The sequence below is a fragment of the Lepus europaeus genome, chromosome 13, assembly GCF_033115175.1.
Source record: "Lepus europaeus isolate LE1 chromosome 13, mLepTim1.pri, whole genome shotgun sequence".
Taxonomy (NCBI): Eukaryota; Metazoa; Chordata; class Mammalia; order Lagomorpha; family Leporidae; genus Lepus; species Lepus europaeus.
The window spans coordinates 95932420-96004508 of NC_084839.1; positions in this window are offsets into that span (position 1 = coordinate 95932420).

The following is a 72089-nucleotide window of genomic DNA, read 5'->3' on the forward strand; positions in this document are numbered from 1 at the left end:
TTTCATTTAGGTATTCTTTTTTTTTTCCCATAATGTCTTTGCTTTCCATGCCTACAATACTCTCATAGGCTCTTCAGCCAGACCCGAATGCCTTAAGGGCTGATTCTGAGGCCAGAGTGCTATTTAGGACATCTGCCATTCTATGAGTCTGCTGTGTATCCTGCTTCCCATGTTGGATCCTTCTCTCCCTTTTTGATTCTATCAGTTAGTATTAGCAGACACCTAGTTCCCTAGTTAACTAATTTTTGTCTTTTCTAAGGTCATGACATAGTTCTATGGTTTCTTCTAGCAGCAGTATTTTTCCTTCATATTTGTCTCCACAAGCCAACTGAGAGTAGATTTCTGCATTTGGTATGCAGACACACTCTAGCTTATTAGATCTGCTTGGTATACAGACACATTAGAATTCTGTGTGATATCCCAGTAACCCATCATCTTTTAGAATGGGCCATCCATTTCCTATTCTACCATATGTTTCTTATCAATGATTTTTTAAAGAAAATGTATAACCAGAGTAACACAGCTACCTGCTCTTACAAATACAAATAACAGCATCATTCAATCCTTGCTTTATGTCTCAGGATCAATATTTACTATCAATGAAAGTTTACCACTCCTTGAGGAATACCTGTATTGAAGTACATAAGACAATTTGTAACTGCATTAGATGACCCCATATTGTTGCATGTTCATTTACTTTGTACATTCTTTCTTTTCATGGCTTTTACTAAAGATGGTCCCTACTGCTCAAAGCACCAACTTAGCCAGTCTTATGTGCTGCTCCTAACCACACAGACTGGATCAAATGTCAAAGGCTGGGTGCACAGGCTCTGAAATAGGGAATGTGTTGAGGAGTTTATGGAAAACTGATCACTGGATTCTCATGCTTGGCAGAGGGAAGGTAGCCAGTGGGCCAACCAAGAAGCAAGTAATGACAAGCAAGTCCTCTAGAAAGCACTCAAGTAGCATAGAATTCAGGGCCATCTCCGACTGGTTCAAGACCACATTTGGACTTTCACATGCTCTCTGATCATTGAAGAATGCAAGGTGGTGGCCTTGAGCAAGCTGCTTCCCCTGTGCCAAAGCACTAGCCAAGCTTGCTCTACCAACTGCACCTGTGCCCCTGGGGAGTGGGGGTGTCAGTTCCACCAGTTCCCCATAGTATCTCCTGACCAGAATTCTGAGTTTCTACCAGCGGTGTCCAACATAAGAATTCACAGTGAATTGCATAAATATCTATGCATAGCATTTGAGTTCTGTGCAAACATTTTGTCTTGCTCAAAGAGCTGTGTATTTTGATAATTAATGTCCTCAACATAGATCATAAACAGTCATGAAATATTACTCAGGTACCTATGTTTTAGATTAATGACATAATAGTTTTTCGCTGGGTTCCATGTCTAGTCTGTGTTTTAGCTTATGTGGTTAAAAAACAACTAGAGCACTTCATTTGTCCATTGAGAAATCTATTTAACTCCTGTAGGTCTGTACATTCTTGGTTTTTTTTTTTTTAGGTCTAACCTCTAAGCTCAGTTTTGCCTCATAGTGTGGTGGTCTTAGTGCTCCTTGACTCCTGTGACAATCTCAGATCCACGCAAGCTCCGTCGGGGGCCATTCCAACATTCTTCCACCAGTCTCTGTCCCCACAAACATCATTTTGTAGTTATTTCTTACTAATTGCCTGAGATCACAATTCACATTGTTTAACAATCTAGAACACTATCACTTGATTTTAAAAATATACAAAATGTGTGCTCTTATATAGTTCTGTACCTTACCCTTTCCTTTGCTGTGTTATTGTCATTTATATTTTTATGCATTTTTAGCCCATTAACATAGGCTTTAACCATTTCATTTAGCACAAGTCTACAACTGTGACTAGAATCAGAAAGCACATTTTCTTTTTTTATTGAAAACTTTTATTTAACACATATAAATTTAGAAAGTACAACTTTTGAATTATAGCTGTTCTTCCCCCAATACCCACCCTCCCACCCCAAACCATCTCATCTGCTACTCCCTCTTCCATCCAATTCTTCATTAAGATTCATTTTAATTATCTTTATATACAGAAGATCAATTTAGTATATATTAAGTAAAGATTTCAACAGTTTGCACCCACATAGACACGTAAAGTATAAAGTACTGTTTGAAGACTAGTTTTACTCTTAATTCTCAAAGTACAAGACATTAAGGACAGAGGTCCTACATGGGGAACAAGTGTGCAGTAACTCCCATTGTTGATTTAACAATCGACCCTCTTATTTATGACGTCAGTAATCACCTGAGGCTCTTGTCATGAGCTGCCAAGGGTATGGAAGCCTCTTGAGTTCACAAACCCTGATATTATTTAGACAAGGCCATAAGCAAAGTGGAAGTTCTCTCTTCCCTTCAGAGAAAGGTACCTCCTTCTTTGATGGTCCATTCTTTCCACCAGGATCTCACTTACAGAGATCTTTCATGTAGGTCATTTTTTGCCACAGTGTCTTGGCTTTCCATGCCTGAAATACTCCCATGGGCCATTCAACCGGACCAGAATGCCTTAAGGGCTGATGCTGAGGCAAGAGTGCTGTTTAGGGCATTTGTCATTCTATAAGTCTGCTATGTATCCTGCTTCCCATATTGTATCATTCTCTCCTTTTTAATTATATTAATTATTATTAGAAGACACTGGTCTTATTTATATGAACCCTTTGACACTTAATCCTATCTTTATGATCAGTTATGAACTTAAACTGATCACTTTAACTAGAAAGATGGTTTTGGTATCTGCCAACTTAATGGGATTTGGAGTCCCATGCCACCAATGTTATAAGAGGGGTTATAACCACCAGGTGCATGAGCAAATCCTTTCAGAATACTTAATGCTGGGGATGGCATTGTTGCACAGTGGGTAAAACCACCCCTATGACATAGGCATCCCATATGGGTGGCCATTTATGGCCCAGCAGCTCCATTTCCAATCCAAGTCCTTGCTGTTAATGGCCTTACAAATCAGTGGAAGATGGCCTAAGGGTTTGGGTCCCTCCCACCAATGTGAGAGATCCAGATGAAGCTCCTGGGTCCTGGTTTCTGCCTGGCCCAGCACTGGTCATTACTGACATCTGGGGAGTGAATCAGCAGACGGAAGACCTGTCTTTCTCTCTCTCCCTCTCCCTCTCTCTCTTTCTCCCTCTGACTCTGACTTTCAAAATGAATAAATACATCTTTAAAAAAAATGGTGTTTTATTTTCTACTCATCAAACAAAGCAATCATATATGAGATTTAAAAAAAAAGATTGTTTTTATATTTCTTAGAGAGAGAAAGAGAGAGAGAGAGACCTTTCAGCTGCCAGTTCATTCCCCAAATGGCCACAATGGCCAGGGCTAGGTCAGCCTGAAGCCAGGAGTCAAGTGCCCCATTCAGTTTTTCCATGTGACTGCAGGGCCCAAATACTTGGGCCATCTTCTGCTGTTTTCCCAGGTGCATTAGCAGGGAGCTGAATAGGAAATCAAGCAGCTGGAACATGAACTGGATCCCAGATGGGATGCCGGCACTGCAGGCAGCAACTTCACCAGCTATGCTGTAACGCTGAAACTGAGAGTTTTTATCTTGACCTAAAGCAAAGTGTAAGTGACCACTTTTGTGTGTGTGTGTGTGATTGACAGATACAATTGTATGTATTTGTGGCATGCTGTTCTGCAGCATAGATACAGTGTGGTATGCCAAGCATAGCAAATTAGAAAATACATTATACCACGGAGTTAAGGTTTTGTGGTGAGAACATTTAACAAGCCCTCTCTAGGCTTTTCAATACAATCTTTAGTTAGGGAGATGCTGGTTAAAGGATACCTACTTAGATGGGAAGAGCGACCATTCTGGAAGCTTCTTGGGCTCCTTTGGCTGCTTTCAATGGATAAGGAGAGGTGAAGTCGCCCCGTTGCATCTGGAAGCATCACCAAAACGAGATTCTGGCCATCTCACCTTATTTTGGGTGTCACCCTTTTTGTACCTCTGATGCTCAGAGCAGTTCCATCACCCTTGTCCTGTTAACCCTGCCTTTTGTGAGTGTGAGGCTTGGGCCAGCCCAGACACTGGTCCCCGCCTATGAATAGCGCTCTCTAATCCCCAGACTCCAAGTGCAGGTCCTCATTCTCAGCCTTGCTTTTCTGATTCTTCTTCAAAGACATAAATTTTAAATGGGCATTCCTTGTCTTTATGCCTTTGTCTCTTTTATAACATATGGGTCCTCTTTGGGATGTTTTTGAACTTCACATAAATAAACTCTGTCTTGTTTCGTCTGATATCAAGGGATGTCATTCTTTGTCATTCGTTATTCATCAGTTACAGGTGCTGTCCAAGTCGTTCTCGTTCTGTGGCTGTCTCTCTTCTCCTCTTCATGATGCAACTAACAGCCTCCTTAGAAGCTTGTTCAGACTCCATCTCCTCCATGACCTGTGTCTTCACTGTCCAGCGTTAGGTTCTCTTTGGCCATGAGGAACCTGGAAGCTAGATTCTATGGTCATAGCCTACAGAAGACATCTCCTGTTTATGCATAAAGGTGATTTTTAAAACTCAAGGAAAAATGGAATCAAAAGATTAGCTTATTTTGGTGCAAAACAATTTTGAAATTCATGCATTTAAGGGGATCTTCAAAAAGTTCATTAAAATTTGTAATGTGAAAAATTATGCATGGGTTTGAAGAATCTTTTACACCAAAATACACATCTTTTAGTTCCATTTTTTTCCAGAGATTTTTTGAAATGTTCTCACTTGTTTCAAAATGTTTGTGTTACAGGTATAAATGTACCTGAATGTATGTATATAAATACATATATCTGTAGGTATATGTATATATGTACATAATGTATATGCTACTATATGTTATAAAAGTGAGGTTTTTTTTAATTCTATATATCATATCAAGTGAGAGGAGGAGTGTTAAAGTTTGGTATATTTGGGGCCGGCCTTGTGGCATAGTGGGTGAGGCCACTGCCTGCAGCACTGGCATCCCATATGGGCACAGGTTCAAGTCCCAGCTGCTCCACTTCTGATCCAGCTGTCTGCTATGGCCTGAGAAAGCAGTGGAGGATGGGCCAAGCACTTGAGCCCCTACAGCCTCATGGGAGACCCAGAGGAAGCTCCTGGCTCCTGGCTTTGGATCTACGTAGTTCCAGCCATTGCATCCAACTGGGGAGTGAAAAAGCAGATGGAAGACCTCTCTATCTCTCTATCTCTTTATCTACCATTCTCTGTGTAACTCTGACTTTCAAAGTAAATAATTAAATCTTTAAAAAATAGTTTGGTATATTTGATCACTAGGGTTTTTGGGGAAACTGGAAGCCTGTTAAATTTTAAAGGAAAGACACAATTAATGATTCATCTTCAACTCTTTTTCTGGGGTTGGCATTTGGTACAGCAGTTAAGACACAGCTTGGGATGCCTGCCTCTACTATTGGATTGCCTGGGCTTGAGTCCTGGTTACACTTCCAGCTTCAGTTTCCCGCTAATGCACACCCTGGGAAGCAGCAGTGATGGCTCAAGTGGTTGCTCTGTGGGGATATGTTTCCTGGCTCGATCTATTCTAGGTTCTTACCCCCATGTAAGATGAGAATCCAAAACAGGGACATCAGTAAAGAGAAAAAATGAGAGCAGGATTTACCTACAGAAACAGAATGGATACACAATCAGATGTGAGTGCTAGAAACCACATGAGGAGAGACACTCACCTTGGAGGGTCTACTGCTTTAACAAGAGAGACAGAGAGAGAGAGAGAGAGAGTGAGTTAGGGTGAATTGTCCAGCTCTTTCATCCCCTGATTCCTTGCCTGTCCCTTATAAGTTGGGTCTCTAGGAGACCTGGAATGAGTTTCCAGCTCCTGACTTTGGCTTTGCCCAGTCCTGGATGTTGTGGGCACTTGGGGAGTGAACCATTGCATGAGAGATCTCTATCTGTCTCTCTGCCTTTAAAATAAATAAAAATAAAAATGTAAGAGAAGAGAAGCTCTTTCTGATGACACCTGCTGTCATTCCCTACGGTTGCTGATGAAACCTGCACTTGAACCCAGTTATGGGGCTGCTCATTCTTTGATTTTATCCCTAATTTCCCCCAGTATTCCAAGATCATATTAATAATAATATAAAAGAATGCCTTGCTTTGTTCCAGGACTGTTGGTCTGCTTGCTAAAGTAAGGAAACCCTCACTGGAGTGGGAGGTGTGGCTCATCCCAGAGCTCTGCTGAGCAACGCCCAAGTCCAGCTGTGTGACCTTTCATTACCTCTGCAGGTTTGAGTTTTAGAGATTTCAGAAAATTTATGGTCGAGATATATTAAGTGCCTTGTAGCAATGTAGTTTTTATAATTCTGGGAATGTGATATAAATACAAAGACTCATTTTTAGAATCCCATTTCATGAATGCAGACTTGGGTTGACCAATTCATTAAGCTCAGAACATACAAAGTCAATGTGTGTGAGAAAGAGCAATTTGAAAATTGCCTGATGTTTTATTCCACACTTGCCTGAGTCTCACAAATAATTTAAGAATTATAACATAGGCAGACGACTCCAAACTGCAAAATGCTACCCAAACACAAGCTTATGATAAAGGTCATTCTGAAAGATGAGGCGGAGAATTAAAATGTCCTTTATTCTTGCTATTGTGGGTGTGACATCATGATATAGGCACATTCCAAAGGGCTGAAAAATTAAAAATCCAATTAAGATACATTTTGTAGATTATTTTCTTGCTAAGGGATCTGAATTTTTGACAGGTAAGATGTTAGACAAGTTGTGCTGTGTCCTTCTCAAGGCCAAAAAAAAAAAGCCTAGGAACTTCTCCCTTTCAAATGGGCACTGAGTAGACTCTTAGAGGAGATCCTTTGCTGGCTACTGGGTTGTGTGCACATCTGAGGGTGTTTTGTCCTGGTAAGTGTGCTTGTCACTGGCCTGGCCAGCAAGGGCTGGAATCAGGATATTTACTTGATGTGATCCTGATCTGAGAGATTTACAGCTTCCAAACATTTTTTAAAGATTTATTTATTTATCTGAAAGGCAGAGTTACAGTGAGAGAGTGGGAGAGACAGAGAGAGAGAGAGATCTTTCACTTGTTGGTTCACTCTCAACATGGTTGCAATGGCCAGGGCTTGGCCAGACTGAAGTCAGGGCCCAAGAGCTTCCACTGGGTCTCTCACGTGGGTGATAGGGACCCAAGCACTTGGGCCACCCTCTGCCACTTTTCTCAGACCATGCACAGAGAGCTGGATCAGAAGTGGAGTAACCAGGAAACAAGCCAGAGCCCATCTGGGATGCTGGCATTGCAGGTTGTGGCTATGTCACAATGTCAGCCCCAGCTCCCAAATCTCAAGGCTCAATTCTGTTGGAGGTGACCATGGCGGTTCCAAGAATTACCTTGTGAGCTGTGTCTTCTGAGCAAACTCAGAAACCTGGTGGCCTCAGCTGCCTGCTTCTCCTGTTTCCTACTCTTTGGTTCCAAATTGCTCAACCAAAACACAGTATTGTACTTTCATGCTTGGCTCTCAGGGATTAGCAACTGAAAAGCCTGCATTTTTTTTTCTCCAGGGGTTTCCTAGTAACACCTGTGAATGAGGAAATATTCTGTGCTGGTGCTTTTCCTACTGCTGCTTTTATCTGTATTCTCAAATGTTCTTGGGATATTATGATTTGATATCTTTGTGTCACCCCACACCCTCCTCCCGCCATCCCCCCCCCCCGCCCCGCCATCTTTGGAGTTGATGAAACCATACCGTAATTTAGGAGCTTGCTGGATAAATAGAGGTTCTGTTTGACTACTTTGCCTTCCACCTGCAAATCTCAGAACTTTATAACTTAATAAAATATTAATAAAAAAACTCACAATTATGTTCGCATCAAGCTACACTAGGAAGCTCGCTATCAATACAGAAGAGATTGACACCAAACTAAAACCAAAATTGAATTTTCCAAACTGGTGGATGCCAATTCCAACTGAATTAAATTGATAGGCCACAGATCTGACTTGAACATTACCCACAAATCCATCTTTGTTGGGAAGATTATATGTGGCACAACAAACGTCGTAGCATCATCAGCATCCATTCTCTACGTATTGGGATCAGTCCCCAGGACAGGTGTCAATGTGGTGTCAGCCATGGGCTCTGACTCTACCATGCCTGAAGCTGCAAATGCTGACAGCATGCAATGAGCCAGCTCCCAGGACTCCTGGAGGCACAAGCCTCCTCCATTGTAGGGAGAGGCTGACAGCCTTGTGCTTATCCCCTGGCATTAGCACTGGGTAACCAGCTGATAAAGGGCTGGTTAAATAGCCACTCAGTGGACACACTATTTAACTCCATTCTGAAATAGAGCTCCTGGAAGTGACAACCTGACCTTGGCATGGAGAATTCTGACAGCGGCCCAGCCCACCCTGTTAGCCCAAGTTGGAGGTAGACCTGGTTGCACACACACACACACACATCCTGCTGCCCAGGCAGGAACTGCTCTCTTTGAAGGGGAGCATGCATATTAAAGTAGTATCTTCCAGCAGGCATGGCCATAACTCTTCCTGCCAAACCTGCTGTGATTTTTCCTTCCTTCACTTCGCATAAGGTCAAACAAGCATTTAAGAGCATGCACCTGGATATCGTCTCCAGCCTCCTATCCAGATTGATTTGGGGGACACAACATCTAGTTTTCCAAAGCTATCCAGTAAGGTGAGAATAGAGTCTCTGTGTTCTCAACCTGCTGGCACAGGCATTACCATCAGCAATGAGACTGACTGTAGGTGCGCAAGGTAAGAGGAAGCAAGCACGCCCATAGTCTTGGGAAGTCAGCATGTGGCCATCGGCTTAGGTAGATGGCATTTCAGACAGAAGTGTTTCTCTAGCTTTGTTCCAGAAAATGCAGAACACATGAAGTGGTCTTGTCATTGCAACCGATCAGAATGCAATTGGTTTGTCCAAGTTCACATTCAGTTGGCAAAAAGTAGCATCTCATTTCTTTCATCTCTGCCTGAGGCGTTAACCCACAGCAGGGAGATCAAAGGGACTTGGGCAGCTTGGCTCGGAGTGAGAGAGGACTGTTGGGTGCTGACAGGAACATGGGTCCTGCTGCGAGGAGGGGCTGAGAGCTCAGACTTTCCTTTCCCAACTCTACAGGTGGCTCGTTGACTTCTCCTGGGCCTCTGCCTGCCCAGCCTGTGTGCCCGGATGAAGACACCATGCCAGGGCCCTTCGCAGAGTTCATGGGACAATAGAATTCAAAGGTGAGTCTATTGGCTACAGGTTTTTTTTTTTTTTTTTGAAATTCATGCAAAAAAGGAGTCTTCAAAGGTTCACAGAAAATGGATTTCATAAAAAATTACGACAGGATTTAGAAATTTTGTGCCTAAGTAAATTTATCTTTGACTTGCATCTTCCACAACCTTTCTGAAATGCCCTCATACACACTTCCTGGACACACAGGTGTGACCACGGAAGATACCACCAGGTGATACACTTTTGAGAACAATTAAGACTGTTGCCTAGATGGATAATTTGTTGCAATTAACCAGAGCCATACCTGTACCTTTAGAAGGGATTCTGTGTGACAAAACAAACAAAGGTAACATTGTATCCTTCCCAATTGTGCACATTTTTTGTAAAAGAAGGGAACAAATAATATCATTCACCTTTGGGAATGAAGTCATGAAGTGCCGTGAGGGAACTCATTTCTGCTTCTACTGGGATTCTTATGAGCAGAGCTCTTCCTCTTAGGATTTTGGAGCAGATGTTCAAATTAGAATAATTTTCAGCAGAAATCATTTGGCTTGGAAGCCTAGGTCAGCAAACAATCTTAGACTTACACTAAAAATAAGTACATAGAAATACATTTACCAATTAAGGAAGTAGCAATTCAATTTTTTAAAGATTTACTTTATTTATTTGAAAGATAGAGTTACAGAGAGAAGTAGAGCTAGAGAAAGAGAGAAAAAGGTCTTCCATCTGCTGGTTCACTCCCCAAATGACCGCAATAGTCAGAGCTGCACTGATCTGAAGCCAGGAGCCAGGAGCTTCTTCTGCATCTCTCACATGGTGGCAGGGGTCCAATGACTTGGGCCATCGTCTACTGCTTTCCCAGGGCCTACCAGAGAGCTGGATCAGAAGTGGAGCAGCCAGGACATGAAGTGTTGCCTACATGGGATGCTAACACTGTAGGCCAGGGCTTTAATCTGCTGCTCCACAGTGTTGGTCCCAGAAGCAGCAATTTAATAAGCATGTAAGTCCTCCTTGAATATATAATTACGTGAAGTTAAGAGCTAGTGTAAATTTTTGTGAGAATGAGACTATAGGCATTTGACTAAAATATGGGAAAAATTAAAAGCACCTGTCTAGTTACAAAAGCAGCAGACTCAAGTCCCAGAGAAATCATCAGATCTGATATTTGTTTCAAATGAAATAAAAGAATGCTGGAAAATGACAAAAAACATATTTCACAGATATTAGGGAGTTTTAACCACATTAAATCAGTTGGAGATATCTTTTACTTATGAAAAAATTCTTTATCAACTGCCTTTAAAAATTCTAATAATAAATGTAATTTGAAGCATTTATTTTATACCTAAAATAAATGTGTGAATGTTTAAGGCCATATAACTTCAATATCTAGCTAAGAAGTGAGCTCTTTCTTTCTCTCTCTCTCTTTCCCTCCCTCCCTCCCTCTCTCTGTATCTGGGTAGACCACACACATACACCCCACAGCATGTGAACTCACAGGGATTGAATTATTTCAAATACCCTTGAGATGGCCATGCATGTGTTGAGGGTAGCCAGCTGCGAAGCTACCCCTTACAAAATGACTTGCAAATCTTTATGTGTAGAGTGTGTATTCTTCCGAGTTAAGAGTTTATGGCTTACATTGGCTTTCCAAAGGCTTCTCATCTTCCCTGAAGAGTAAGGCAAAGTGTAGTTTGAGTTTTGAAGAAGTGAGTCCATGGGGAACAGTTCTGTGTGTTACATTCATCACTGCACCTTTTGTACCTCCAAAAGGGCCTGGCAAGAATAAAGTCTGTGTTGCAGGATTTTATGTGTCACCTCAGCTTGCTGTGAAATCAGGATGCAGTCCAACAGGAGCCTGCCTAGCTCTGTGAGGGTGCTCTCTATGGATGGGACGAACATTTCAGTTGGTGGGCTTTGGGTAAACCAAAGGACCCTGCACTAAGGGGGGTGGGCCTTAGCCAGTTAGAATAGAGCAAAAGCATATTTCTCTAGAAAAAGAGGGAATCTTGCAGAAATTGAACTTTGGGTTTGAGCTGGGACATCTACTTTTCCCTGGTCTCCAGCCTGATGACTCCATGCAGACCTGGGCTTGCCAATTCCTTACAAATCAAACATTTAATCAATCCTCCCACCGAATCGCATCAAATCTTCATGTAGTATTGTTAGTATTAACAGTTGCCTGCCCAGTTTATACTCCTTCTGCAGGCTGCCTTTATTCAGTATGTAAGTGAGCAGTGCATGTTCTAGCTCGGTTTGGAAGAAACTGAGAGTAATTAAGGGGATTCATAAAAACAACCGACACTTGTCAAGTGCCAGAGATGCTTCCCATAGCTCTATACTCTTTAAAGGCTGCAGCTTAGGAGCTGCCGATGTTTTCTGCAAATCCCAAATAGTGAATATTTTTTACTTTGCAGCCCACACAAAGTCTCGCTGCTGCTGCTGCCACTTTCCTTCTCTCGCTTCTTATTTCTCATTCTTTGTCCTCATCACCTCGACTTCCCCACTCCGTCCTTCCCTTTCCCTCTCTTCTTTCTCCTTCTCCTCCTTCTTCTTATAAATAACCCATTGAACTGTACAAAGCATTTGTAGCTTGAATCGGGACAGAAACAGGCAATAGGCCATATGTGATGTGTGAGCTACAATGTATGGCCCCAATGTGAACTCACTTGTTCCTTATATCCAACAGATTAGACTCGGTCCTAATGTTTTCTCCAATTACAATTAAGAAATCCAAACATGGAGATGTTCTATAATTTACGTGGGTTTATACAAGTAACTAGTGACAAATTAGGAATTGAGAGCAGTAGTTCTTCTCAAAGTGCAGTTCTCAAGGCAAACTTTGAGGCTTCTTCTAGGTCAAAAATTAGGGGAATGAAGATGCCAGCATTGTGGCTCCCAAAGTTAAGCCATTTTTTTGTGATGTCTGCATTCCATGTCAGAGCATTGGATCTCACATTGGAGTGCCTGTCGAGTCCTGGCTGCTCTGCTTCTGATCCAGCTTCTTGCTAACAGATCTGGGAAAACAACAGATGATGACCCAAGTGTCACTCACGAGGGATACCGAGATGGAATTCCTGGCTCCTAACTTCAGTCTGGACCAGCCCCAGCCATTGCAGACACTGAGCAAATGAAGCATCTACTCCCTCTCCTGCCATTCTCTGCCTTTCAAATAAATAAGAAACTTAAAAAAAAACAAAACAAACAAAAAAAAAAACTTAGGGATGGGACAAGCAATGAAGTTTCAATAGCTCTGCCCAACTAATCAACTGCCAATACATGACCCAGGAAGGAATGTGTCAGATGGAACAGTTTTTTATTTGAGAAACAGAAAGATACAAATGCTTTCACACATGTGTGTTTATGCGCACACAGACAGACACACACGCACACACACACACACACGGATCAAAACACAGAGGAAGACAGAGTTTCTATTCACTGGTTTGCTCCCCAAATGCCCACATAGGCTGGGGTTGGGCTGGATTGGGGTGAGGCCAAGGCAGCCAAAAGCAATCCAAGTCTCCCACTAGATGGCAGCCTCAGTTACTTGAGCCATCACTACCACCTCCGAGGGTCTGCATTAGCAGGAAGTTGGAGACTGGAGCCAGAGCAGGGAATCAAACCCAGGTACCCTGATGTGGAATGTGTATGTCTTAACTAGCATGTGAATCCATTAGGCCAAATACTTGCCTTGTGAAATTTTTGGATCTTGGATCAAAGCAACGGAATCACTCTCTCCAGGGTGAGATGCAACCATTAGTGACTGAATAACTCCTCCAGGGGACTGAGACACCTACTCAGGTGTAACTCCCTGGTGTTTCAGAGGCTCAGCACTAAGCCACCATGACCACTGTGGCTCTGGGGAGAACTCTCCTCCATCCCAAGCTTCTGTTGCTTTCTGAAGGGCAACCATGTGCTGCTCCTCCACAAAACTCTATTTCCCACACTGTGTATTGGATTCAAATATTCTCAATGTGCACATCTATGGACTTCCAAAGAATTATATAATTTTATTTTTCCTTTTGAATTCAGGAAATGTTATGACTGGAAGTTGGATTGGGGTATTATAATTTCATATGAATGGACTCTTATGTTTCCTTCTTACCAAAATGGGCAATATTCACTTGACCTGTACCAACTCTCATCAGTTCATTGAAATTATTATATCACCTTATGATTACACACGGATAAATAGATAGATATCAATAGAGCTGTAGGTATAGATGTTCACATATATGTAATTTTCAGCTTAACTCTAATTCAGATTTCTTGCTTAAGTAATAATCTACCTGTTCCATAAGATGATACCACTGTTTAAGCACAAACACTGAATAGTCCATTTTTGCAATGTTGTCCTTACCTTGGCAAGGTCACAGATGATATCCTGAAATTGCTCAATCTGCCTCTCTCTAGATAGCCTGTCATGGCCTGGCAGTGGGAACTCTTTCAGTGAGTCCATGTTAGCATGGGTTTAGGGGAAAATACAAATAGGAGAAGAGGGGATGACGCATGGGAGAAAAACAGAGCAAAAACCACAAAAGATAACAAAATCCAGAGTAGCACATGGACAAGCTCCATCAGGAACTCTAGGAAAGTTTAGACCATTTTTTATGCCTTCATTTTTTTCTTTGACATGCTGAACACTCACTGCATCAGCTCATACTGCACTGCTATCTGGATGCCTGCATCACTTTCAAAGAAGACACACTTCTGAGTCATTGTCCTTTACAAGGATTCGGTAAAGCTTAGAACATGAGCCAGAGAGTGAAGTGATAATTTCTTACACATTTCAAAGTGTTTCTTTGAGAGGCTTCTAGGAAAAAAACCAGGATACACCAAATTGCTTCTCAGACTGTTTTCTCTAAACCACTGAGAATTTCCAGAGATTTGCCATGAAATGAAGCTCAACTCGTTACTCCACTCCAAGGAAAAATCTACACCATTTTTTTCTTATTTCTCACATAATCTGCTTCCCATAAGTTTGTCAATGCCTACACAAATTGGATAATGTCACGGACACTGTGCTAGTCACACAGACTTACCCTAGAAATGATAGTCACCACTGTTTGTCATTTGCTGTCTCTCATCCCGCTCTGTCATAATGTCTTCCATTGGGATTTTTTTCCAGCCCTCTATCAGATCTACATGATCTCAACCTGTGCATTCCTCCCATCCAGAGTCTCCACTTCCCACATCTTCACCTCCAACATAGCCACCTTCTGGGTTGCCTCCCCAAGCACAGTGACCCCTTACACTTCTCCTCCACTCATGACAAAGGATATTTCCTCTGCTGTTGATTTGCAACAAGTTCAACAAGTTTATGTGGCCCAGTCTTTCGAATTCTTTCACCTAGCATGAGTCTCAGGTTTTCCACCCTGCTTATTTTATTTTATTTATTTATCAGAGAGGGAGAGATGGAGGGTTTGGGGATAGAGAGCAAACACACTCCCTTCTCTTGGTTCACTCTCCCACCGGGACCAGGCCAGGCTGCAGACATGAACTGGGAACTCAATTCAGCTCTCTCACATGGGAGGCAAGAATCCAATTACTTGAGCCATTACCACTTTCTCACAGACATTTCCTACCATTTCATGCCCTCAAGTCAAAATCATGCTTGTTTTTTTACTTGCACTCAACTTTCTTCAACTTTCCAGGAGTTCTAATCTCTCGAGACCAACTTTAGATCTTATATCCTTGATAAATGTTCTTCTTCTCCTGAACATAGTGAACATTTCATGTCTGAAATATCATTTAGGAAATTGTTTATGCTCAATATAAAATCTTGCTACATAGTATGTGTGATTTTTATGTCACAAGCTCTTCCAGGCTTACCTGCTAATCCTTTTCTATCAACCCAAAATACCTGTGAGACAAGACCTCAGTACCACACACTTAAGAAATTTACTCATTCAACAAACATTTGTCCCCTACTGTATGCTAGTTTTATTTTGCTTGGATTCAGAGGATTCATTTCTGTAGTCACTAGTAATGATTACCTAAATTTATCTTATCACTTAGGGGACCGAAATATATTGGGGATGAGAAACTTATAAATAGAGTGACTTTCTTTCTTTCCTCATTTAAAAAATAGATTTATAATTTTAGACCAGTTCTAGATTTAGAGAAAAATTGTGACAATAATAGTTCAGAGATTTTCCTGTATTACACACTCATTTCCCTTATTAAACATCTTATCTTAGTGTGCTACAGTTGTTACAGTTACTGTATCAGTGTTCATACATTTTTGTGAATGAGAATACAAACTTTATACAGATTCCCTGAGTTTTTACCCAATACCTTTTCTTTGGTTACTGGATCCCAGATTATTTTCATTAATTTTTATTTACTTATTTGACTTGAGTTTTCAGGAGGTAGAGGCACAGTGAGGCAGGTAGACAGAGAGAAAGACAGAGAGCAGAGAGCACTGTCACTCATTGGTTCACTCTCAGTGCCCACAATTGCTAGGGTTGGGCCAGGCTGAAGAAGGAAGCCAGGAACTCAGTCTGGGAATCCCCCATGAATGGCAGGGACTGAATTACTTGAGACATGATTGCCGCCTCCCAGGGTGTATATTAACAGGATGCTGGAGACAGGAGCCTGACAGGTATCTAATCGAGGTACACCCATGCTGGACACACAGCCCCTCTTCACATCACACTTAGTTGCCATGTGTCACTGAAGCTAGAAGATGCTCCAGGCTCGTTTTGTATATTTTAAGCCAGGTTCCTTCTAGACCTTGATAGTTTCTCAGGCTTCCCTTGTTTTTGGTGACCTTGATTGACAGTTTTGAAGAGCACTGTCCAGGTATTGTATAGAATATCCCTCCATTGACATTTGTCCGTTGTTTTTCTTAGCATTACAGTGTGGTTGTCAATTTTTGTGGATAGGTCACAGAGGTCATGTGCTATTGTTGTCACCACATGTCAAAGGCGCATGCCTTTAGCATATCTCTCTACTGCTGCTGGGTACCATGATCACAAGACTGAGCCGGAGGGTGGTGTATGTTTCTCCCTTTCCCCAGCATACTCCTTTAAATGCTGTCACTAACACAGCCTACACTTAAGGGTAGGGGTTTGGCTTCAATTCCTGGATGGCAGGATATCTCCATAAATTATTTAGAATTCTTCTGCACAGAAGATCTGTTTTTTCTCATTTATTTATAGATTCAATTATTTATATCAGAGTGAGCTTATGCATATTTATATATATTTGGATTATAATTCAATACTACTTTATTTTATTATTCAAATTATTTCAGCTCTGTTCATTCAGAGGTCTTTACATTGACATTTGTGTCCCTTTGATATGCCCCATAACTTTTGCTCTCTCTCTGCCCCCCCGTGTGTGTGTGTGTGTGCGCGCACGCACTTGTGTGTGTAGCACTTCCTTACTTTCAAACACCAGAAGATACTGCAGACTCCTTTTGTATATTTTCTCCCAAGTCCCAGAATCAGTCAATTCTTTACAATGCCATGGTTCCTTTTATTAATTAATGGCATTAGAAACCAGGAACCGGGCTGAGGTATGATCTGTCTTTCCATTTTGCTCTTCTACTTGAGCAATGATCAGGGGTAGGGTGGAAGGCACGGCAATTGTAATCATCACACCAGGCACTTCCAGGGCGGAGGCACATGAAAACCTGTGTCCATACAAAGAACCTGCAGGCGAATGTCCCTAGCCATTTTATTCTTAGTCATTTAAAACACAGAAGCAGCCCGAATGCCCCTTACAAAGTGAATAAGCTGCAGTATCCATTTCCCTCGCCCCAACTAAACCACATGGATCTGAGTCTCAGGAGTATTTTGCTGAGTGAATTAACCCAGATACACAAGAGAATGAGTCCATCCATATGATCTTATGAAAAAGAGACAAAAAACAGATCAGTTGCAGGGGTTGGGAGCAGGAGGGAGAGATTGACTTCAATGGGAGCACAGGAAACTTTTAGTTTAATGAACATTTAAATATTAAATAGTGGTGGTTATAGGACTGGTTCCTCATTATTCAAATCCATTGAGCTGTGCTTAAAAAAGGTGATTTTTATTGTTGTTAATTGTACCTCAAGAAAATAAAGAAAAATAAACCATCCTTTTTTAAATCTGCTTTTAAAATAGATTTTACTCTGAAATATGTTGAATCCTCTGAGTGTCTACTTGTAATGAACTTACACATCATTTTAGGTCACATTTGTGCTTTGTGATTCATTAGCACAAGAAAGTTCAACTTTCACATCTCTATCTAATGAGACAACAACAGAGGAAGCTCAGTGGGAAAATGCTGATGTCATGCAAAGTGAGATAGAATGACCACACAAGTTAGCATGGTACTTGGCACAGGATAAGTACCCAAGAAAAAATAATTACTCTGCTAGTGTTGCTATTGTTATAATTAAGTATTAATCAATGAATTATACAAAAAAATGCTCATCCTTGGAATATGGCAAATACTCATACAAAACTAATATAGTTTTGAGCTTATTACTGTATTTATTAATGTTTAGAAAGAAATGTATGTACTAGAGGTAAACATAGAGGAAACACTGTAAGGCGTAGGCATAGGCAAAGAATTCTTGGATGAAACCCCAGAAACACAGGCAATAAAATAAAAAATAGACAAATGGGATTATATCAAGATAAGAAAACTTCTACACAACAAAGAAAATATTCAACAAAGTAAATAGGTAACCTACAGAATGAGAGACATTATTTGCAAATTATACATTTGATAAAGGATTAGTATCCAGAATATAAAAGGAGCTCAAAAATTCAACAACAAAATAAGCAACCAAGTTAAAAAATGGGCTAGGGTATAAACAGACATTTTTCAAAGAATGAAATACAAATACCAATAGACACTTGAATAAATGCCCAGGATCACTAGCCATCAGGGAAATGCAATTAAAAACCATTCTAACCCCAGTTAGAATGGCTATTATCCAGAAATCAAAAAACAATAAATGCTGGCAAAGCTGCGGGGCAAAAGTACCTAATACACTGGTGATAGGAATGTAAACCACTACAACCATTGTGGAAGACTGTATGGAGGTTCCTCAGAAATCATAGAATAGATCTACCATGTGACCCAGCCATTTCACTCCTAGGAATTTACCCAAAAGAAATGAAACCAGCATATGGAAGAGTTATCCATACCACCATGTTTATAGCAACTTAACTCACAATAACTAAGATATGAAATCAACTCAGATGTCTGTCAGCTGATGACTAGCTAAGAAATTGTGGTGTATGTACATGATGAAATATGACTCAGTCATCAAAAAGAAAGAATCCTGTCTTTCACAACAAGATGGATGCAACTGGAGGCCATTTTGCTGAGTGATATAAGCCAGTCCCCAGAAGACAAACATATGTTTTCCCTGATTGGTGGTAACTAATATACAGAGTATAAAAAAATCTTATGAATATGAACAAAATTGACATTTTGAAATTTGATTATTGCTTATAGCTCTTGTCTATACTCTTGAGGAACAGTGGTTTTTCTTCTTACTACTTGTTGAATTTTTACTTAGTTGAGGGTTAATCTTGTGACCTCAAAGTAAATTGAAAATATGTCATTGTAAAAATTGAAGGAAAAATAAGAAAAAAAAAGGAGAGTGGGCTTAAGTGGGAAGTATCATGTTCTTAAAACTGTATATACAAACTATATGAAACTTGTTCCATTTGTATAAATAAAAAGTAAAAAAAAAGAGAAAGACATGTACAAAGATTCAAGTTATTAAAAATATGCAATGGTTGAAACCAATTAAAATTGAAACATTTATTCTCTAAAGCCATGCCTATTTTTTCTGTCAGTGAATTCAACTATGAATACTAAAGCACCTTAAATGTGAAAAATCACTTTCAGAAAGCTTAAAAAGATAATACTTAAAGATATATTATGTTAATAAAAAATATGGAAGGGGCTGGCACTGTGCTATAGAGGATAAAGTCACCACCTGCAGTGCTGGCATCCCATAAATGGGCACCGGTTTGAGACCTAGCTTTTCCACTTCCAGTGTGGCTCTCTGCTATGGCCTGGGAAAGCAGGAGAAGATGGTCCAAGTCCTTGGGTCACTGCACCTGTGTGGGAGACCCGGAAGAAGCTCCTGGCTCCTGGCTTTGGATCAGCACAGCTCCAGCTGTTGTGGCCGTCTGGGGAGTGAACCAGTGGATACAAGACCTCTGTCTCTCTCTGCCTCTGCTTCTCTGTAACTGCCTTTCAAATGCATAAATAAATCTTTAAAAGAAAGAATATGGAAAAGAGGATAGTAAGGATTGCTGAGTTCTGAGTATTTATATTTTTAAAAATACAGATCCTTTATAGAGAATAATGGACAAAAACTCTAAACTTACAGCTTTTTGAGCTTACAACTTTCATGAAACACCCATGAAACTCTTGCCACATCAAGATGCAGACTATTTCCGCCCTCGTTGAGCTTTCTCTTGTGTCTTTTTCCTAGTGAATGCCCTCTTTTCCAACATAGCATGATATCCGTCCTGAAATCTATAGGCAGAGATTAGTGCTGTCTATTTTATAACTTGATATAAATGAGCTCACTCAATATAGAGTGTTGGCTTTCTGGCTCCTGCCTGGTTCAACAGTGATTGAGATACATCATTTCTGTTATGTGTATCCCTGGTTAGCTTCCCTTACTGTCCTGTATACACAGTGTGGATTCTCCTTCTGGTAGACCCCTGGATTGTTTCCAGTTTTCCATTATTTGAATGCCCCTGTGAGAAGTTTTCCTGTTCAAGGTTTTTGGAGGCTACATCCCCTCAGGTTCCTTGGGTAGCGAAAGAGGTGGATCACAGAAAAGTAGTTACTTAACTTCATGAGGCTGCCAAAACTTTCCAAAATGCTTTCTCCATTGCATTCAACTGCAGTGTAAGAGACTGCTAGTTTCGCTACCATCTTGTCAATATTTAATATTTTGGGGATTTTTTGATATGGCGATTCTAGCGGGTATGGAGCTGTAGTTTATGGTGGTTTTTCATTGATGTTTCCTGATGTCTGTTGATATTGGGCATCTTTTCTTGTACTTACTCATTCTTAAAATACCTTCCTTTTTACAGTGTGTTTTTGACTTTGTTACCTATCTTTTTAAATAGAATCATTTACCTTTCTTTTATTGACTTGTAGGTATACTTAAAACATTCTGAATGCAAGCTATTTGCTAGAAATGCATCTTACAAATATTTTTCCTTGTATAAGCTTATTTTTACATTTTCTTAGCAGCCACTCTTTTTTAAAAAAAAAATGTTTATTTTATTCGTTTGAAAGTCAGAGTGGGAGGGAAGGAGTGAGAGGAGGAGGGAGGGACAGAAACAGAGAATATAGAGAGAAATCCTTTATTTACCAGATCACTTTCCAGATGACTGAAACATCCAGGGACTGGTCCAGGCCAAAATCAGGACCCTGAAATGCCATTCAGGTTTTTCATATGGGTGGCAGGAGTCCCAATATTTGGGCCATCTTCTGCTGCCTTCCCAGGCATGGTAGCAAGAAGCAGGATTGGAAGACAAGCAGATGGGATTAAGCCAGTACTCCAGTTTGGCTGCAGTGGACCCAGCAGGCACTTCTGATAAGCAGAAATGTTTTATGTTGACAGTTCAATATTTCCTTTTTTTAATTGCCTTTTCCCCTAATCTAAGTAAAATGAACCTAATATAAGTTTGTAAAGCTGTTTGGCTCTTTATATTTAAACTATGATCTATCACAAAGTATTTTTTTAAAAAATATATGGAAAGAAGTAGTGGTCAATATTCAAATTTTTATATGGTTATCAGTGGCTTCAACACCATTTAGTGAGAACCTTCTTTTCACATTGAATCAACTACATTACTACCTTTGTAGAAAAGGAACAGAGTATATCATGTGTGAGTTTAATTCTGATTTATTATGCTTAATTGAACTGACTTGTCTATCCTCGCAGGAATACTTATAGATTTATCATTGATGTATTATAATAGCCATGAAAATCAGGCAATGTAAGTCCAGTGTATTTTTCAAAGGCTGTCGTTGCTATTCTTTGGCATTTCTGTATACATTTTACATGGGGTGTGTCAATTTCCACACAAATCTTCTGGGATTTTGGCCAAGATTGACATTTACATGTCAATTTTGGGGAGATAATTATCTCTATTCTATTGTTTCATCCATTTCACAAACCTGGTGTAAATTTTATTTTATGTATTAGCTTTCAGTGTAAAGGTCTTGTGTGTTTTTACTAAATTATCTATATATTTCATGCTTTTGATGCTACTGCAGTGAGTATTATTTTTATGTTTTATTTTCTAATTGCTGGCTGATTATTTAGAAATATAGCTTACTTTCATGAATACAAAGTATCTTGCAATCTTGCAAAACTAAGTCATGTTTTGTAAAATGGTTTTGTGGATTAATAAGCAGTGTTCTATGTATGCTGATACATCATATGTGAATGAAGACATTTTTGTTTATTTCTTTCCAAACACTGTGCAATTTGTTTATTTTAGTTATCTTACTACACTGGGTAGGACCCCGAAACAATGCTGAATATAACTTATGAAAGGACACATTGTTTCCTCATTGCCCAACTTGAAAACAGTCAACATATCACCAGAGGGAAAGGGATAAGCTCAAAGGAGTAAGATCAGAGATCTATTGTACAGCATGGTGATTGTAGTTAAGAACAATATATTACATCCTTGAAAATTGTTGACAGAATAGATTTTAAGGGCTCTTTTCAGTAAAAATACATAAGTATGTGAAATGATGCACCTGCTAATTTGTCTAATTTAGGCATTTCACATTGTATACCTGCATCAAAACATGTTATATCTGTAAGTATAAGCATTTTTTGAGTTAAAAAATAATAAATGCTTAAAAAGAATGGAAGACTTTATTGACTAGTAGAAAGATATATGTATGGACCCAGCAAAATGCATTTCAGCGATTTATGTGCTGTGATGGAAGAAGGGACTGAGTTCAGTGGAGCACAAAAGCGAAAATGTTGGATTCTGCAGAATGGGCCGAAATTTCATGAAGTGTTTCGTAGAAGGGGTAACACTTGAACTGAAAACACCATCCAAGAGAAAAGGGAGCAAGAATGTAGGTTGGTGAGGGGCAAAAGGCCCAGGCAGTGTAGCACATTCCCACTCACTTCAGCCTCTGTGTGATTGGCCTTGCAGCTTTGTTCTTTGAACCTGCTCTCCGCTACAGCAGAGCCCTGCTTTCCAGCCAAGTCTCGTGATGTAGAAGGGTTCTCTTGCCTCAGTATCCACACCAGCTCCTCACAGTGTTCCCCAGCCCTAGGAATTCCTGTGAAGTAGACAGTGGACGATATAACTGTTTCTGATTTTTTAGTTCTCTAAATTCTCTGAACTTGAGAATAAAGCTTGTAAAAACCACACCGCCTTTGTGTGGAGAAATGCTAACTCATGGAATACAGCTAAATGGCCATGCAGTTAAAAGCCCAAGTAGATTTCCCCCAGGAATACCGAAACACTGGGGTGGAAAGATTCTTATTTTTGACCTTTAATTCTCCAGATAATTACTCTAATTCTCCATTTTATTCTAGGGATTTTTACGCATAACATTGGTTTGTTTTTCACTGAAATTCAGTTATTACTTTTCCTTCATGGTTGATTTCTGGTCCCTAGGTTAGACTGACCACTACTTTAAAACAAAATGTTTTTAGTCACAGGTGTTATGAGCGTGACTTTTAATCTACTTGAAAAATTTCCCATTTCTACCTTTTTTCACTGACAGTTTCTCTCAATTAATAGATGTGGAAATTTTTTTTTAAACTTTTATTTAATGAATATAAATTTCCAGTGTACAGCTTATGGATTACAATGGCTTCCCCCTCCCATAACTTCCCTCCCACCCGATGTGGAAATTTTAAGATTTTTTTTTGCATTTATTGAGATGATCATAGAATTTTTTGTCTATTTTCTGTCAGTGTTATGAATTTCACTACTTGGTTTTGAAGTGATCAGTTGCATTTTCCAGGCTTTTAAGTCTTGATACAAATAAATACATATATACACAAATACATGCACCTGTGTATACATATGTTTTTTTTAATGATTTATTTATTTAAAAGGCAGAGCAAAAGAAAGATGGAGAAATAGGAAGAAAGAGATATTCTGTATTCTAGTTTATTCCCCAAATAGCCACAGTGGCTGGAGCTTGGTCAGGCCAAAGCCAGAAGCCAGGAACTCCATCCTCATGGGTGCTTTCCTAGGAGCAGGGAGCTGGATAGGATTTAAAGCATCTGGGACTCGAACCAGTGCTCTGATAAGGATGCCAAATCTCTGTTATAGCTTAATCTGCTGTGCCACACCACCATCCCCATGTATATGATTCTTGAGTAGAATTTGCTAATATTTATGGAGAAGTTTTTCCATTTTCTTGAAGGATCTTGATCCATAATTGTTATTCCTCATTGTGTCCTTTGGGTTTTTGCATCAGGGCTATCCTAACCACCTAAAAGAAGATAAGTGTTTTTATTCCTATATATTCTGCGAGAATCTGTGTAATGTTGGTGTCATTTTTCACTTAAGTGATTGTTAGAACTCACTAGTGTATATTCTGTATACTTACCTTTTTTGAGCCTTTAGTAAGGATCTTTTTTTAAAAGTTTATTTATTTATTTGAAAGAGTTAGAAAGAGAGAGAGAGAGAGAGAGAGAGAGAGAGAGAGAGAGAGAGAGACAGGATGAATCTTCCAGCTGCTGTTTCACTTCCTCAAGTGACCGCAATGGCCAGGATGGAACCAGGCCAGAGCCAGGAGCTTCATCTGTGTCACCCAAGCACTTGAGCCATCTTCCCCTGCTTTTCCCAAGCCCTTAGCAGGAAGCTGGATTGGAAGTGGAGCAGCCAGGACATGCACCGGTGCCCATGTGGGATGCCGGCACCACAGGGGACAGCTTTACCCACTTTGCCACAAAGGAGAACCTATTCATTAGGGAACTTTGTCTTTATTTTTGGAATTTATCAAATTCATTAGCCTTTTGATAATTTTTCTGAAAATACAATTTTTTTTAATATTTGCACATCTTAGTCTTTTTTTTTTAAAGTCCTTGGTTTCTGTTCTTACATTATTTTTTGTCATCTACTTTTTGGTTAATTTGTATTTTTCTGTCTAGCCTTTAAAAGCAGATTCTGAGATCTCTGAGTTTTGACATTCCATATGTTCACCTGTGGTTTTCTCCTTTGCTTTTGACCAGAGTTTCTAATTATCTGCAGTGGGATTAGTGCTGATTAGGGCTGCAGTGGGAGGTCTTGTTATTGCAGCAGGGATGAAAGGAACACAGAATATAGTGTTTATTTTGTTTTTCGAGCGCTAGGGATTTTTGGTAATAGTGTACAATTCGGAGAGCACATACAAACATCAGTCAAAGCTACTTCTCTGTTACCCTATTGCCCCACTCTGTGCTTTTTATCTTTGAAACAATCAGAATCTACTGTAAGTATACACTGAGATAGTGGATAAATGTAGTTTTAAAGAATGGTCATCAGTGTTTCAAGAGAGTCACTTAAAAACAGAATGTTTACTGGAGATAGTGTCATTGTACAATGGATTAAGCTGCAGCCTGCTACCCCTATATCCCATATAAGCACTGGTTTGAGTCCTGGCTGCTCCATTTCCATACCAGCTCCCTGATAATGTTCCTGGGAAAGCAATGGAGGATGGCCTGAATGCTTGGGCCCCTACCATCACGTGGGAAACCTGGACGGAGTTCCAGTCTCCTGGCTTAGGTCTGACCCAGCCTGACCATTGTGGCTATTTGGGGATTGAACCAGAGAGATGGAAGATCTCTGTCCCTGTTTGTCTCTCTCTTTGTCATTAAACAATCAGAACATCATCTTTAAATTTGTAATAAAATAATAGAAAGCAAAGAGGGCACAAGTCAGTCACCAAAGGTAAGCAGTGAACTTGGGCTCCTTTCCCCTGTGTGGTGAGTCAGACCAGGGTCTTTTTGCCCATTGCATATTTAATGAGACAGAAAACATGCTGAGGTCCCAATATTGCCAAAACCGTCTTAAAGTCTCTATCCAGATAGAAGTCCTTATTTCTCATCTACCATCTCTCAGCTGTGGTTGAGCACACCTCCGGACATCAGCTTCCTGTTACTGGTGGGTGGAGCAAAAAAGGGGATGGGATGTAGATGTGGGAGACTCTGTCCCCTGTCAGGCTATTCAGATCCCCTTTCTGGGCTGGAATGACTCATTCCTGCAGCTCTCTTTGTGTGTAAGAGGGGTCATCATAACTGACAGTTTGCTGGTGGCCCACTCCCACAGCCCCAGCCCCCAACTCCAGAGCTGCCTTGCCCAGGGTGGATTTAATTTTGAGGGGCAGCCTGAATTCAATGTTTTCCCAGTGTGGAAGTTAAAGCTGGAACCCCTGATCCCATGTAGGGTATCTCTGCAGGATCAATCTTACTCCAGAATCCTCCCACCACCCTGCCATAGGATTGGCCAAACCTCTGATGGGTTGGTAGCATGACGTCCACCTGCCTCTGAACTAACACTCTTCAGAGTGCATTGGCTTCTAGGAGACCCACACCAAAGCTTCCTAGGTACAAGCTTCGGGCTCTTGTTACTGAGCTGGGACCTCCTTCTGAGGAGAGATCAGCTCACACTGGTTTTTGCGTTCTGCTTATTTATTGAAGGAACCAATTCTGGATCACATTAAAAAGTAGCAAGAGAGAAATAGAACTTCTCAAAATTATTGCCGCATAACTTGGGAAGTGCTGATATAATCTCTAGGTGGTAAATCTCATTCATTGTGTGAAGACACCTTGTATGTACCTATTTGGCATGCCATGGTCCATACTACCTGGTTTCTTAATGCACCAAATGTCACAGGGTAAACTCACACATCAGAGCATAGCTATTAATAGGTGTCGCCTGTAAGATATGCCAGGATCTCTGAAGAAGTATTTTCTTTTTATAATGTTAAAAAAAGAAAGACATTTCAACAAGAGAAGCATTTTCAGTACCTGAGAGACCAATAGTAATAAATCATTCCATTTTATACTTCATTTCTTTCCACAGATATAGTTGGATATTAATTTTTAGTGTTTTCTAAGTTAATAAAAACACATTAGAACAATGCCTCCAAATGTCGATGTTGGAACCCAAGTGTTTGCAAACAGAAGTTATTCCATAAATGACTAGAAAATGAGTTCTGTGAAAGTATCGGAAAAAAAAAATGAGAAAGCAGTAGCTGTGATCCTGGGTTTGAAAAAGAAATGCCGGTGAATACTGCATCAGATTCTTGAATTAAAGGTCTTGTTTGATTTCTGATGAATCTCACATCTTACGTGCACTCCTCCATGTGTCTCGTCCACATGTAGAAATATTTACACTTACTGTTTCATGGCTTAAAAGTTTGAGACACTTCTGCTTTACTTGGGCCACTGAGAGATTCAAGACAATGGTGGACTTGGATGAGAAAACAGAATTGCATCTTTGTTTTCACTACTCCTGTGTGAAACATAGTGGGTACTACAACTCCAAATGTAGGCAGCAAGCCACTGTGGATGTAGGGAAACTCAGAGATAGTTTGACAGCACGTTGCAGTTTTACAGGTGTCTGGAAGAATTATTTACACTCATCACCACTTTAAAATTACAAAAGACACTTGCCCACTGCTACATCTTTAATGCACTAACAGTGAGGCACACCCTTAGGCCAGTGTTGTGGCAAGGGGTTAAGCAAACGCTTATGATGTCAGCATCCCCTATCAGAGTGCCAGTTTGAGTCCTTGCCTCTCTCTGATTCCAATCCAGCCTGCTAATGTGCCTGGGAAGGCGGTAGAGAATGACTCAAGGACTTGATCATCAGCTACCACATGGAAGAGCTGGATGGAGTTCCGGGCTCTACGAGCTCTGGCCGTTGCCATCGTTCGTGGAGCAAACCAGATGGAAGACTTACTCTTAGTCTCTCCCTGCCTCTGTTGCTCTCTGTTATTCTATCTGTCAAATAAATAAATATTTTTAAAAACCAATGAGGCACATCAGTGCCAATCTGTTTTGTAGATATTGTAATGCCATTATTTTGATGTGGTTTATTTTCATTTCCTTATCCTACATATTTTATTCATATATCTGCTTACACACATGTGTGTGCACAGTAAAGGAAGTCTTCATAGCAAAGGTCTGATTTTGGACCCATCGCCCATGAAATAGTTACACAGGGTCTCTCAGTCAGAGTCTTCATGCCAAGCTGCAAATCCATTGAATACCTTGAGTCAAATATCAGTTTGTTTCTGCCTGGAAGCAATTGTTTCAATTGTTGGAAAATCATTGACCATTGTTCCATGTGGATACAATAACTCATTGGCTAAAATTTTTGAAAAAATGATGAGAGAACACATGCACAAGAGCCCCTCGGGCAAGGCCTAGGCCAGGGGAGAGAGTATGAAGCCATTTTTAAATGGAGAGTTTTTCTCTCCTGCAGGCTGGTATGGATAGTGCCTTTGTCTGACAGTGGTTCCTCCACCACCAGGAGATAGCAAATGGCATAGACTCCTAGGGTTTTCTAGGAACAAAATCCCCCTAGCTGCATGGGTTAGAAGGGTGCCAAGGTAATTTGCATATGATTTTCATAAAATGTTCATAAAACTATATTGGCTAATTTCAGGTTCATTTTTTATTGCGGTTGCATCTTGATTTCCTCCTCTGTCTTCCTTTGCCTATTGTTAGAGTTAACAGAGGAACTAGACTGGGCAGTTGTGAGAGGGGAGGAAGTACAGGAGGATCAACTGGGGTTATGCAGCTTGCTCCCTTCTTTCTCCCATAACACCCTATGGGCCATCTATGGTGAACCACAGCCAAGATTCCAATCACGGCCTTTTGTGACAGTCCTTGATTGCACTAACTACGGCTCCCTCTCTCAAGTTTCTGTACTTGGACATTGTTCTATTTGGACTCTTTTCCATGTATGCATATGACTCATCCATCAAGTGAGACTGCAAATTAGAGTTCATAAAACTTGCAAATAATGACATCCAGTTAGATTTTAATTTATATATACTATAAATCTGAATATACACTCACACACAGACACCCACAGACACCCACTGTGTGTATGTCTCTAAGTATGTCTGTGCAATAATTGAGATATTCTTCTACTAAAAACGTTATTTGCTCTTCATTTCAAACCCAATTTTAACTGGGCTTCTTGCAACTGGGCCATCTAGCAACTCTGTTTCAAAGTCATTCATGTCTTTTTTCCAACACAAAACTTTGCTGATCACTCGGAATCTATGAAAGCCCTACCCAGTGCTGTGCCTACCCTATTCTGCTCCATTTTTGATTCATGGTATTTGCTGCTATCTGATGCAGTTTCTGGAGCAGTCCGGGTCTTAGCGGTGTGTGGATGGCACATTCAGTGTACTCACTGGTTTCATAGGTGACACCAGGCAGATCTCTGTGCCTGTGGATCCTGCATCTGCAGATTCAATTGGCCTCAGAAGTAAAGTAGTTGGAAAAAAAACTACATCTGCACTGAACATGCACAGACTTCCTTTCTCTTTAAACATTTTGTTGAAATGCAGTGTACATACCAAGAAATGCACATAATGTGCAGATAAATGGGCTTCTCTGATTCCCTCCATCACCTAACATTCTTCCCTAGGGCCTGAGTGAGGCTATGCTGCCAGGTAGGATGGCCAGCACCTTAGAAATGGAAGAGAAAGAAAGCAGGTAACCAGCATTTATTGAGTGCTGTCCTCATGGCAGATGCAACTCTGGACTCTTCATATCCTCATTCACTGAATCTTCATAATCATTCTGCAGTGTACATATGGTTAGTCCATAGTATAGATGAGAAAACTGAGACCCATGTTCAAAACCTTGTACATAATCCTCCGCCTTGCGGCGCCAGCACATCGGGTTCTAGTCCCGGTCGGGGCACCGATCCTGTCCCGGTTGCCCCTCTTCCAGGCCAGCTCTCTGCTGTGGCCAGGGAGTGCAGTGGAGGATGGCCCAGGTTCTTGGGCCCTGCACCCCATGGGAGACCAGGATAAGCACCTGGCTCCTGCCATCGGAACAGCGCGGTGCGCCGGCCGCAGCGCGCTACCGCGGCGGCCATTGGAGGGTGAACCAACGGCAAGGGAAGACCTTTCTCTCTGTCATTCTCTCTCTCACTGTCCACTCTGCCTGTCAAAAAAAAAAACACGCTTGTACAAAATCAATTGAATAGCTGCTTTTATATTTGCATTTCCTTCTGAAATTATATAAAGATAATTTTCTTATGCTACTTATTTCTGCTGAAATGTAGCTGAAGATTCTTCCCTCCTGGATATATCAAATTACAGCAGAGGACAAGTGCTTGTATTAGATAGATTTCCTGTCACTGATTACAGGTGATTTATGGAAAAGAATGCTTTAACTACATTGCATTAAGGAGATGATGAAACTCAAAAATAGCTCGGTCTGTTGTCAGGGATGATGGCTTTTGTGTTCAGATGGGTCAAGGGCTGTCCTGACACTTGGGTCCAGTGATCTATAATTATTGAATGAAATTTTTTTTAATAACAGAAAGCCTGCGAACCACAATGTATGTGGTTTTTTAAGTTTTACACAGAAAACAACCTTTCCAATCAATCTACATTGTTCTTGAAGTCTCCAAATTACATTTTAGAAAGTTTCCACTTTGCAACTGCCTCTACAAGATTGAATTTGTCCCCTCCACCCTCAAATCTGAATACTTTTCCATCTTTACCTCCTCCTTAAAAAGAAAAAAAAAATCAATTGAAACCGAGTTTTTAAAGTACAATATTGATTCCAGATACTGTTAGCTCAAAGTAGCCACCCTAGCTCTCCAATCATCCCATGATTTCTACAGCACTGGAACAATCTCAGTGCTCAGAGTTCAATGATGGAACCACAGATTATTTGGTTTTGTAGAAAACCATTCATCTAAACTCCTCTACACTAATCAAGACAGATAGCTTCCTTATAAAGATCTCTAATTACTTTCCTGTTAATTATTTATATTCACCATGTGTTTTGGAATTGTTTGTTAGTGAGGTATGTCAGGGTGTTATTGATTTGTAAATCCAGCAATTATAGATTGGATAGGGGCTTCCTACTCTCTTCCTTGCCTAGGAGATTCATTCATAACATAGATCTTCATCCACTTTGCCTTATTATTACCAAAAAATGCTAAAAATGGAACACTGACATGTTATGTTTTCATGGTGTCTTACACCTAAGAATCTTTGGTTCTAACAGATGCACAGAATTTATGTCTCCAAGAGGTCATTTGACATAATCATACCTCATGCCTCAGAAGTAATTTTTTATTATCACTGGCCAAGAGAAGTCAATTCCACGATACCTGTGCCCTAACCTCAGACATTGAAAGCAGATATCACTAATCCACAGATTCTCCAGCTGATCCCATATCCAATTATAATACTTCTTAAAGCAGTGCCCCAAGCAATTTCTTCCAATCGATTGGTTTTGTTTCTGGTACCCATTCATATTTATCATCCATTATACACACATGGAACACCTTTGTGAAGGTGAACTTGTTACCTCTTAAAACAGCTCATTCCATAACAAACTCTGGTAGTGAGAGCAGTTCTTCTTCAATGCTCTTCAACAATATAGCCTATTAAGTGAAAGCATGTCTGTCTCATATCCTTTTATGTTCCTTTTTTCTTATCTACTCTATTTGTTTTACTTTTTTTTTTAAATCTTTTAGCTTGATGGCATTGATTCCAATCTCGGTGGAAAGAAAATATAATCCCCTGCTTGATTTTTGTAGGTTCAGTTTTATTTCAAATCTACTCACATTTTAAAAATAAGCAACATCTATTGTAGGTTTTGGTAACGCTGTATCATCCAGGCAGGAAAATAGAGGCTCTCAAACATGCTTGAAACCATGAGAATATGCTAGCATCTATTGAGATGGCCACAAGGTTTGTATTCTTCATTCTGTTGATGTTATTGATGACTCTTCATGATAAAACCCTTGGAAAATTAGGTATAGAAGTAACATACGTCAAGATTATGAAGACTATATATGACAAACCAACATCCAGTATCATACTGAATTGGGAAAAGCTGAGAGCATGTCACCTCAGATCTGGAACAAGACAAGGATCACCACTCTTATGCAATATAATACTGGAAATATTAGCAAGAGAAATTAGGAAGGAAAAAGAAATAAAGGGCACCAAAATTGGAAGAGAGGAAATCAAAATATCCACATTCGCGATGATGTAATGTTGTACATGGAAAAGCCTAAACATTCCACCAAAAACCTTTACCAATTCAAGGTTGGTGTTGTGTCAGAGTAGGTAAAGCCACTATCTGTAAAGCCAGCATTCCATATGGGGACTGGTTCAGGTCCCAGCTGTTTCACTTCCATTCTAGCTCCATGCTAATGGCCTGAGAAAATCAATGGAAGATGAGCCAAATGTTTGAACCCCTACTACCCATGTGGGAGTCTTGGAAGAAGCCACTGGCTCCCGGCTCCTGGCTCCTGGACTCCACCTAGCCCAGCCATGGCTGCTGTGGCCATCTAGGAGTGAACCTCTGGATGCAAGAGATCTCTCTCTGTCTCTTTATCTGTTTATATCTGTAACTTTGACTTTCAAGTAAATAAATAAATCTTTTTTTCTGCCACTGTTTACATTGTTTTTTTTTATTTAGTAAATATAAATTTCCAAGTATAGTTTATGCATTACAATGGCTTCCCCCCACCCAGAATTTCCCTCCCACCTGCAACACTCCCATCTCCTGCTCACTCTCCCATTCAATTCACATCAAGATTCATTTTCAATTATCTTTATATACAGAAGATCGATTTAGTATATATTAAGTTAAGATTTCATCAGTTTGCACCCACACAGAAACACAAAGTGTAAAATACTGTTTCAGTACTAGTTATAGCATTACTTCACATTGGACAACACATTAAGGACAGATCCCACATGAGAAGTAAGTACACAATGACTCCTGTTGTTGTCTTAACAATTTGACACTCTTGTTTATGGCGTCAGAAATCTCCCTAGGCTCTAGTCATGAGTTGCCAAGGCTATGGAAGCCTTTAGAGTTCACCGACTTCGATCTTATTCCAACAGGGTCATAGTCAAAGTGGAAGTTCTCTCCTCCCTTCAGAAAAAGGTACCTCCTTCTTTGATGACCCCCTTCTTTCCACTGGGATCTCACTCACAGAGATCTTTCATTTAGGTGTTTTTTTGTTTTTGTTTTGTTGCCAGAGGGTCTTGGCTTTCCATGCCTAAAATACTCTCATGGGCTCTTCAGCCATATCCAAAAGCCTTAAGGGCTGATTCTGAGGCCAGAGTGTTATTTAGGACATCTGCCATTCTATGAGTCTGCTGTGTATCCCGCTTCCCATGATGGATCGTTCTCTCCCTTTTTGATTCTATCAGTTAGTATTAGCAGACACTTGTCTTGTTTGTGTGATCCCTTTGACTCTTAGACCTATCAGAGCCATCGAATGTGAACTGAAATTGATCACTTGGACTAGTGAGATGGCATTGGTACATGCCACCTTGAGGGGATTGTATTGGAATCCCCTGGCATGTTTCTAACTCCACCATTTGGGGCAAGTCCGATTGAGCATGTCCCAAATTGTACATCTCCTCCCTCTCTTATTCCCACTCTTATATTTAACAGGGATCACTTTTGAGTTAAATTTAAACACCTAAGAATAATTGTGTGTTAATTACAGAGTTCAACCAATAGTATTAAGTAGAACAAAAAAAATACTAAAAGGGATAAAGTATCAAGTTGTACATCAACAGTCAGGACAAGGGCTGATAAAGTCACTGTTTCTCATAGTGTCCATTTCACTTCAACAGGTTTCCATTTTGGTGCTCGGTTAGTTGTCACCGATCAGGGAGAACATATGATATTTGTCCCTTTGGGAGTTGCTTATTTCACTCAGCATGATGTTTTCCAGATTCCTCCATTTTGTTGCAAATGACCAGATTTCATTGTTTTTGACTGCTGTATAGTATTCCATAGAGTACCTGTCCCATAACTTCTTTATCCAGTCTACTGTTGATGGGCATTTAGGTTGATTCCAGGTCTTAGCTATTGTGAATTGAGCTGCAATAAACATTAATGTGCAGATGGCTTTTTTGTTTGCCAATTTAATTTCTTTTGGGTAAATTCCAAGGAGTGGGATGGCTGAGTTGTATGGTAGGGTTATATTTAGGTTTCTGAGGAATCTCCAGACTGATTTTTTTCAAAAAAGATTTATTTTTTATTTGAAAGTCAGAGCTACACACAGAGATGGAGAGGCAGAGAGAGAGTGAGAGAGAGGTCTCCCATCCACTGGTTCACTCCCCAAATGGCCGCAATGGCTGGAGCTGCACCAATCTGAAGCCAGGAGCCAGGAGCTTCCTCTGAGTCTCCCATGGAGGTGCAGCAGCCCAAGGATTTGGGCCATCTTGTACTGCTTTCTCAAGCCATAGCAGAGAGCTGGATCATAAGTGGAGTAGCCGGGACTCAAATGGGCATTCCCATGGGATGCCAGCACTTCCACAACACCAGCCCCTTCATATGACCTACCATATGATACAGCAATCCTGCTACCCCAAAAACATGAACACTTTGTATCAAAGATATACCTGAACCATCGTATTTGTAGCAAAACTGTTCATGATAGCCAAAATATAGAATCAACCAGGGTCTCCACCATTAGATATATAGATAATGAAAATATATACATGTATATATACACATACACATATACACATACCTATGCACTATGGAATTTTATTCAGCTATGAAAAGAATGAAATTCTACCATTTACATCAAGTTGGATGCAACTGGAAGACATCATATTGAATGAAAAAGTTTGGACTTACAAACGCAAATATTGCATGTTCTCTCTTATATGTGGAAGCTAAAATTAAATAAAAATCAAAAAAATCAAAAAACAAAAGCAAAAAAGAAAGAAATCCTTATGTGTATCAACATTGTTGCAAACATAGTTTTGTCAGATTTTGTTTTATATTTTTGCCAAATCAATGGTTGAGAAGGTTATACTAATAGAGTTTTTGTGTTTTTTAAAGATTTATATATTTATTTAAGAAATCAGCATTACAGAGAGAGAAAGAGGGAGAGAGAGAGAGAGAGAGAGAGAGAGAGAGAGATAGCCACAATGGCTAGCACTGGACCCACACACTTGGGCCATCTTTGCTGATTGTTTTTTAAATATTTATTTATTTATTTGAATGTCAGAGTTACACAGAGAGAGGAGAGGCACAGAGAGAGAGAGAGACAGAGGGAGAGAGAGAGGTCTTCCATGTGCTGGTTCACTTCCCAATAGGCTGCAAGAGCTGGAGCTGTGCCAATCCGAATTTGGGAGCCAGGAGCTTTTTCCAGGTCTCCTATGTGAGTGCAGGGGCTCAAGGGTTTGGGCCATCTTCTACTGCGTGGCCCATAGCAGAGAGCTGGATTGGAAGCGGAGCAGCTGGGCCGTGAACCGGTACCCATATGGGGTGCAGATCATCATGTGAGTTCCAAAGATGGAGAATTAGAAAAAGAATTCTGAGTTAAAACTTGAGCTGCATTTTGAATGGCCAAGAGGAACTGTTTTCCAGAGACAGAATAGAGAAGCACATTACAAGGAGGGAATGGGACAGGGACATTTGGGCTGCCTGTAAAAGGTCTTGTAGCCCAGTTCTCAAAGGTAAAGCACAAATTTCTGGGCTCCACTTGATGGTCTGATTTCCTAAATCTGGGGTGAAGCCTGAGAATTTGTATTTCTAGCTAGTTTTCATTGCAGATACTGCTGGTCCAGGAACTACACTTTGACAACTGCTGCTGTAGCTTCAGCGTATTTGTGTGTGTCCACTCCCAGCTCAAGCAAGCAAGCAGTGTCCTTTTTTTTTTTTTTTTCTGGCTGGCTGGCTTTCTGAACAGTGAGCACTGGAAAGTTTCAGGATGAACCTACTATTCAGCTAAAACCTCAAGTCTTTGTCAGTCCAGCTGGGTCATCTGTGTTAGTTTTGTAAATGTACATGGACAGTGGCTCAAATTGGCAATTGTCAGGATTGAGTTTGCCGAGATGGAGATAAAATGAGTAGGGAGGTAAGGAGGATCCCGTAGGCAACACAGGGTGGGGGCAGGTGGACGAGCAGCCTCCCATGTAAAGTTCTGCCATGGGGTCTGGAGCCTTTCACTGTAGCCATAAGATCTCTGAGTCTGCAAAGACCAAGTACAGAGCCCTCCTAATGCCATCATCACCATTGCTGGCTAAAATGATCAATGTTCCCCCCTTTCTTCTTCCATTGGAGAAGAGCATTTCTTTTACTTGTGTAAGTGGTTACCTTAATAGCTAATCTACCTCAAATTCCTGTGTTCATTTTTCTGTCTCTCCACAGCCACCCTCTTGGTTTCAGTTTTCTTTGTACCTGCCCTTTAATGAGATTCTAGATTAAATGATCCCAGTATTTCAATTCTACCTAGTTATTGCTGCTTTGCCAACACCTAGGGCAACAAAAAATATTTTCCTTTGAATTAAGACTATTCTGTGCATCAGCATGGTGTGTGATATAACAAAGCAATTTCTAAGCAATTAGCCTGGCCTTGTGAGTCAGTGTGTATTTGCAAATCTGTAGGATTAGCTTTGCTCTCTATGAGCCTCCTCTCTGGTAAATAGCGCTAGCATTTGATTTTGTTCAAACATTTTTTTCTCCCTAGTCTGGTCCTTACTTTTGGGCACACAGATTAAGACAGTGCCATAGGGACCAGCATTGTGGCACAAGGGGTTAAGCCACTGCCTGCAATGCCTGCATCTCATAGGGGTGCCGGTTCGAGTCCCACCTGCTCCACTTCCAATCCAGCTCCCTGCTAATCGACCTAGGAAAGCAGCAGAAGATGGCCCAAGTGCTTGGATCCCTGCATCTATGTGGGAGACCCAGTTGAAGCTCCTGACTCCAGGCTTCTGCCTGGTTCTGCCGCAGCCACTGCAGTCACTTGGGGAGTGAACCAGAGGATAGAAGACTCTCTCTCTCTCTCTCTCTCTCTCTCTCTCTCTGTGTGTGTGTGTGTGTGTGTCTCTGTTCTCTCTCTATCTCTGCCTTTCAAATAAATAAAAATCAGTCTTTTAAAAACAAGACAATTCCATACTTACCATCAAGGGGAGATTGCAAAGTGGCAGATCAAGAAAGAGGAGAGGATGTGGATATTGGAAGTAGCTGCTGATCATATTTTATTACATTTGCTTTGAGAAACCTTTTTAAGGACACATTTGGAAAATTCCTGAAGAATGAGATTTGCAATGCCTTATTCTTAATGTGCTTTTCCTGCGAGGAACTTTGACATATGTGAATTCCTCTGACGAGGGAAACTTGAGAAGCCAATGCCTTCTCATCATGGATTTGCAGCTGGGGACAGTCCTGTGCATACAAGTGAGGTTTGTCCTCTGGGCCCAGGTTCATGGGATTTCCTTTGGAAACCTCAGTGTTTTTCCCACATACCTCCAAGATTTTTTTTCAATCTAGAGTTGGTTTAAATAAGTACTATCAAAAATCTGGTCCTTCTCTCTGGAAGTGTCCACTCACCTAAGCAAAGGATCATGTATCTAGAAACCAGAAGATCAAAGTAACATAAGAGCGTTAGAATAAGAACACATGTTTGCAATTTTGTGTAATGCTATCCACACTGTCTTTTTGTAAAGAAACAGTTGATTTAGTTTGTGGCTCAATAGACTACATGCTTTGTTTCTCTCTGTTCTCATGCTCTCTTTAGAGCTATTTCTGTACATCTCAACAAATGATCCTGATCAGAACGAGTTTTAAAATATCCCAGTCTTTATCACTTATGGGGACTGTAATGGGACTGTATGGGTCCATCAAATCTTCAGATATCCCACTTTTTCAAATATTGCAATGATAATGTATATGCATTTTTCTTTAAAAATAAAACATGGGGAGGCCATTTCACCTAGCCATTAAGATGCTCGTATCCTACGTTTGAGTACCTGGGTGAGATTCCTGGCTCTAAGTTCCAATGCCAGATTCCTGCTATACAGACCCTGGGGATCACCAGTCAGTGATGGTTCAAGGAGTTGCATCCCTGCCATTCATGTGGAAGATCTGAGTTGAGTTCCTATCTGCTGGCTTTGCCTCTCCTCCCTTCTCTCCCCCAACCCTGCCCAGCTAGTGTGGATTCGTGGGGAGTGAACAAACAGATGGGTGCTCTCTCTGTTTGTCTGTTTCTCTGCATTTCAAATAATAAAAAAGCAAATAAAGAGTAAATAGAATTAAAGTGGATTCTCATTGGTTTCCTCTCAGCATTTGCTGGTCCCTAAGTGAACTGACGACATTCTGTAGTGTTGCAACACCCCAGTGAAGATATGCTAACTAGTATGGTTCAGTTTCTGAAGTGCTCCTTTTTATTTTCTATGCCAGGCCAATTCTAAATGGGCCCTAAATGTATTGCAAGCCAAAGAAATCAGACAGGGCTGAACCACGAGTGAGCTCTGACAAGGGGCTTCTGTGTTTTCCCTTCTCTTGGTCACTGGGCCTTTGTGGTCAGGCCGGCTACAACAGAGAAGGAAACAGGACTTTTTGGGCCCTAGGGGAAATGCCAGCTGGAATACGTTCACTTTTTTACTTAAAATCCAAGCACTTTATCTGTTCTGAAGTTTCTCCAGGGTAATAAGAAGTGTGTTTAGTATTGCAAATTCTGCCTTGTAAGTGCTTTTGTCTGGTGTCATTTTATAGAGTGTGGATTTCGTGTTCTTCCCTTCACCACTCCTCCTTCTGAGCAAACCCAGCACATGTTTGGCTCCCGATCCGTTCTTCTCTGGGTGTAAAAGTCTTGGCATGCCTGTCTCCCTTTTGGCTGAAGGAAAGAACATTTTTCAATAATGCTGCTGAAATGCAGCTTTCTCTACTCCAGGGCTTGATCTTGGCAAAAGGATTTGCTGGGACTAGACCCAAAGAAAATGGAAAAAGAAAAGGGAAAAATGGTTCCTAGAGGCACGAGGCCAAGTCCTCCACTCCTGTGATTCTGCATCGCATCACTTCTCCTTCCAAGTCTCCAATACTTCACCCTGGAAGTCATCGGCATTCTCATGAGAAGAGCAGCTCCCCCCATGCTTCGATACACGCCAAACAATTGACTCTCCCTCGGACTGCATTGTCTTCTCATGTCAAATGTTTGGGAATGGGATGACTTCAGGCTGGAAATAGCCATCACCCCGGTCTTGAGTCCAGTACAATCACCAGCTTTCACCAGAATAACTGTTTAAACTGGGCTCCCCTGGGTTATGGGAAGAATGAAATAAAGCTACATTTCCATCTCATTTGTCTCTCGTCCATTCACCACAGTCTTCGCTTTGTGCCCTCAGCTTGCATTTTTTTAAAGATTTGTTTATTTGAAAGTCAGCATTACACAGAGAGAGAAGGAGAGCAGAGAGAGAGAGAGAGAGAGAGAGAGAGGTCGTCCAACTGCTGGTTCACTCCCCAATTGGCCTCAATGGCTGGAGCTGAACCAAGCCAGGAGCCAGGACCAAGGAGCTTCCTCTGGGTCTCTCATGCAGGGGCCCAAGCACTTGGGCCATGCTCTACTGTTTTCCCAGCCATAGCAGAGAGCTGGATCAGAAGTGGAGCAGGTGGGACTTGAACTGGCCCCCATTATGGGATGCAGTACGGCAGGCGGTGGCTCTACCAGCTATGCCACAGCACCAGCCCCCATTTCATTTTTTAAAAAGTGGTTTATTTATTTATTTGAGAGGCAGACTTACAGAGAGAGAGAGGGAGAGAAAGGCAGAGAAGAAAAAGAGATCTTCTCCTCTACTGGTTCATTCCACAGATGACCACAACAACCAGAGCTGCGCTGATCCAAAGCCAGGAGCCAGGAGCTTCCTCCGGGTCTCCCACGTGGGTGCAGGGGCCCAAGCACTTGGTCCACTCTCCACTGATTTCCCAGGCCACTAGCATGGAGTTGGGTCAGAAGTTGAGAAGCTCAGACATGAACGGGTGCCCATATGGGATACCAATACCACAGGCCAAGGCTTAACTTGCTATGCTGCAGTGCTGGCCCCCTTGATTTCATTTTTAAAACAAAAATTTCATGCTTTTTCTTTGACAATTTCTGGGTAAGTACATGCTTACTGTAATACGAAAGGCCTTCAAAAATTTCATGAGAAAACTATGTATGGATTTCAAGCTTTTTGCACCAAAATAAACTTATTGGTTTATTTCATTTTTGAAGATTTACTTATTTTATTTGAAAGGCTGAATTGAGAGAGAGGGAGAGAGAGAGAGAGAGAGAGAGAGAGAGAGAGAGAGAGGTTTTCCATTTGCTGGTTCACTTCCCAAAAGGCAGCAATGACCAGGGCTGGGCCAGGCCAAAGCCAGGAGCCTGGAACTCCACCCAGGTCTCCCATGGGGTGGCAGGGGCTGAAGTAATTGAGCCATCCTCTACTGCCTTCCTACTCACATTGCCATAGAGCTGGATCAGAAGTTGAGAAACTGGGACTGCAAACAGTGCCTACATGGGATGCTGGCCCTGCAGGCGGAGGATAAATCTACTGCACCATAGTGCCAGCCCCAGTCTCTGACATTTTATAATCATCGCTTCTTTTTTATTTTTTAATTAGTAAACTTAAGATTTTTCTTTAAAGATTTACTTATTTGAGAGGTAAAATAACAGAAAGAGAGACACAGAGGCAAACAGATGGGGGTCTTTTATCTGCTGATTCAACTCACCCAGATGACCACAACATCCAAGTCTAGGCTTGCTAAAGCCAAGGGCCCAGATTTCCATCCAGCTGTCCCAAATGGGTGGCAGGAACTCCAGTACTCACAGCATCACATGTTTCCTGTTGGGATCAGCAGGAATATGTGTTGTGGGTATGGAGCACCTGAGACTCACCTACTCCTAGGATTCATATTTTGAGCAGATTTAAGATTAGATAAAAATTCAATGGAAAGTACAGAAATTTCCCATGTGCAGCTCTAAATTTTTCCTATTTTATTTTTGCATTTCCCATTAGTATTGTATATTGTATATTTGCTCTATGCATGTTACATCTTCTATAATTTTCCCATGATTTTTGGGTATTATGTTCTGTCTCTTAAGTTCTTTTTTCTCTTTATATGTCAGTTTGGGAAGAATCTATTACTCTTTCTCTAAGATCACTGATTCAATGGCTGTGTGCTGTGCTCCATTAAGCCCTGTATGAATGAGCCACTGTTTTTGACTTCTAGCTCTTCCTTTTCCTTATTTCTGTTTCCATCACTCTGCTTCTATCACCTATCTGCTCTTGCATGGTCTCCACTTTTTTCATTAACAGTGCTAGCCTACTAATAAAATTGCTTTAAATTCCAGGAATGATTTTTCTCAAGATCTCTGTCTGGTTCTAATTATTGTTCTATTCTCCGAATTATGTTTTTGTCATTCATGAGCCTTGTAGTTTTTTTGAAAGCCGTATGTGATGTAGTGAGTGAAAGTAATTTAGTACATGCAACCTTGGTGTAGTGTTTTGTGTTTCTACCTTGGGATTAGTCTGTATGTAATGCTTGCTATTGCTGAAGGTTGTAGAGACTAAAATTTCCCTTGGTGTCCTCGTTTTAGTCTCCTCTGTTTTATTTTGATTTCTCTAGAGCTTCTTAAATAATTTTTGTGACATGCAATTTTTTGGTCATATTACGCAGTGAATAAGAGGTATATCGATGTGTAGGTAAGGTATGGTATGTGTGGGTGTGTGTGTGGGGGGGTTATATTAGGAGTCTCAGAGACTCCTAAGGGCCTTGTGCCCTGGGCTGTGTCTTTCTAGGTGCTTCTCAGGTTGGCCTCCTAGTCCACCCTCTTCGCAGAATGCCTACCAGAGACTGTAGTGCGCTATTTCCCTTATGCCTTGTGTGTTGGTGCCTGACAGAACCCTGAGCAGCGAGGTTTGGTGAAAACGTCTTCTCAAGGATAGATTCTGTTTGGAAGAATACAGAAATCTGAACGGTATCTAAAACTGACTGCCTTCCACTCTTACAGGGAGCAGGAGGAAGTTTTTCTGTCGTCTTCATTGTGAAAACATGACTCTTGTTGATAAAACTCATGGAAGTCTGGGTGTCCCCCAAGACTGTCCTCAAGTTTTTAACTCTCAGATTTGTTAATATTGAATCCTGCTCTCCCAATTATTAGTTCCCATGGAGGTTTAGCTCACTGATTTTGGGGACTGCAGTTTTCTCCATGGCTTCAATTCTCTGATGAACCAAGGACTCATAAATTTAGAGTTCATTCAACTTTTGCTGTGACTTGTCAGCTCCTCATATGCCAGATTGGAAACAGAAAGTTTCTACCAGAACTTTATTTTTCATTACAAAGTTAATTTCTGTTGGTTTTGTCAAAAAACAAACCCATTTGAAGAATGCTTGTCTTTTTTTTTTTTCATGTTATATGATTCCGTTTATTGGAAATGTACAGAATAAGCCCTGCAGAACTTGACAGTCATCAAATTAATGATTGCCTGTGACTTGGGTGGGGCACTCATTTCACAGGGAGTGGGGAGTAGTTGCTAGTTGGCATGTGGTCATTTGAGCTAAAAAATGCTTCAACATTATGTGATGGTAATATTTACAGGAGTCTATGATTATATAAAAAGCAATTATCTGTATACTTTGAAAAGGATGAATTTTACTACATGTGATTTTTATTTAAATAGAGTTATTTTAAAAGCTATGTATGTGTATGCACATTAATCTACTGATATACTGATTATTTTTTGTAAATCTATGTAGTTATAGATCATGAAAAAAGATGACTTTATACTTAACTCAGAGTGTTAATAGAAGCATAAGTGACAGAGTTAGCAAATAGATGTTCTTTTCTTTTAACGCAACCTTATCACATTTTATGAATAAATAAGTATGGGCAATTAAGCACTCCCCCTTTTCATGCATCTTTATGCCAAAGGCAGACATAATGTCCTTCTTTACTAAAAATATTTTAATTCAGGATAGTTTTAAACTTATAAAACAAAAGTTGTAGGTAGTAATGTAGTAATGTAGAGAGTTCCCACATGTACCTCATAACCATCTGAAACTTCATTTTTCTTTTAGGAAGAATCTATAGTTTACATATATAAATAGAATCTTCATTCAGGTGGCATTTCAGCAACAAGAAATTGCCTCTTTCTCTTCTAAAAGAGTATTTATCTTTAAGTCAGAGATTATTTCTGGGATGTAGAATGATACATTCTATTTTTAAACAATTTTATATATGTATACAGGTGGCTATACCTATGTACAAATATTAATGAATACAAAGATAGATATAGAAGGATACATAACAAGTTTCCAACACTACTATCTTCTGAGGAAGTGATAGTGTTGGTGATGAGATTATGAAGAGGGACTGATACTTTTTTATTCTGTGTATTCTTGTTTCTTTAATTTATGAAAAATGATTTACTAATATAAGATGGTAACATATTTGGCAAGTATCTTCTGGTTTGGATACTTTTGTTTGTTTTCTAGCTTTTATTAACTGAAGATTCAGTAGGGACTAGTTGTTGCTTGGATCCTGAAGACCCACCACCCTCCCTCCCAGCCCCCACCTTCACCTGCCTTCTGGCATGCTCTGCCTCTCTCTGGATTCTGGTGTTCCAGTGTCTAATGGTGCAGCCTGGAGAAAACAAATGTGACTGCTGCACCATCTGGAAACATTAACCAGGGTGCTGAGAGTTAGCAGTCAGAAGCACCTTGAAGTTTTCCTACAGAATTTAAGATCTTAGAAAAAGATGAAAAGCTATGACAGGCAGGACTGGTATCTTTAGAGAAGCTAACTACAGAAGGTCAGAAAATTATCTTTTTTTTCTCTGTGGAACCATTCCTACAATTTTACCAGTTAGAAATCTATGGGAATGGGAGATGGATGGAGGCATGGACATAATGTGGTGTGCAAATATCTTAGGATAGAGTTTGAACTTGGGGAAGGATTTGCTATGGAAGATGAAATGCCAAGCAGAGTAGGCCAAATAGAATAGGAGATTACCAAATGATATGTCTAGGGAGGGAAGCCAACAGCTTGTACTTGCTGCAGTAAATGGGGAATACAGAAGTGAGAAGAGTAGTGGCAGGCAGCCTAGAGATTCTGCAGGGGGTGCTGGTGTCATCCAAGCCTTCATCATGGACTCAGTCAGGTTGGCAGGTGTGGAGTGGTGTTTGGGAAAGGTCAGGTAGACCTGCCTATTGCCGGCAGTCATCCAGGGAACAGTGTTCAAGGACATGAGCACGTTCTGTAGATGCCACTTTATAAAAGGAGATGCTGAAAACTGAAGACTACTTCTTGTTTGATTCTACTCAGTGAAAAGACAAGAATTCAACTGAACTGGATAATCTGAGCCTGCCAGCTCTACACTCTTGCCTGATATTAGTAAGATATCTACATAAGCTCTTTCTGTTGCCTACATTATTGTATTAATTCATATTAAATTTATGGTGTTAAAATTGCTAATATCTACCTCAAGTGGTAGTTGAGTTATGTCATGGGTTGGTTAGAATTTTGACCATCTTGCTGGTTTTAGTGTTCTCAATAGTAAACTAAAGTGCTATAAAAAAAGTATTTTCCATGTAGATTATGAGGATAAATTATTTAAGTAAAACACTTAGCAGAGTGTCTGGCATGGGACAAACACTCTATAGACCTTATCTATTATTGTTGCTATCATCACTGCTTTCTTCTCAAACCAGTTTTGCATTCAGAAAATTATAGCACATGATTCACTGTCCAAGCACATGGATGTGCTTAAAGGTTGTCATTCATTGTTACATCACTGACATCTTAATGTAGAGCCCAAGAGAAGAAGACAACTTTGAATTTCCCTCTATGACTTTTGTATCCTCCATGTAGAATGTTAAGTAGCATCATGGGCATGGTTGATTAACATTTATCAATGGCTAAAAGTGTGGGGGAAATGTAGACAAAAACCTGGGCAAATTACCTTTTGAGCACAAACAATTTTGTTGTTGGGGTTAACAATTTTGTATAAAATATTAATCTTAACCAGGGAATCTATGATTCGTGCTTTCTTTTAGGTTTCTAGGGAAACGATCTTACTTTTAATCCCTCATTGCTGTGCAGACCTGCCGCAAACCCAAAGAAAAATGAACTTCAATAGTATTTATATTCCTGCTCACAGGTGATTGATTCAAGATCCTGACTCATAGGTGATTTCAGTCTCTACTTGATAAATGTGTTTTTCCAATTTCTTTTTAATACTACAGATAGTTTGATACATTTTCCTTTCCACTTGATAAATCCCTATATATCCTTTATGATCCAGACCAAAAGTTACTTTCAAGTAATCTTTCAATTAATCTTTTTTCCATAGTGTCTTCTTAATGTTTCTAGTATACTTTGCATTTTGCTACATTTTGTGCTGCTATCACGAATGCTATAAACTGAGCAATTTGTTAAGAACAAAAATTTGTTTGGCTCATGGTTCTTGAAGATGGGAAGTCCAAGGTTGAGGGGCTATATCTGGTGAGGGTCTTCTTACTAAGTCGTAAATTGGTGGAGGGTATTACATGGTGAGAGCCAGAAAATCAGTATAACCTTGCTTTTCTAACAAACCCACTCTTGTTTTACCAGATTCACCCCACAATAATGACACTAATACATTCATGAGGGCACAGCCTGGCTGACCTAATTACCTCTTAATTTCCCCACCTCCCAAAAACACTGCACTGGGGATTAAGTATCCAATGCATGAACTTTCAAGGACACAAGCAAACCATAGCACAACATTCAAAGCATAGCATAGGTTATCTGTTCCTGTACTGCAATTTTTGTGTCTCTTGCTCATTAAACTGTGACCAATTCTGAAAGTTGGAACCCTTTCTTATTGATCTCTGTGAGTGCAGTGTCTGCCGTATTTAGGGGCTCCATAATTTTTGTTGAAGGTAGAGAGGAAAGAGCCATCTTAACATGAATCACTTGGGACAATAACACACACTGCACACAACCTGATTCCAATTGTATTGTTTAAAACAAAAGGGACAAAGAAAGAGGAATAGGAGAGTTAAGACAAGTAATCTTGAACAGAAGGAAAATGAGTGATTTGCACAATTTTGGCAGGGTAAGATGGCTTTGAAATTGCTGCTGGACTAGATGAGAAGTGACAACTTACCAATGGCTATGTAGTTTTAATGACTACATGGTTTTAAATGGGACATTTAGAACCATTATGAAAAAGGTACAAATGTAGACCAACATACAGAATAGAAACCCCAGAAATCAAACCATGCGTTTACAAGCAACTAATCCTTGACCAAGGAGCTAAAATCAATCCCTGGAGGAAGGACAGTCTCTTCAACAAGTGGTGCTGGGAAAATTGTATCTCTGTGTGCAGGGGTATGAAGGAAGACTGCCATCTTACACCTTATGCAAAATCAACTTAAAATGGATCATGGATCTAAATCTACAGCATGATTACCATCAAATAACTGGAAGAGAACATAAGGGGCACTCTGAAAGACATTGGCATAGGCAAAGACTTCTTGGAAAGCCCTCAGAAGCACAGGCAATCAAAGCAAAAATAGAAATGAGATTACATCAAGCTAACAAGCCTCTGCACTGCTAAGAAAACACTCAAAATACTGAAGAGGCAGCCGAAGAATAGGAGAAAATATTTGCAAACTATGCAACTGATATAGGATTAATACCCAGAATCTCAAGAAAGTCAACAACAGCAAAATAGACAATCCAGACAAGAAATAAGCAAAGGACTTGAACAGGCATTGTTCATAAGATGAAATTCAAATGGCCAGTAAACACATGAGAAAATGCTCAGAATCACTAGCCATGGGGAAATGCAAATCAGAACTGCAATGAAATGTCACCTCATCCCAATTAGAATGCCTATCATTCAGAAATCAACAAGCAATAAATGCTGGAAAGGATTTGAGAAAAAAAAGTACCCTAATCCACTGTTTGGAATGTAAACTAATACCACCATTGTGTAAGAGAGTATGGAGATACCACAGAAATCTGAAAATAGATCTACCACATGATCTGGCCATCCCACTTCTGGGAATTCACCCAGAGGAAATGAAATCAGAATATAAAAGAGTTGTCTGTATCCCTGTGATTATTGGAGCTCAATTCACAGGAGCCAAGATATGGAAACAACCCAGATGCCCATACAATGATGGCTAGATAAAGACAATGTATTATATACACTTTGGAATATTACTAAGCTGTAAAAAAGAATAGAATTTTGTCTTTTGCAGCAAAATGAATGCAGTTGGAAACCACTATACTTAGTGAAATAAGCCAGTACCAAAAAGACAGATATCATATATGTTCCCTGATCCGTGGTAAGTAATAGAGTGCAAACATATAATGTATGTGAGGGAAATTCACATTTTGAGGTTTGATTATTTTTCACAGCACTTGTCTCTACTGTTGAGGAACAGTGTTTCTTTCTTCTTACTATTGGTTGAATTCTTTACTTGGTGAAAGGTTAAGCTTATGATTATAAAATAAACTGAAAGTGTATCATTGTAATAATTATGAGATAGAATAAGAAAAAGAAGGAGGAGGAAGGGTGAGAAGTATCACTATGCTCCTAAATCTGTATCTATGAAATACATGAAATTTGTTAATCTTATATAAATAAAAATTATATAAACACAATTATGTGTATGTATGTATGTGTGTGTGTGCGTGTGTGTGTATAAAGAGAGAGAGATATGTGGAATGAGAGAGAGCACACAAGTATAGGAGCATAGCAATGAAAACTTAAGAAATTCATGGGAGGAAGGGCCTTTGGTCCAGCAGTTAAAGTGAAAGCTGGGATTCTTGAGTCCCATGTTGGAGTTCTTGGGTTCGATGCCCACCTCTGGTTACTGACTCCAGCTTCTTGACAATGTAGACTCTGAGAGGAAGTAGTGATGGGTCATGACATTGGGTTCCTGTCACCCACGTGGAGAGTTGGATTGAGTTCTTGGCTTCAGACTTTCATCAGAGTCCAGTTCTTGTTTTTGCAGGCATTTAGGGAGGAAACCGGCAGATGGGAGTTCTCTCTGTCTCTTTGCCTCTCTGCCTCTCAACTAAACTAAGAAAAAAGTAAGTTCATATTTTATACTTGTCTTTTTGCCAAGGAAATTAACAGTGGAAATGAAGATTGATCGAAATTTTGAGTCCCTTCAATATCTTGTTCTAAACAATAAGAGAATAGGTTGATGTAAAGACATGAGAAAATCAAGTGTCATTTCATAATTTTCTCTGCATATTTATCAAGAATGAACTGCATTAATTCTTAATTTAAGCTATAGAATGAAATGACTCAAATCCCAAGGCTTCTGTCATTTTTACCCTTTTACTCTTGGTGATGGTTAAAATTTAAAATAGACTCTGTCAGATAAAATGAATAAAATTTAAATATTGCAGTTTTCCGATCACTTCTTTTGACTGCTTGAATAAACAAACAGCATGGGTTGATATTTGCATATCCACATAACATTAATGTCTATGAAGATGGAATAGATCAGAAAACTATTTTGCAGTCAGATTAATCTTAGGTCAACAGATGCAAAGGTGGCTTTTATGCTGAGTTCATTTTATTTTTTTAAGATTTATTCAAGGCATGGTGGCATAGCAGGTTAAGCTGCTGTCAGCAATGCTGGCATCCCATATGGGTACCAGTTGAAGTTTCAAATGCTTCACTTCTCGTTTTTTTAAGATTTATTTATTTGTTTGAAAGAGTTACACAGAGAGAGAAGGAGAGACAGAGAGAGAGGTCCTCCATCTGCTGGTTCACTCCCCAGATGGCCGCAATGGCTGGAGCTGAGCTGATCCGAAGCCAGAAACGAGGAGCTTCTTCCGGGTATCCATGCAGGTGCAAGGGCCCAAGGGCCATTTTCTACTGCTTTCCCAGGCCATAGCAGAGAGCTGGATCGGAATTGGAGCAGCTGGGTCTCAAACTGGCACCCATATGGGATGCTGGAGCCACAGGCAGAGGTTTTTACCTGCTACACCACAGTGCCAGCCCAAATGCTTCACTTTTGATCCAACTCCATGCTAATGTGCCTGGGAAAGCTGAGGATGACCCTGGTCCTTGGACCCCTGCACCCAGGATGGAGTTTCAGGCTCCTGGCCTAGCCTTGGCTTTTGCAGGTATTTGGAGAGTGAACCAGTGGATTGAAGATTCATTTCTATCTCTGTTTCTCCCTCCCTTTCTCTGTAACTCTGCCTTTCAAATAAACAAATTAAGTCTTTATTTTTTTAAAAGGGTTTATTTGAAAGGCAGAGTGACAGCAACTAATAAATAGAGAGGAGAGAGAGAGAGAGTCATCTATCTGTTTGTTCACTCCTGAAATGGAAGCCGGAAGCCAGGAACACGTTCCAGAATCTCCCACATGGGTTACAATGTCCCTGAGAACTTGGGCAATATTCCCCTGTCTTCAATGGCACATTAACAGGGAGCTCGATAAGAATCAGCTGGGATATGCAACGGTGCTGGTGTCACAACCTGTGTCTTAACCTGCTGTGCCTTAACAACCCTTATGCTGAGTTTTTAGTGTGCCTTCTGGCCTTAGAAGACCCCAGTTCATACATAAAACTATTCTTAAACCTGCAAGATATATACAATGTATGAATAGGCAATATGGCGAAGACTCTCTTAAGGAAAAGTCAAATGTCAAAATCCAGTATTAGAAGGGAAATAAGAAAATGGATAATTTCTTACATTCTAAAAGCATTTGATAGTGTCCATTTATACAGTGAATATCAAAGTATATATAAAATGTTTTGATTTGACATAAAAAATTGCACACAACTTTTCAGGAACGCATTTGCTGCCCCAGAAGCTATATATCTGAATTTAATATCTGATCTTTCACACTCAATTATTGAAAACCCAAAACTGACTAGTGTTGTGTTTCTGGATATGAAAACAAAACAATCATCCTTAACCTAAGAAATTTAAAAGCATGGAGTATGAGATGAGATCGGTGTGAAGGTTACGGAAACATATGAGTATAAATCCATTCCTTTAGACCAAGGCAGCTGACAGGTGCTGTGCCTCTCCCACACACGGAATGTATTTACTTATCCATCTTGTCTCCTTCTCTTCCATCTGATGACCAGAGAGGTGTGGATGGTGAGGTTGGCCTGGGGCTCACGGTGGAAGGTGGGGGAATCCATGGAGTCCCAACGGTGCCACTTTCTGAGCTGCATTGTTCATGATGCTCAATCTACACACATCTCCTGGGAAGAGGCAGTTCCACTCCTATTTTTTTAAAACAGGAGAAATAGGAAGGTGAAAAAAGGCGAATTAATTGAAAAATTTATGGTAAAGACGAGGTTAGGATCCTTGTTTGTGGCAGACTTTAGCAAGCCAAGGAACTGTCCAATGTCTGCAAAACTTAAGTCACTTTAAAAATCATATAGATGGGTCTCCCTCATCTGTTCTGCTCTTTTATGTTCTCATATGGTGCTGTCTTACATCATAGGGATGCCTCCTGCTTATCTCTCAGTTTATTTCCTGCCCCTTCTCTTCTGAAAAGAAAACAGAATGCACTAAGCCAATATAGACACTGCGCCCCTGCAGACTGCTGTGTAAAACAGAGAGAAGCTGTTCCTGGTGGTTCTCTATTTTGAATTCCAAGAGAAGGCAATGTCAGTCCTCTCCCTAGTGCTCTGCAGCTTCTCAAACAAAAGGGATGCAGTGGGGAGGTTGTGGTTAAATGTGAGTTTTCCTCTGTCTCTCTCACTAACTCTGCCTGTCAAAAAAAATGTGAGTTTTCAAGGCCATAGGAGATGAAAACATCAAGGACTCAGAGATTAATATGTTCAAGGGAGAGAGAGAGAAGAAAGAAGAGAGAAGAGGAAAGAGGGAAGAGAGAGAAGAGAGAGAGAAGAGAGCAGCCCACGGTGTGCTGATAAAGTTGGGGTGTAGAGAAAGATTGTAGAAACTGAACATTGTCTTCAAGGAATGGAAAAAATAGCAAGGCTGTATGAAAGGGATACAGAATTATATGTTTCAAAATAGTGCCTCTTTCCCCTAAGTGGGGCTAACAAGTGCTTCCTCACATGTCCAGCAAGAAAGAGTTGTTTTATCAAAAATTCTGTGCCAAGAATTGTCCTATAAAATGCCATAAGGAAAGAAGGACAAAAGATGTGGAATGTTTGTGGTATCCTCGGAGGACAGCTAGATTATTGCCAAAGCTGGAAGGTAAAGGGGCCATTTAGTGAGGAATTTGAGGTTGGAGGTGAGTGTGTTCACTATGACCTGGGTGTTCTATGGGGTAGTGTGGAATACTCTGAGGATTGGGCAGCCATACACATAATAGTGCATCAGAGTATAATATGGCAGAAGGGATTCCATCTTGGTAAATAGGAATGTGTGACATGGACCTTTAGCTGAATTCATGATCACAAAACAATAATTACAGGTCCCTAAGTGAAAGGAAGGTTCTCAGCCTTCTTGAAAGTTAGTTGTGGCAAGAGTATTAATCTTTTATCTTCTCTTATTATTGTTTGAAAGGTATAAAGAGAGAGAGAGAGAAATAAAGACATACAGAGAGCTTCCATCCACTGATTTACTCCTCCAATACCCACCACAGGCAAAACCAGGAGCCAGGAACTTGATCCAGGTAGCCCATGCAGGTGGCAGCAGCCAACAGCTTGAACATCACTGCAACCTTCCAGTGTACTGCATTGCAAGTACTGCAATGAGGGACACAGGTATATTAACCACTAGGATAAACATCCACTCCCCTGTGCCCTGAGTATTCATCTTGGGGAAGGTTCAATTCCATTAATCTTGGGTTTGCTGCTTTTCGATTGTGGTCTCAGATCTGTGGTTTATTCCCTCTGTATGCATGTAACTCATAGGCTTACCAATTTCAGAATCCTGGAGTCTGGATGGAGGAGCAAACCCAAGGCCTTTATGTTTTATTTTTTAAAGATTTATTTATTTATTTGAAAGGCCTTTTTAGTTACTTTCCAAACTGTGATTCTCCCCTGTGATTGGTGAGGCTGGTGGAAAAAAAGGACGATGTTTGAATGTCCAAGAGAGTCGTAAAATTCTATATGAAACTAGAGATGTATTTTAAACTACTTTCTAAGAGACTTTTTTTGCTAAATTTTACATACTTGTTCCAAATATCTTGGTTTGAAAAATTTATATTTGGTCCAACAAGAACAAAGGGGGCTTGGCAAATGTAGTTATCATAGCTGGAAAGGAATGTTGAAAAGATTCTGAAGTTCTTAAAATACCCATGAGCACTCATGAAGGTGAAACAGAGAAGTTGGAAGACTACTTGCATGGGTGGATAATGCTGTTAGTCTCAGTCAATGCTCTTGACTCTAGCCAGATAAAACCGCACACACTCCAACAGTGCCTCAGATGCCCCGTGACAGATTTCATTTTCTTTCAGCCGAGTTGTCAGGGAGTCCTTGGTAAGTGTCTCATCCAAGTATGCTTTCCAAGCACAAAGCACAGGTGCAGGAAGGATACCACCAGTTTCAGTCAGCAAAGGCAATGAGTCACAATGTCTAACCCTACACCTCTGTACGTTGCTACCAGGTCCTTGCAGAACAGCCGAATGAAATCTGCCTCCTTACACTCCTGATTAAGAGAAACGGAGCTTCTCACATATTCTTTCTTTTGTTACCATTTTTTTTTTGCTCCCTTCCCACCTCTCCCTACACATCAAGGAATACTGAGAGTTACAGAATTGAAAGAGGCAGGGCATGGTTTCTCCTCCAGGTCTAGGGGAAGCACAGCACTTCTAACACCTTACTTGGGGAATCCTGGCCTCTAGAGCTGTGAACACATCTTTTTGATATAAGTCATCCACTTTGTATTCATTGCGGCATCCAAAGGAAACAAATACACTACCCCAGGTATTTCAAGCAGGAAGACATTCAGTATCAGCAGCAGGTGATCATGACATCATCAGAGGAGCTGTAGGGCCAGGTGTTAGGGGCTGTAACCAGGTCATCCAGAGGCCTCTAAACTGCCAGAGACGGTTGGCAGAGTTACCATAGCCCCTTAGTTCTGCAACTGGCAACTAGACTGTGGAACACAGTGTCGGACCAGATGTTAACTGCCACGGCTATGGGTATTGGGGGGGTGGGGTGGAGGGCAGTTAGAAGGAACCTATAGGAAAATGGGACATGACATGGGGTGGGGGAATGTGGAAAATACAACAAACAGTAACTAGCAGTGCACAGGGAAATATTTTAAATATTCCATAACTAGCTGCCAGTGACACCACAGTGGGTGCCAGTCCTAAGGAAGAGGTAGGTACACACTGGTGCATGCTAGCTAAATATTAACTCTTGTCACAACTAATTTTAATACAATTGGAAAGAGATGATGACATTCCAGTGCAGTATTGTAGGGAAGGCAATGCAACGTTGAGGTCAACTTGTTGATGGCCTGATTCTTGGGTTGGGGGCTAGATAGAACATTCTATGCTGGCTGAGATTTAGTCAGAAAAGGGTTAGCAGGCTCCATATTTGTGGAAAAAGTTAAGTGTATTGCAAGTCTCTCCAATATGCACCATCATCAGTTCTAAGATGCCATCAATTTGAAGACATATTGTTTCTTCATGAAGCATTGAGAAAGAAAATAAATGATGACAATTTAACTATGACATGACATTTATTACAATATACATTCCAAATTAAGAAATGCAAGAAAGTGTTAAAAATTTGCAAGTTGTTCATGGCCGGCGTCCTGGCATAGCTGGTAAGTCCCCTGCCTACAGTGCTGACATCCAGGTTGCTAACAGCAAACAACAAACAAACAAAAAGCAAAAACAATATACATTCCAAATTGAGAGATGTTAAAATGCAGAAAAGGTGCTTATTGTAGAATCGGTGAACTCCAAAATCAGGGTGAGATGACTGACATTCAAGCTTGTGGGCATGATTTCACTAGGAATATTGGCAATGGAAAAATCCAATAAAACATAACTCATATTATTCCAAGTTACTCTAAGTCCTGTTTGTATGAGTACAAATGTAATCATTGTGCAGAGTGCAGAAAATACAAGAAAGCAATCAAAATCATGAGTATAGGCACATGGGCACCATGGAAACTCATTTCAATGAGAGCAAGATTTAGGAAAATATGTAATTCTCATCCAACTGGCTTCCTTTCTACCACTGCAAAAAGAGGTTTAAAAAATACATAAAGATTGTTGCTACTTTTTGTTTTGCTTAATGGATTCTTCTTGCCTCCTCTGGAATAGTGATTTTCACTTTAATAAATAGCTAATTTTATGACGCTTTTATAGCATAATGAATGAATGAGACGTGAATGCATTGCCCTTTCTGCAAACATTTGCTAACTTAGCACAGGCACTTTTTGCCAGGATTATTTCTTCATACTTCATGATTTCTCTTATCTCTGCCTAGCCAAGCTAGAGCTTGTAAGAATAACCTATTAGTGAAATAATACATGCGAAAATTCTGATTCAATGTCTATTGCATAGAACATGCTCAGAAAATGGTAGTTAGTGCTCACATTATTAACAAAAATGTAGGATTTAAATTTAGTAGCACTTCTGTAAATGGATGATATGGAAATAAATAAGACAAAGCCAACTGCAGTTTCATCAATTTATTAACTGTGGAAACAGCACAGCAGCCACAATCTCTAAGCCTCGGCTTTCTCGTGTATAAATAACAAATAATGCTGTCTCGTAAATCTGAAATAGTTGTTGAATTAACTGAATCTAATATAGAAAAATGTCTAGATCAGTATTTAGCACACTCAGTATTAGGTCCTACCATTTCCTTGTTTGTCCAATCTCATGCTATTTGGCAGATGTGCCTACCAAGTTTTCCAACAAATGGAATTATTTGGGGCTGGTGTTTTAGCATGAGCAGGTGAAGCTACTCCTGGTAGCCTAGTCCAGCCCCAGCTTGTCATGGGCACTTGGGAAGTGAACCAGCAGATGGAAGATGGCTCTCTCAACTCTGTCACTGACACTCTGCCTTCTAAGTAAATAAAGAAATAAATCATTAAAACAAAACAAAACCAACAGTATAACTTAATTCCAAGCACCACACAGGCTGAAACATCATAGAAATAGTAAAAAGTAAGATGTCCAGGACTAGTTAGGGTTAATGAAAGAGTCAATGATTCCCATGTTTGCTGCTCTTCCTCCAATGCTATGTCACAGAGAGACTGGTGACGAAGGCAGTCGCCATGGGCCACTAATTCAGAAGTCGTTTTGCTGGATGCCTCTGATTCAGTGATTTTCACGAGGTTGAAGTTAGGCAGCTGGCTGGGCTTTGATCCCATGTGAAGGCTCTAAAGTGCCGGGGATGTCCAGGTGATCATTTTTTTATAAAAATATTTATATTTTATTTATTTGAAAGGCAGACTTACGGCAGGTGGAAGACAGAGAGAGAGGGAGAGAGAGAAAGAGGGGGAGAGAAAAAGAGAGAAAGAGAGAGGGGGGAGAGAGAAGTAGAGAGATCTTTTAGTCTCTGGTTCACTCCCCAAATGCTTACAACAGCTAGAACTGGCCAGACCAAAGCCTGGAGCCAGGAGCTTCATCTGGGTCTCCCACATGGGTGCAAGGAACAAAACCATCTTTTGCTGCTTTCCCAGGCACATTAGTAGGGAACTAGAAGTGGAGCAACTAGGATACAAACTGTCATTTATATGGGATTCTGGCACAGCAGGCAGCAGCTTAACCAGCTAGCCACAATGCTGGCCCCTGGGGTGTCTACTTTTGAGCTCATTTGAGTGACTGTTGTCAGGTTTCTTTTTCTTGTTAGGAGCGACTCTATGAGAGAAACTCTTATGACAAGACAGCTGGCTTTGGCTAAGAAAGTGATCCAAGAAAGAGAAAAACAACTTGGTGGTTTGAAATCACAGGAACATATGCACTCCAAGTTCTGAAGGCCAGATATCAGAAATCAAGGTGTGAGTGAGGATGTTTGCTCTGAAAGTATGAAAAGAGTTTTTCTTTTCTCCTAGCAAGCCTTGGCATTCCCTGGTGTGTAGATGCATAACTCCAGCCTGTGCCTCTAGGGTTATGTGTCTGTCTCCAAGTCTTCCTGTGTCCAATTTTCTTCCATTTTAAGGAAGTCATTGGATCAGGCTCTTTCTTCTTCATTTTGACCTCATCTTAACTTGAGTCCATTTTCAAAGACCCCATTTTCAAATACGTTTATAATTGCAGGCCTCCATACTTAGGATGCCAACATATCTTTTGACAACCACTGTGGGGTCATTACCAGTATGCCACAGCCCGCCCCAGTGTTCACTTTTGGCAAAAGCATCTCTGGTGATCAATATTATTCTTTGTCCTTTGTCACCCTACTCCCTGTGATGGAGACTAGGGAAGAAGGTGGAGATGACATCAGAGGGTCATGCAATGGGTCTTCCCTGCAAGGAATGTATCAGGGCAGGGTCACTCTGTAGGTGGCCAGTCAGGAAACAAGCCTTTTGGTCTCTTCTATCTCATTCCTTCATTTGCATCTGCAGAGACCAACTAAGCAGCTGCAGACACACTATGCCAACTCTTTCTTGCATGGGAATGCTATAGACAATCCTCAATCTCTACAATAAGAGGGAAAAAATCATCATACGCCCCAGGAGACAGCCTTCCAAGAGGAGGGGGATATTCTGAGCAAAGGAAATATCTTCAAAACAGATTTACTCTAAAATTTACCAAAAATTTAGAAAATGGTGAATTAATCCTCCCACCTCAAAGGATATTCATTCTGAAAGGGAAAACACTGAAGATCCCAGAAGTTCTGATGAAAATAAAATAAAAATGAATTCCGCATTTAAAGTGCTATGAAATTGCTTCTAGGGGAAATTGTGAGAGCTTAAAATATTTAAAGGAATTTAAGGGAAAAGGCACACACACAGAGAACATGCGAGAAAAGGTGATGTGCACCAAAAATCCTAAAAGTCCTGTTCAATATTTTATAGAACTCTAAATTGATAGAAGAAACCTTTTCCTTGTAAAGAGCACAGCTCAAGGGCTCACAAAGCACCAATTAAAATGAATAACATGTAACAATTTCCAGACTGAGAATTCTTAAATTTTAAGGCAATGCAAAGGGAAAAAAGTGCTATCCAGCTGTGATTGAACAGGCTGCCCTTTGACCTTCTTTTCATTCGTATTAGATAGAGTTCATAGCATGTTGAATTGATCTATCCATTCCAACGTGTTGAATTGATCTATCCATTCCAACACCAGATTTCCAAGAGGTTATTCATGGGTAAATGAGATAGAAAAACAGTCCTTCTCATTGGGAGTTGCATAAGATATATCAGAAAGGAATCCTCCCAGGGGGTAAAAACAAACATATACTTTAGTCAACTGAAGTAATAATCAACTAGTTCAAGAGTGAGAAAATGCAGTCTGGAAAAAAAAAAGACCCAGAGAAACTGAAGCCATTTAAATAAAGAGTAAGTTGTATTTGTCATTAGAAAAATGTGCAAATACAGAAAGTGAGTGCTAATATTGTAACTTGTTATCAATAATAATACCACTTATTAAGGCTTGCAGTGGGTTAAAAACTTTAATTACACAATCTCATGTAGTGATTTGGGCCTAAGATCCCAGATGATAGAAATAAAATAAGAGAATTGTCAGGGGAGGTGAAGGATTGGGAGAAATGGCATGCTAAATTTCTTTTCACACAAATGGTGAAGACAATAGATATTGTTTTATTCCTCGATATTGCCAATTAGGGAAAATAGATACAATTTCATGCGCATATATATTTAGTAACAAGCAAAAACAATTGGACTCATACATTCTGACTCGCTCTATAAGAAAGGGAGCCAGGAACAAACAGCTCTGAAGTGACAAAAAGAAATCACAGCTGTTTTGTTGGGGGCCATTCCTGCTCGGTTGCCCATCTGCTTTCAGGACTGCCCTGACCCACTGGCTCAGACAGGATCACCTCTGTAGTCCTTTCTTCATCTAGAAATGGCATCAGCAGCTGGCCCCACGGCTCACTAGGCTAATCCTCTGCCTGCGGTGCTGGTACTCCTTGTACTAGTCCCGGTAGGGGCGCCGGTTCTGTCCCAGTCGCTCCTCTTCCGGTCCAGCTCTCTGCTATGGCCCGGGAAGGCAGTGGAGGATGGTCCAAGTGCTTGGGCCCTGCACCCACTTGGGAGACCAGGAGGAAGCACCTGGCTCCTAGCTTCAGATCGGCGCAGTGCGCCGGCCGTAGCAGCCATTTGGTGGGTGAACCAATGGAAAGGAAGAGCTTTCTCTCTCTCTCTCTCACTGTCTAACTGTGGCTGTCAAAAAAAAAAAAAAAAAAGACAGCCGGCGCCGCGGCTCACTAGGCTAATCCTCCGCCTTGCGGCGCCGGCACACCGGGTTCTAGTCCCGGTCGGGGCACCGATCCTGTCCCGGTTGCCCCTCTTCCAGGCCAGCTCTCTGCTGTGGCCAGGGAGTGCAGTGGAGGATGGCCCAAGTCCTTGGGCCCTGCACCCCATGGGAGACCAGGAGAAGCACCTGGCTCCTGCCATCGGAACAGCGCGGTGCGCCGGCCGCAGCGCGCTACCGCGGCGGCCATTGGAGGGTGAACCAACGGCAAAAAAGGAAGACCTTTCTCTCTGTCTCTCTCTCACTATCCACTCTGCCTGTCAAAAATTAAAAAAAAAAAAAAAGAAAAAAAGAAAAGAAATAGCATCAGCAATATCCCTTCCCTTTTCCCTTCAGAGGTATCTGGTTAATATTAAGATGTTTTGTGGCCAGAGTCTTCAGTAGCTGGTACTTTGGGTCTAGCCCAAAGCCCCCAAAAGTGAAAGATTCATTTCCATTAGGTTAATCTGGAGTGTGGCAGGGAAAAATGGAATCTGGCTGGTAAACCTGTCTGAATGGGCAGAAAATATTGAGCTATATTAAGCAATTAAGAGAATTGCTCCTTAAACCCCCAAAGTACAAAATCAAAGATCCAAGCAAATGGAAGCCCATGGCTACCAAACTGTTAGCATCATCTAAAGACTACAAAGCAGTTACCATATATTATGTAGAATGCTGAGTGGTGAACCAATATATTTTGGGGCAGATATGCACTTACCCCATCTCCAAATCATTGAGAATACTAAACTCTCTTGCAGATTTGTAACACCCTGGTGTCCAGAAACTTGCATGTTCAATATTCCAGCCTTATTATTGTTTCCTCTTAAAATGCGGTGATTTATTGCCAGGGTGAGTAATGGCTAGCTGTTATTTAAGAGTCAAACACCATATACATACAATTTGATTATTATTTTTATGTTTCAATCACTGGGAAGGGGGTTGAAACCCACATTCATTCTTGTCTGGTTTTCTTTTTATCTTTTTTTTTTTTCTTGACAGGCAGAGTTATAGACAGTGAGAGAGAGACAGAGAGAAAACTCTTCCTTCTGTTGGTTCACTCCCCTAATGGCACTGCGCCACCGATCCAAAGCCAGGAGCCAGGTGCTTCCTCCCATGCGGGTACATGGACCCAAGCACCTGGGCTATCCTCCACTGCCTTCCCGGGCCACAGCAGATAGCTGGACTGGAAGAGGAGCGACCGGGACTAGTACCCGGTGCCCCAACCAGGACTAGAACCCGGGGTGCTGGTGCCACAGGTGGTGGATTAGCCAAGGGAGCCATGGCGCCATCCTCTTGTCTGGTTTAAGATCTACACGTAAGGATACGTTCTTCAGGGCCAGTAGAACATATCTTGGAGAATGAATCCTCCATGTTAATGTTTTGTCTTTAACAACAACAACAACAAAAAACCTCTGGTTTCTTAAAAACATTTTATATGGTTGTGCTTAAGTTTACTGGTTAAACAAACTACACCATGTTAGATATTTAAGAGGTGTTTCCAAATACATGATTCTTAAAATTTATAGAAGGCATTGGACCTTCTGGTAAATGTTTTCTTAAGTTGTTATCTAATGGTTGAAACGGTTTGCTAAGTATTCATGTAATATTGCTATTGTCAGCAAGCGATCTAGGACTTGCTCCCTCATTTCTCTATTCTAAGCCCAACTTGTTCTTTCATTTCTCTATTCTCCTCAAGGTAGGAAACTAATTCTATTATAAAGGAATCTGTAGGATGCACAATTTAATCTTTAGACCTTATAAAAGAGATGGCTAACATTTTTCTGTAATAGCATAGCCAAAATAAGAGCTTAAATTATAATCTCATAGCTAGATTTACTTTGCCATCAGCGAAGTAAACAGTAAGTAGAAAAAAACCTCCCTTTCAGACCAAAGGGAAAGAAAGTTTTAAAGTGAGAATATAATTTTCCTCATGGGCATTGTCTACCTTAGAAAAACTACTACAGAACATGCCTGTGACTATAGACTTGTAGTTCAGGCCACCGAAGATTAGAGATGGGACTTGGGCACTCCCTTGACTTGCATCCTCTGGTCTGCTTGAACACAAACCAGGAGGAAAAGAAAGCTAGGCATCAGAAGCAATGGGTGGTAGGCCTATTACTGGCTGATCTGTACAGTGATCTGCCCTCAAGGAGACCCAACAGGCCAGTCCACTGCAGTGGCTTTCAATGTGGTAAGTCTGGGCTTCAGCAGAAGTCAGCTTGTGAAGAGCCCTGGCAGCTCTGCCAAGAGTTGGATCACTGGAAATGGACCTGCCCTGGAGTCGAAGGATGCCCAGGTCAGAGCCACAGATCTTATTGGCTCTAAGCTGAAAAGCCCTTCACTCAGCCCAAATTCCAATGTGACCACTGCAGCTGAGGGGACAGCCAAGCAGGGTCAGCAACATTGCAGGCAGAACTGTAAATTTCTTGTTAGAGATGCCCCCTGCCTTTACCTGGCCAGCTCTCCTCCCAGGCCAGCCAAGTAATGAAAGTCAACAGAGTGCCTTCCCCTAGGAGGTTCACACCTCCCTTAGGATATACCCCATGTGAAGAGATAGATAGGTCTGGGCCTCTTAACTTACAAGGCCTAAAGCCCACCAGATTATTATCAAGCCCCTTCTATCAGGTTCTATTTGCCTCTCAATCAGAAAACTTAATTGTAGCTTAGACAGCACCTTTCTTAGCTCCTCTAATAATGACTCTGTCCTTTGTTCTAGACCCTGACTAGCGCACTTGGGCCTCATTCCTTTGTAATCATAACCTCTACTCTACCTCCAATGGCTCTACTCCCAACCTGTGTGTACTGATGGTCCTCTTCCCCACTTAATGCTGTATAATTGTTCAAACCTGGTAAATGCCACTCTTAGGATCATTGGTTACTATCCTCACTCTGTCTTTTATGACCTTGTCTAAATATGATCAGAGTCGGCAAACTTGGAAGGCTTCCATAGCCTTGGCAACTCATGACGACAGCCTAGGGTGGTTACTGGCACCATAAACTAGAGTGTCAATTTGTTGGGTCAACAACAGGAGCCACTGTGCACTTGCTCCTCATGTGGGATCTCTGTCCTTAATGTGCTATACATTTTGATTTAATGCTATAACTAGTACTCAAACAGTATGTTTCACTTTGTGTTTCTATGTGGGTGCAAACTGTTGAAATCTTTATACTAAACTGATCTTCTGTATATAAAGAGAATTGAAAATGAATCTTGATGTGAATGGAAGGGGAGAGGGAGTGGTAGAGGGGAGGGTTGCGGGTGGGAGGAAAGTTATGGGAGGGGGAAGCCATTGTAATCCATAAGCTGTACACTGGAAATTTATATTCATTAAATAAATGTTTAGAAAGTAAAAAAAAAAAATTTAAAAAAAGACCTCTGGTTTCTCATACCCTATCTTAAAAAGCCTTTGAGGATAATTCTAGCTTGTTGTGTTTGAAAGGGAGAAGTGAGGTACATGAGAATGCAGGGACATGTTTGGAATTGGCACCCATAGCCAAGAAGTGCATACTTGTCCACTGGACTCAAAAGACATTGACTGCTTTGGCAGAAGGATATCAAAAAATACCTGTGAAAGTTGATTGAGGTAGTCAGAATCCCAAGACACCACACAGATTGTAATGAAAGAAAACCCAGTGAGCATTAAGGAATGTTGGCGATAAAGCCAAGATCCTCCTATCAGAAGGTAGCACAGGGGAAAGCAAAACAAGGTGAAGGAAAATGAGAACTTCCGTGGGGGTGAGAGCAATAGAGGCTTCCAAAAATAATTGCAAAATCACTTTAGGGAATTCCAGACACAAAGGAAATTCTGTCTGAGGGCCAGAAAGGCACCATCTTCCTTGTGCAGCAAAGCCTTCACTGTACTTTAGTACCTTTGAATTCCCTGCACTTGGTATCATATCTAACTCACAGTGGCTGCTCAGTACTTATTGAGAAGTGAATGCAAAAACAAGGGATCTGCAGTGTGGAGGGCAGAGCTGCCTGCATCAGAGACGATTGTCTGAGGATCTCATCTCAATGATAAGTTAGTATCTCATCACCCTGTAAACATGCCAACCAGAGCGAGAGCAGTCAGGGCTGTCAGGGTGATCCCACTTAAGAAGGGAGACTCAAGAAAACTGACCTTGGTCGGTGCTGCGGCTCACTAGGCTAATCCTCCACCTGCGGCACTGGCACACCGGGTTCTAGTCCCGGTTGGGGCGCTGGATTCTGTCCCGGTTGCTCCTCTTCCAGGCCAGCTCTCTGCTGTGGCCCGGGAAGGCAGTAGAGGATGGCCCAAGTGCTTGGGTCCTGCACCCGCATGGGAGACCAGGAGGAAGCACCTGGCTCCTGGCTTCGGATCAGCTCGGTGCGCAGGCCGCAGCAGCCATTGTGGGGTGAACCAATGGAAAAAGAAGACCTTTCTCTCTCTTTCTCTCTGTCTGTCTCTCCCTCTCACTGTCCACTGTGCCTGTCCAAAAAAAAAAAAAAAAAAAAAAAAAAAAAAAAAGAAAGAAAGAAAGAAAACTGAGCTAACCTGAGCTACCTGAGCCAATGCTAGGATCAGGCTGTCTGGAACTGCACAAGGCCTCTGGAAATTTTCTTAGCTTTATACTCTTAATATTGCTAACCTGACAATGTTATCTTGCATGGAAATTTTAAAAGTCGCCCCAAATCAGAAGGTAATTTATGCTTTTGTTTGTTTGTTTGTTTGTTTCCAGAGACACCTATTTGGAGGAGACCCAGAGAATCTCATACTCTAATCTGGAGGCACACACTTGGGGTTCCTGCAACTGAGGTGGGAGAGTTGGTGATGGGATTTGGGAGGAAGAAGCAAGCAGGACAAGTCTTGAGGAGTGCGAGGGGACAACAGTGAGCTAGCATATGGCCCCTCAACAGTTAAAGTACAGTTGTACTGCGGGAGCCCAGCTTCCTCTGGAAAAAGCACAAATGCCCTGCCACTGCTTCTACTGTGCCAGCTCCGGCAACAGTGAATTAAGGGAGGATGGCTTAGCTGGTGTTTGCAGCTGAACGGATAATAATTAGAATTATAGTCAAGTCATTCTGATCTAGAAATAGCCTTAGTGATGTACGCTTTGGAAGCCCTCACGGTTCCCTTTTCTATTATGTAACAGAAGTATTCAAAGCGTCTGTGAGAAGGAAGGGCCCCTCATACAGGCAAACACTAAAGCCCACAAGGACTCCAATTCAAAAATGAGGAAAGGGCTTCAATAGACCTTTCCCAGGGATGCTGTCCAAACGACAACACGCAGGTAAAAGATGTCAGCATTGCTAACAATCAGGGAAAGGAGAATCCAAAGCTCTGTAAAATACCCCCTCACAACCCTTCAGACTGCTATTCTCAAAACACCTAGAAAATAACACACGTTACCGAGGATGTAGAGAACTCAGAATCTTTGTGCTCTGATGCTGGGAATGTAAAGTGATGCAGCTGGTATGGAAAACATGGAGTTCTTCAAAGAGTTTTAAAAAATACTGTATCCAAACACTGTATATATCCACCAAGTTGAAAGCAGGATCTCGAAGAGATATTTGTGTACCCATATTTTTAGTAGCAGGGGTCACAATAGCCAAGGTTAGTCAAGTCCGTTGACAGAGGAATGGATAAAGAAAACGGGCCTCATACAGAAAAGCACAATGGAATAGCAGCTGACTTTAAAAAAGGAGGGGTGAGTCTGACAGGTGGTTCAATCCAGATGGACTTGGAAGACAATATGCTAAGTGAAATAACTAAGACACATAAGATAAACGCGGTTGAATTCCACTTATCAAGGTATCTGAGCTAGTCAGAGGGAGGATGAGGAACAGGGGAGCTATTGTTTAATCAACAGCTGGAAAAATGACATGGGCCAGGAGGATTTTGGTAACAAACACAGGATCCCAATCTCAGAAGTGACAAATCCGCTTGCTTTTCTTATTAGCTCAGGAAGTCAGACCTGGTTTAATTCAGAAGTGAAATCCCTTCCTGACTGCTTGACTGAAATTTTGGAAAAACTTTTCACCAGTGAACTTTAAGAACTTGTTGAGAGCTTGCTTTTAGGGATCCAGGGAGAATTCCTGTCTCAGTCCCACATGTAGAAAAGATCAGGTGCCCATTTAGGAGAATGCTCATGTTGACTGTGCGGTCACCGCCTATTTTCAGGTTTGGAAATCACGTGTCCCCCATAAGGAAAGTAGGAGGGGCCTGAGTGCCTCCTGCATGTCCAACAGAACCCAGAACCTGTGCAGCTTCTCAGTTCAGCCCAGAGAGGCCAGTTTGGCCTTGAAGTTGGCTGGTTCCTATCAGAACTCTACAACTCCAGGATACCCGGGGCTTGCAATGAAGTCCAAAGGCTGATTCCAATCCCACTTTGCTTTAGCCCTGCCTCTGTCTCCCTGAAGTTAGGTTGGCTACTGCTTATAAAAATAACATCATATGACTTAGTGCGAGGGCCTGACAGTTGGAAAACCAAACATTTTGGAAACTAAGCAGAACTGGATAACAACTTTCTTTTTTCCCCAACAGGAAAATACTTGTGCTCCCCATTGCACAGGGTGCTCTGTTGTCACAATGACTCACACTGGAGACTGACCCAGGAATTCATTTGTGATGACCAAACAATAATGAGTGTTGGGTTTCTGATGTTCCTGAGAGCTTTGAGAATCCATCACTGTAAGGTTGTTAGTGAGACAACTTCTGGGAGTTGTTACATTTTTCTGATAAGGATGTGGGCTGTGAGGTTAGACCTACCTGAACCTGAGTCTCCACTCTAGCACCTGGTGGATTTGTGACATAGCTTTTTGTTAAGCCACAATTTCCTTATTTTTAAAGGATAAGTAAATACTTTGTCACATACCATTTTAATCATAATGTTGGGCATGTAGTAGATATTCTATAAATTTTTGTTTCCTTTTGCATTCTTATAAAGAAATAGAGATCTGTTGCACCATAAACAAGAGTGTCAATTTGTTAAGTCAATAACAGGAGTCACTGTGCACTTACTCCTCATGTAGGATCTCTGTCCTTAATGTGTTGTTCAGTGTGAATTAATGCTATAACTAGTACTCAAACAGTATTTTACACTTTATGTTCTATATGGGTGCAAACTGTTGAAATCTTTACTTAATATATACTAAATTGATCCTCTGTATATAAAGAGAATTGAAAATGAATCTTGATGTGAATGGAATGGGAGAGGGAGCGGGAGTTGGGAGGGTTGCTCGTGGGAGGGAAGTTATGGGGGGGGGGAAGCCATTGTAATCCATAAACTGTACTTTGGAAATTTATATTTGCTAAATAAAAGTTTAAGAAAAGATAACAGCTTTTCCTCCCCAAAGACTCATACCTGAATGGTTTTTAAAACTGCACAGAAAAGCAGTATTTTTGCAGGTGTTTTGGTGGTAGTGGTAATGGTTCGCTTTTCCTTTTCAATCCTTGGATTATTTCCAATTGCATGTCTTAATTTTCTCTTTAATTTGATGGTACCTATGAATATATGTTAAATATCTACACATAGTTATATTTGTTTCTTTTTTATTTTTATTTTTTGACAGGCAGAGTGGACAGTGAGAGAGAGAGAGAAACAGAGAGAAAGGTCTTCTTTGTTGTTGGTTCACCCTCCAATGGCCACTGCGGCCGACGCATCACGCTGATCCGATGGCAGGAGCCAGGTGCTTTTCCTGGTCTCCCATGTGGGTGGAGGGCCCAAGCACTTGGGCCATCCTCCACTGCCTCCCCGGGCCATGGCAGAGAGCTGGCCTGGAAGAGGGGCAACCGGAACAGAATCCGGTGCTCCGACCGGGACTAGAACCGGTGTGCCGGTGCCACAAGGCGGAGGATTAGCCTGTTGAGCCATGGCGCTGGCCCTATATTTGTTTCTTATAGCTCTCTTTCCTACCAATATTTTTTTTAAAAAGATTTATTTATTTATTTGAAAGCCAGAGTTACAGAGAGGCAGAGGCAGAGAGAGAGAGGGAGATCTTCCATCCACTGACTCCCTCCTCAAATAGCCATAATGGCCAAAGCTGAGCTGATCCAAAACCAGGAGCCATGAGCCTCTTCAGGGTCTCCCACATTTGTGCAGCGGCCATGCTTTCCCAGTTCATAGCAGAGAGCTGGATAGGAAGTGGAGCAGCTGGGACTTGAACCAGCAGCCATATGGGTGACTTCACTTGCTGTGCCACTTCACTGGCCCTTCTGCTACCAATCTTGTAGGGCCCAGACCATGATACCTTCCCTGACCAATGCCATTTATATGTGGGTCTATGTTGTGACTTTGACAGACACTGAAACACTCCTTCACTTGTGCAGCTTAGGCAGAGAAGGGCTATATTCTGCAACCCAGATTGCCCAACAGGTTAGGGAAAATAGTGGAGGGCACTGTCAGCTGAAGGTCCACCTCCAGGCCCGTCTTGAGAGGAAGAAGTGGGCTCTGGAGGGCTGTTTAGTCTACAAGGAAAATGCGGGCAGGCGGGAAGCAAAGAGGGACTCCGCCACAGTAGATTCAAGCCAAGGGAATCGAGAAGAAATAAATACGATGAGTCCAGGCAAACCAGCAGTGTTAAGCAAAGAGTAAATTTCAAAGTTTCTCTCCTCCTCCTGAGTCTAGTTCATGTCCTTGAGATAGGATTGGAGAAGCGTCTGCTAAGGGATTGTGAACACACTGCAGAGGCCGGTAACACAGAGACACAGGCGTGGGGGAAGGGGCCCTAGGGTACGAGGAGGATGAGATCCCGGAGGGTCTCGGTTCTGGAATCTAAATATCAACTATATTTGGATTTGTGGTAAAGCCCATCTGAGGACTGATCCTTAGAGACTGGAACAAAATTAATAAGGCAACCACATTGTCAGGTCTTTGAGTTTCTACCTTTCTAATTTCTATTGACTCATTCAAGCACATTATTACATGACAAACACTTGTTCTCTAATTGCTATTTCCATCATTAGAGAGTAAACTATATATAATTATTAGGGACTACTATCCTTTAAGTCACAAGAACCTACTAGGTACCCAGAAAATATTTATTGTTTCATTAACACTGAATCATGGCCAACTTCCAACCCATGTCAGCATGCATGAACAAATTCCATTTTGTCGTGCTCTTTTCCTAATCATAAATTTATCTGTGATATAAACTCCATAGCAAGGATTGTGAATCTTCCATCATATGGAATAGACTAAATTCCAACCCAATTCAGGGTGCAGGAGCAACTTCCATTTTGTTGTGCACTTTTTCCCCTTATAAAATTTACGTGTGATATCAATGCTTAAAGCAACAGACTGTGAATCTTTCACAGCACGGACAAGGAGCAGAAAAGCAACCTGTGTGACAGAAGCACTTCTCTTGGGCTTCTCTCCCAACTGTGCCAGCAGTTCCATTTCGTCTTTGGGAAAACATTAAGTTAGTTTTATTGAACTAAGGAAGCCCATTTTTCTTAGTGTGCAGGTTCTCCATGCTGGGGCAAATTGCAGTTTACACAGCTTTCTTTGAAATATATACATGTACACCTGTGAATGTGCACCCACTGAGCCTAGCAAAGATGGTTCCATATCCCAGAGAGTCTTGCTTTGTTGGTTTGTAATGACTGTTAACTGCAACCCAGGCAGCAACAATTTAGGGACATTTCTCCGCATGCTAGAAGATGCTACTTGGAGGTGGGAGCAAAATGGCCCAAAGGCAGACAGAAACCCATTTCCCAATCAAGGGAAGTCAATAATCTGTAGAGCAGCTCTCAGCAGCAGCTGCAGCAGGAGTGACACAAGCCTGCAGGCTAGGTTCACAGTAGGAGGAGAGCAGCATGATTGAGCTCTGAAAACCCTAAGGCGTCTTTTCACTCATGACTGTGATTCCCAAGCCAGGCTGACCCAACTTGCCAAACCAAGGGCTGGCACTCCTTATTGTGTAAAAAGACAAGAACTACTCCACGTGGTGCTGTCAAGACACAGCCAGCTCAGGGCACTATTCTTAGGAAGGTAGTTGCTAAATGCCTTCAGTTATCATGGCTTATAAAATGTTAAGAGAAAAAAATTATGAGCAGCGAAGACCAGTAACTATATAGCTGTGCAGACAGAACAAGAGACATAAGGACCAAACTTGGCTCCATGTTTTCTCATCAGGGTATGTGATCCAGAAACACTTCTCACTAAAACAAGAGAGTACATTTCTTTCCAACTCAGCCACTGTCCTCAGCCTTCTGGGTGGCCCCACACAGAGGATTCTCTCAGATCACATCTATTCCATCCCACCAAAGCAATAAATGAACTGTCTGCCCACACCAAGTGTTAGTGGATGAGGGTGGTCAGTGTGAGGACAAGAGATGCTAGACTGATGGAGGAGGCAGGTGAGAGAAGCCAAAGGACAGCAGGGTGGCCAGCACAAGGTGGCACCTGTGATAATGCCGCCCACTTGGGATTTAGTTTTCCTTTGCATCTCTTTGTTTTACTCCTAGTTTCTTGGTGGGTCTAGGTCTGTGCTTTTATCGCTTTCCAAAATCGGAATCCTGCTCAGATACATGCATTCTCAGGTAGCCACACCCTCCAAGGCACAGCTGACTACATGTCCCCAAGGCCCATTTCCTTCCATTTTCCAAGAGATACATACACAAGCTCCATGTGGACAGCTGAAATGAGGACAAGTGATGAAGGCACAGCCTATACTCAATGACACAGGATCTGAGATGTGTAACTAAGCCTGCAGTTGGTTGGCAGTTGCCTGGGAATAATGAGTGGTTTAAAAAATCAATACAATGATGCAACCAGTGCTGTGGCACAGCAAGTTAAACTGCCACTTACAACAACAACATCCCATATCAGAGCACCAGTTCAAGTGCTGGCTACTCTGTTTCTTTTTTTTTTTTTCTTTCTTTCTTTTTTTTTTTTTTTTTTTTTTTTTTTTTTTTTTTTTTGACAAGCAGAGTGGACAGTGAGAGAGAGAGACAGAGAGAAAGGTCTTCCGTTGCCGTTGGTTCACCCTCCAATGGCCGCCGCGGTAGGTGCGGCAGCCGGTGCACCGCACTGTTCCGATGGCAGGAGCCAGGTGCTTCTCCTGGTCTCCCATGGGGTGCAGAGCCCAAACACTTGGGCCATCCTCCACTGCACTCCCTGGCCACAGCAGAGAGCTGGCCTGGAAGAGGGGCAACCGGGACAGGATCGGTGCCCCGACCGGGACTAGAACCCGGTGTGCCGGCGCTGCAAGGCGGAGGATTAGCCTATTGAGCCGCGGCGCCGGCCGGCTACTCTGTTTCTTTTTTTTTTTTTTTTTTAACTTTTATTTAATGAATATAAATTTCAAGTGTACAGCTTATGGATTACAATGGCTTCCCCCTCCCATAACTTCCCTCCCACCCGCAACCCTCCCCTCTACCACTCCCTCTCCCCTTCCATTTGCATCAAGATTCATTTTCAATTCTCTTTATATACAGAAGATCAATTTAGTATAAAGATTTCAACAGTTTGCACCCACATAGAAACAAAAAGTGAAACATACTGTTTGAGTACTAGTTATAGCATTAAATCAAAATGTACAGCACATTAAGGACAGAGATCCCACATGAGGAGCAAGTGCACAGTGGCTCCTGTTGTTGACCCAACAAATTGACACTCTAGTTTTTGGTGCCAGTAACCACCCTAGGCTGTCGTCATGAGTTGCCAAGGCTATGGAAGCCTTCCAAGTTTGCCGACTCTGATCATATTTAGACAAGGTCATAAAAGACAGAGTGAGGATAGTAACCAATGATCCTAAGAGTGGCATTTACCAGGTTTGAACAATTATACAGCATTAAGTGGGGAAGAGGACCATCAGTACACACAGGTTGGGAGTAGAGCCATTGGTGGTAGAGTAGAGGTTATGATTACACAGGAATGAGGCCCAAGTACACTAGTCAGGGTCTAGAAAAAAGAACAGAGTCATTATTAGAGGAGCTAAGAAAGGTGCTATCTAGGCTACAATTAAGTTTTCTGATTGAGAGGCAAATAGAACCTGATAGAAGGGGCTTGATAATAATCTGGTGGGCTTTAGGCCTTGTAAGTTAAGAGGCCCAGACCTATCTATCTCTTCACATGGGGTATATCCTAAGGGAGGTGTGAACCTCCTAGGGGAAGGCACTCTGTTGACTTTCATTACTTGGCTGGCCTGGGAGGAGAGCTGGCCAGGTAAAGGCAGGTGGCATCTCTAACAAGAAATTTACAGTTCTGCCTGCAATGTTGTTGACCCTACTTGACCATATCCTCAGCTGCAGTGGTCACTTTGGAAGTTGGGCTGAGTGAAGGGCTTTTCAGCTTAGAGCCAATAAGATCTGTGGCTCTGACCTGGGCATCCTTCGACTCCGGGGCAGGTCCATTTCCAGGGATCCAACTCTTGGCAGAGCTGCCAGGGCTCTTCACAAGCTGACTTCTGCTGAAGCCCAGGCTTACCACATTGAAAGCCACTGCAGTGGACTGGCCTGTTGGGTCTCCTTGAGGGCAGATAACTGTACAGATCAGCCATTAATAGGCCTGCCACCCATTCCTTCTGATGCCTAGCTTTCTTTTCCTCCTGGTTTTTGTTAAAGCAGACCAGAGAATGCAAGGCAAGGGAATGCCCGTGTCCCATCTCTAATCTTTGGTGGCCTGAACTGCAGGTCTATAGTCACAGGCATGTTCTGTAGTAGTTTTTCTAAGGTAGACAATGCCCATGAGGAAAATTATACTCTGTTTCTAATCTAGCTCCCTGTTAATGTGCCTGGGAAGGCAGTCAAAGAGGGACCAATTGTTGAGCTCCTGCCATTCATGTGGCAGATCCAGATGGAGTTCCTGACTCTTGGATTCAGCCTGGTACAGACCTGCTTTTGTGGCCATTTGAGGAGTGAACCAGTATATGGAAGGTCTCAGCTTTGTCTCTCCCACTCTGCATTTTAAATCAATCAAGACATCATTTAAAAAATAAGTCAATGTAATATTCAGCACCTTGCTGTAAGAACTTGACTAGAAAAATCCATGGCCATGGCTCACTTTACTTAGAAAGCTTGTTGAGACACAGTGTAAAAGCAGAAAACTTGAGCTTATAATTGAACTATTTATAATTACAACCAAAGGTAGATTGTTGTAATCGCAACACATATAAATTACTTTAGATTCTTTCCAAAACATGGACTAACCTTTAGCAGAAGCTCAGATGCCCTTTAATTTACTCGGTGAACAGATGTGGAAATAGATATTCACTACTAATAAACCTATTGCATTGTTGCTCATTTAATAAATACCACATCCATGTGCACAGCATGTACCTGTTTCATTGTATGACTTTGCTAAGTGGCATTAACACTGGAAGGTCAGCAGTGCCAGAGATTCTCAATAGGAAGCAGATTCCCGAGTTATATTTGGTTTTCCAAGACTGGCACATTCTGTACACTGGGACCATCGCTGTTATCCCTATGCCACCTCAGTCTGCAAGGCTTTCTCCTCCTAGAAGGGGGACTGGACCAGTGCTGACCTTCAGGAACAGCCGTCTTAACCTGTGAACTCCAGTTTGTTGATTTGACCCACAACCAAGGGAACATTACCTAGTGACAGAGTTTGCCCTGCAGGACCCACTGAACTGTATCTTCTCTGTGCAACATTTGTGAAGGCAGGTTGAGTATAACAATGCTTTCCTTTTATTTTCATAGGTTTTTGCTTGAATACATTAAGGCTGAGATACTGGAAGATATAAAGCTCCAAGAGTATATCAGGTGAGGTATTATAATTGGTTGATCTTTGGTATCCTGGTGATGGCCCCATCTCAGACACTATGAATAAGAAAGATGATCATTGGATGAATCTGTGGTACTTCTGTTGTGGTTGGAGAAGCAAAGGAACTCAAAGAGACTTGGTTTAGTTTATGAATCCAATCAATTTTGACTCCTGAGTACATTGCAACAATGCAATCAGCCACCCAACTTGCTTTGATTATTATTCCAGAGGATGGGGAGCCCAATTCCCATCTATTTTTCAGTGTATCAGGGTATAGAACCTTGTTTCTGCCCTTTGGGTATGTATAATCACATTTGCAGGCCCTACAAAATTATCAACTAAAAATTAGCCTGCTACAGATTTATTGAATTTCAAGTCCCACCTGTGGCTGCCTTGGCAGGGCCAGAACATATGATTTTGCAGTAGTTATACAGCCTGTGGGCCAGATGTTCCCTGAGCATGGTGCATTTTCCGACACATAACAGACCCTTTTGCTGCTTATCTAAATTATACTCACAACTATTCTACCCCAAAGCAAGCACTTCTCTCTTTTAAGTTTATGGGGATTTCGCTGGCATCCAATCATATCTGCATTCACTGTATACCTTGCATTGCTATTTAACTTTTTAGCATTCTGTGAACTCTGGCCACAGAAATCCTGGGTTCCACTGTTTTTGTTTTCCCCCAGAGGCGATCCACAGCATAGCACGTGGACATGCAGCATAGCTATACAGAGATAAATGAATGTGACTTTGGCCTGTGTACATTCCCATCCTGGAAGACTGGAGAAATTCAAACAGACAGTTTATTTTTTTGAAAGTCAAAAAGGTTGTATAAAATAATAGAAAGAAATAAGTAGTTTTGAATAGTC